Source organism: Malus domestica, chromosome 10, assembly GCF_042453785.1.
Source record: "Malus domestica chromosome 10, GDT2T_hap1".
NCBI lineage: Eukaryota > Viridiplantae > Streptophyta > Magnoliopsida > Rosales > Rosaceae > Malus > Malus domestica.
In genome coordinates, this window is record NC_091670.1 from 27773317 (window position 1) to 27844283 (window position 70967).

The 70967-nt window shown below is 37.3% G+C and overlaps 6 protein-coding genes, 1 long non-coding RNA gene, 1 other non-coding gene and 1 pseudogene across 16 annotated transcripts; 3 read left to right on the plus strand and 6 right to left on the minus strand.

Moving 5' to 3' along the window:
- The first annotated feature begins 4439 nt into the window (after positions 1-4439).
- Positions 4440-4524, plus strand: TRNAM-CAU (transfer RNA methionine (anticodon CAU)). The gene is given in 2 exon segments: positions 4440-4477; positions 4489-4524. It is a non-coding gene; the product is annotated as a tRNA-Met (tRNA).
- Positions 4525-4679: 155 nt separating this feature from the next.
- LOC103445412 (guanine nucleotide-binding protein-like NSN1) lies at positions 4680-8289 on the plus strand. The gene is made up of 9 exons (XM_008384420.4): positions 4680-4828; positions 5036-5277; positions 5709-5817; positions 5918-6091; positions 6202-6419; positions 6579-6843; positions 7023-7202; positions 7310-7521; positions 7740-8289. Exons 1-9 carry the CDS (start codon positions 4810-4812, stop codon positions 8115-8117), a joined length of 1797 nt encoding a protein of 598 aa, XP_008382642.1. The 5' UTR covers positions 4680-4809; the 3' UTR covers positions 8118-8289.
- On the minus strand, positions 7856-9414 carry LOC103445411 (uncharacterized). Its single transcript, XR_011572509.1, has 2 exons — positions 9043-9414; positions 7856-8713 (listed from the first exon to the last, which is right to left on the minus strand). It is a non-coding gene; the product is annotated as an uncharacterized lncRNA (long non-coding RNA).
- A 7740-nt stretch (positions 9415-17154) lies between these two features.
- Positions 17155-20758, plus strand: VAMP (putative vesicle-associated membrane protein 726). Its single transcript, NM_001294025.1, is given in 5 exon segments — positions 17155-17406; positions 19571-19712; positions 19810-19930; positions 20096-20158; positions 20343-20758. Coding segments are annotated over 5 exon segments (660 nt in total). The 5' UTR covers positions 17155-17216; the 3' UTR covers positions 20487-20758.
- Positions 20759-20782: 24 nt separating this feature from the next.
- On the minus strand, positions 20783-23057 carry LOC103445414 (pantoate--beta-alanine ligase-like). The gene is made up of 4 exons (XM_029109913.2): positions 22340-23057; positions 21495-21608; positions 21242-21373; positions 20783-21028 (listed from the first exon to the last, which is right to left on the minus strand). Exons 1-4 carry the CDS (start codon positions 22925-22927, stop codon positions 20912-20914), a joined length of 951 nt encoding a protein of 316 aa, XP_028965746.2. The 5' UTR covers positions 22928-23057; the 3' UTR covers positions 20783-20911.
- Positions 23058-24772: 1715 nt separating this feature from the next.
- On the minus strand, positions 24773-29487 carry LOC139189034 (protein SULFUR DEFICIENCY-INDUCED 1-like). Its single transcript, XM_070807266.1, has 3 exons — positions 29174-29487; positions 25499-25867; positions 24773-25414 (listed from the first exon to the last, which is right to left on the minus strand). Exons 1-3 carry the CDS (start codon positions 29291-29293, stop codon positions 25400-25402), a joined length of 504 nt encoding a protein of 167 aa, XP_070663367.1. The 5' UTR covers positions 29294-29487; the 3' UTR covers positions 24773-25399.
- A 6401-nt stretch (positions 29488-35888) lies between these two features.
- On the minus strand, positions 35889-40013 carry LOC103445415 (protein SULFUR DEFICIENCY-INDUCED 1-like). Its single transcript, XM_017334852.3, has 4 exons — positions 39896-40013; positions 38988-39176; positions 36615-36983; positions 35889-36539 (listed from the first exon to the last, which is right to left on the minus strand). The coding sequence occupies exons 2-4, from the start codon at positions 39105-39107 to the stop codon at positions 36159-36161; spliced, it is 870 nt and encodes a 289-aa protein (XP_017190341.3). The 5' UTR covers positions 39108-39176; positions 39896-40013; the 3' UTR covers positions 35889-36158.
- A 14403-nt stretch (positions 40014-54416) lies between these two features.
- Positions 54417-58708, minus strand: LOC103412177 (glycine-rich protein DOT1). 9 transcript variants are annotated; one of them, XM_070806013.1, is made up of 10 exons: positions 58453-58708; positions 56996-57076; positions 56820-56908; positions 56558-56632; positions 56282-56391; positions 56054-56197; positions 55836-55898; positions 55362-55430; positions 55218-55313; positions 54417-55061 (listed from the first exon to the last, which is right to left on the minus strand). In XM_070806013.1, exons 1-10 carry the CDS (start codon positions 58573-58575, stop codon positions 54733-54735), a joined length of 1179 nt encoding a protein of 392 aa, XP_070662114.1. In that variant the 5' UTR covers positions 58576-58708; the 3' UTR covers positions 54417-54732. The 9 variants fall into 9 exon arrangements, with proteins under 9 accessions (XP_070662114.1, XP_070662113.1, XP_070662109.1 ...); XM_070806012.1 differs by having other exon boundaries at positions 55218-55430; positions 56288-56391; XM_070806008.1 differs by having other exon boundaries at positions 54417-55313.
- An 11430-nt stretch (positions 58709-70138) lies between these two features.
- LOC139189035 (F-box/kelch-repeat protein At3g24760-like) overlaps positions 70139-70967 on the minus strand; it is a 1940-nt pseudogene continuing 1111 nt past the window's right edge.

Consider the following 70967-nt stretch of genomic DNA (forward strand, 5'->3'; position numbering starts at 1 on the left):
GGAACACTCATGCTTGAAGCAGTAGATGCTGATAATGCGGGAGGCGCATTGGTTACACTCCGACAACGAGTAATCAACTGCAACATCTATACACTTTTTGAACCATAAAAATATAACATTAGACACTAATCCTTTCTTGCATTTGAAACTAATCAATTAGCAGCGAAAGTAATATTATATCCTTTCTTGCATTTGTTCACATATATATAAAACAGTAGTGCAACGGTAGAAACAATACTAATTCAAGATGGCAACTATACTTTAAACCAATGGGATCAAATGTTCCGTTTATGTGTATCTTGATTATTTTGGTCGCAATCGTGATGCCTTATCTATGTGCAACTGAGCTCTATTTTATGTTTTTATTTTCCATATTATTCGGCACATACATCCTACTCTCCTGCATGAGCATGCCATCAGTTTCTCGAATTATGAAGCCTTTTTTCTTCCCCCGATTCCTTGCTTGAATTATTTCCTGGGTCTCTTTATCATTCATGGGCTTCAAGTACATGATCAATTAAAATTGGCCTGACTTGAAAATTAGCAAGTAAGGCTTCATCTCGATCTTCCACTCCTAACTTCACTCTAGTAGACCTCAAATCTGCAAGAAGAGGAACGTGACAAGCGTACAAAGCATTAAGTCTAACTGGAGTCTTCCTACTAAGTGCATCAGCCACTACATTCGCACGACCAGGGTGATACTCATTTATGCAATCATAATCACTAAGCAACTCAATCCACCTTCGTTGCCAAAGATTAAGATCACTATAAGTAAACAGATACTGAAGACTCTTATGATCTGTGAAGATCTTACATTTCTCACCATAAAGATAATGTCTCCAAATCTTCAAAGCAAAGATGATAGCTATTAACTCCATATCATGAGTAAGGTAATTCATCTTATGAGGCTTCAATTGTCGTGAAGCATAAGCAATCACCCTACCATGTTGCATTAACACACAACCTATACCATTTAAGGAAGCATCATTGTAGACCTCAAAATTTCTGCTATCATCTGGGAGTGTTAAAACAGGTGCATGAGTGAGATAATATTTCAACTGCTGAAAACTTTGCTCACAATTATCATCCCTCTCAAACTTAACTTCTTTTCTAATCAACCTCGTTAATGGCAAAGCAATGACTGAAAAATCCTTAACAAACCGTCTATAATAGCCTGCTAGGCCAAGAAAACTCCGTACCTCAGTGACGGTTTGTGGTTGTTGCCAATTCTCCACCGTTGCTACCTTTTGATAATCCACTTGAATACCTTGAGTAGATATAACATGTCCCAAAAATGTCACTTGATTCAACCAAAATTGGCATTTGCTAAACTTAGCAAACAACTGATGTTCCCTTAATTTCTTCAATACCAAAGTAAGATGTCGAACATGTTCTGCTTTAGACTTAGAGTATACCAAAATGTCATCAATAAAAAAATGACAAACTTGTCTATATATGGTTGGAATACTCGATTCATCAAATCCATGAAAGCTGCTGGTGCATTTGTTAATCCGAACGGCATCATAAGAAACTCATAATGACCATAACGAGTCCTGAAAGCAGTCTTAGGGACATTCTCATTGTTGATCTTCAACTGGTAATAACCAGACTTCAAATCAATCTTAAAAAACACACAGGCACCTTGAAGCTAATCAAACAAATCATCTATATACGGCGATGGATACCTGTTTTTAATTGTTACCTGATTCAATTGCCTATAATCACTACATAGCCTCAAAGTCCCGTCTTTCTTCCTTACAAACAAAACTGGAGCTCCCCAGGGTAAAGTACTAGGCTGAATAAAACCTTTATCAATTAATTCCTGCACATGGACTTTCAATTCCCTCAATATAGCAGGAGCCATTATATATGGAGTCAAAGATATAGGATCCTTAATAGAAATTAACGGTGTTACCTGACGTTGTTAGAATATTTCGTCAGACTTGACGGAATATTCCCCTTCGTTTTCCTTGGATCGCCAGAGACCGTCGCCGTCGCTTCTGCGATCGCCGGTTTCTGAAAAAATATTGAAACCTTCATATCTTCTTCATTTCTCAACCAAAATTCATGAAATTTGTATCGAAATGAAACTTACAACGAGTTGAACAAAACCTTACCAATTGTAAGCCCTAAAATCCACGGAATCTCACAGAAGAAACCTCGATAATCCGGCCAAAACTTGAAACTCACGAACTGGGACTTCCCAACGTCTAAAACACTCCAACTTTCCTCCCCGAGCTTCGTGAAGACGTCCTAAAGCTCCCTAGAACCTTAAAATTCATTGAAACTTCCACGATCACGATTGCATGAACAATGCTCAAATATGGGATTTCTGGGTTCTCGGGTTTTCAAAGGATTCACGTTCTAAAAAGGGTATGGATGTGTTCCTAAGCTCACAAGGAACACGAAGATGGCTTCCAAAACCTCAATCTGTGATTAGTGAGCTAGGTTCGATGGTTGACCGTACGGTCGTACGGAAAATGGAAGAAAACCAAGAGAGAGAGGGAGTCAATGAGATTGGTTGGTGTGTGTGTGTGGTCCAGGTTTGGCCAACCAAACTAAAAACAACTAAAACTTAAGTTCCAAATCTTTAGGAAAGGAAATAATTGGTCAAAATATTAAGCTCAAACCACACCACTACACAACGTAGTTGACGTCCAAGGGTAATTTAGACATTTCACACCATCAGAGAAAATATTTCGGGACAGGCTGTGACACAGCTCCGTCGCTCAAAGCTGTTTTGCGTGACGAATGCACACCTTCGTCGCACAAAGTTGTTTTGCATGACGTCAGTCTGCGTCGTGCAAAGTTTCGTTGCGCAAAATGTCTTTGGGAGACGTATTGTTGTCATCGTTGCGCAAACATACTTTACGCGACGTAATTTGCTTTGTCGGCAAAGTTGCCGTCGCGCAAATTTGTTTTTGCACTAGTGCTGCTAACCGTGAAGGTAATATAACTAATAAAAGTTTTCAAATTTCAAATCCCTAAAATTTAGGCCAACCAGGTCAACTTTCCTAAAACAATCCAACAAAAGGATATGTGAAAATGAATAATACAATTTTGAAAAGAAAAATCAATTAAAAAAAATGACATGTGGACAATGTCAAAGGACTTTGATAAAAAACTTAAAACCAATAAGGTTTCAATCGATACTATATAACAATTAGTGATCAGAACCTAATTTCTCCCTAGTGTTTTATTTATTTATTTGACATTTGGTTGGAGATTGTTTTTCCTTCCAACTTAGACTAAATGTGACGTATAGCCCTCGAATGACGATGATATTAGTTTTTATAAGACGAACTTAATTAAGTTGAAGATACAACTCATATGCATAGATTTTGTTCCATTGTTTATTTGATAAGACACACTAAATTGAATATTCCGTTTCTCTTAACATTTAAAGTTACTTCATAAATAACAAGTCATTGAACTCGAGACACCTTAGTGTGAAACTCGCTAAATAATCAATTAGTGTAACACAATTGACTATCTTAATACATATGCTTTTTTTTTTGTCAAAATCTTAAAGCATATGCTTAAAGTTAATCACTTGAAAACAACTAACGAGATGACAAAGCATCATTGGTTGGCATCCTAAATTTTCAAGCACACCAATCACCCTAGACCTAATTCTATAGAAAACTCATGATCAAGCAACTATTCGATACCACTACAAAAGAGCACAACATTTTTTTAATAAGGCGCATATGCTATGCAACATCGTCAAATGCCATTCAAAGTTAAAGATTTATTCTCTAACAATCCATCAATTGCTCAACATTTCTCAAGTACACTTTGCTAACTCCCTTCAGATTGAATCTACTTTATAAAGATATATTTTTTTAATTATATTATTGAAAAAAGACTATTATTCATCTCAACTTGTAAGTGAGAGGTCTTAATTTCATCTCTCGTGCATGACGAATTCGATACCAAATTATCATAGTTGGTATATTGTGTGTGTCTTTAGCCCGAATTTTCCACTGTTTAGTGTAAATAATATCGTTGTATTGAATAAAAATTGCAAAAGAGACAAAAAATATTGCATTTTCAAAATAAAAACACACCCCGCAAAAGATAATTGAGACATTCACAACTAGGCCCTCGTTTGGTATAACGATTGGGTTTTGAAAACCCCCTACATTTAAGGCATACTGAAGATGGAGGAAAATGATTTCTTATTTTTGAAAGGATTAGAAGAAAATTAAACCTGAAGAAAACTTCTCTCTTCTAATCCTACTAATTTGGAAAGGATTAGAATTGATAAATTTCTTCTTAAGGAATCATTCTCATACCTATTAAGTCCGTCACAAATTTTCATTTATTCTTTTAGCATATGTTAACAGTAGTGTCTTATCCATTCCAATTTGTTAAAAATCTCCTAGTTAAAATGAGGCCTAAGCTATAAATAGTTAATGTCAAGGATTGACAACGACGGGGTGGTGGCGCAGTTGGCTAGCGCGTAGGTCTCATAGCTTCTGAGTGATCCTGAGGTCGAGAGTTCGAGCCTCTCTCACCCCATATGTGTTTTTTCGCTTTCAGTTATTTAGTTTGGGCCTAGGCCCGGTCAAACTCTGGGCTCCCATACTCAATTAGAAAATCATTCGGGTCGGCCCAAAGTCTCCAACAGCTCCACAGCGACCCAAATCCCAAAGTAGATAAACCCTAAAAGCCGCATCAGAGCTCCATCTTCATTCACTTTCCCCAAAACCCTAAACCGATTCAGGGGCCTCCTCTCTCTCTCTCTCTCTCTCGTCTCCTTTCTCTCTCTACAGCTTCTGTTATTCATTTCAAGGACACCCAACGATGGTGAAGAAGAGCAGAAGTAAGCCTCTTAATGTTACTGAAAGTCTTTCATTTTTGTTAATTATTGTTCTTTTTTTTTAATTAATTGGAATTTGAATTTAATGGGTTGCAAAGATTAAGAATAAGAGAGATAATTTCACCGAAAGTTTATTATTTTTGTCAATTTGTTTTGATAATTTTGTATTTTGTTTCTGGAATTAATTGTAATTGGATTAATGGGTTGCAGAGAGCAAGAGCAAGAGAGTGACGTTGAAGAAGAAGTACAAGGTCATAAGGAAGGTGAAGGAGCACCACAAGAAGAAGGCCAAGGAGGCCAAGAAGCTCGGCTTCAAGAACAAGAAGGTCGAGAAGGACCCTGGTATCCCAAATGACTGGCCCTTCAAGGAGCAGGAGCTCAAGGCCCTCGAAGTCCGTCGGGCTAAATATATCGAAGAAGAAGAGCAAAAGAAGGCTGCTCGCAAGGAGAGGGTACGGTTTTAGTATATTAGTCAAGTATTGCTGCATTGGTTTCTGTTTTTGTGATTGATTTTTGTTTGAATTGTTTTGAGTAACAGTTTACGAATTAGAGTTTATTGAGTTTTCGAGCAGTTGGATACGAAATACAGCCCTTTCTATTTACTTATGCATTTGACATTCACCTTGGCAATTGAAATTGGGTTTTAAAGTTCTTAGCATATGATGCATTAATAGCTGAGAATGAATGGGTATTTTTCTTCTTCGATAGAGTACCCATTTTGTGTACATATGAAGTTTCGATCTTCGAGTTCTAATGTAGAAGTTGTCAATAATATTTGTTCGGCCTATTTGAATTTGATCGTTTAGATACAGTCACTTCGCTGCTTTTAGAACACACTTTCAGCTTTATCTTATTGGTAAGAAAACTCTTTATTCTTATTCAGGCTAAAAAGAGGAAGATGGGGATTGTAGAGGACGAAGATGCCCCCAGTTCAGAGGAATTGGCAGAAGAAAGGAGTATTGATGATTCTACTGGCTTTGGGAATAATCGGGGTATGTTGTTACTTGGTGTTTTAAGGATGGTTCAGCTTGTATATATCACTACCTTTTCTATTTCTTTAATTGTTCTTGAAATGCTTTTTGCTCTGTACAGATAGCTCAGATAGGGCTTTCTACAAGGAATTGGTTAAAGTTATTGAAGCCTCAGATGTCATTTTGGAAGTTCTCGATGCTCGAGATCCCCTGGGTACCCGATGTATTGATATGGAAAAGATGGTGATGAAATCGGGTCCTAATAAGCATCTCGTCTTACTTCTGAACAAAATTGGTAATACATTGCATGCTTTCTAGTATCTTAAGACATTGATTTGCACTTTCATTTATTTTCTTGTTTCTAAGCTTTAGCCTTTATTAACTGTGATGGTTCTTTTATGTCAGATCTTGTCCCGCGAGAAGCTGCTGAGAAGTGGCTGACTTATCTTAGGGAAGAGTTACCAGCTGTCGCCTTCAAGTGCAACACCCAAGAGCAAAGGTCAAACTTAGGGTGGAAATCATCTTCAAAGAAATCAAAACCAAGCAGCCTTCTCCAGACGAGTGACTGTCTGGGAGCTGAAACTCTTCTTAAATTGTTGAAGAACTATTCCAGAAGTCATGAGGTACGAATATCATCTGTTCAGGAAGCAATGCCACACGCACGCAGAGGCATATTATATATATCCCTCTGAAATTAGGGTTTTCATTGCTGGCATAAGAGTAGGTTTGAATAATTTCATCACATTATTTCTGGTGTAAATGTGAGCTTTTGTCCTTCACAGATCAAGAAATCAATTACTGTGGGTGTTATTGGCCTTCCTAATGTTGGAAAGAGTAGTCTGATTAACAGTTTGAAGAGAAGCCGTGTTGTCAATGTTGGTTCTACTCCAGGATTAACAAGATCGCTGCAAGAAGTTCAATTGGATAATAATGTCAAATTGTTGGACTGCCCTGGTGTTGTAATGCTTAGATCTAAAGAGAATGATGCCTCTATAGCACTTCGAAACTGCAAAAGAATTGAGAAGTTAGAGGATCCAATTGCTCCAGGTATTTACCCATTGTCTAATTATTCGGTTAACCGTTTTAATCTACTTGAGTGCCCTAAGAATGCATTGATCTACCATGAAATTCTTATAGTGCTGTTGTATATGAAACTTACATGTATTGCAATCCTTCGGGAATTTCGTTGCAAACAAGACTTACTCACTTTACCCTTCGTTGAACAGTAAAGGAAATTTTGAAGCTTTGCCCAGAGAGACTTTTGGTGACTCTATACAAGCTCCCAAGTTTCGATTCAGTTGATGACTTTCTGCATAAGGTGGCTACAGTTAGGGGTAAGCTCAAAAAGGGTGGTGTTGTAGATATCGGCTCTGCTGCAAGAATTGTTCTGCACGACTGGAATGAGGGTACGCATTGACCTTCTTGCATTAGACGAGAACTGTGTTGGAAAAAAAAAATCTGTAAATATGCTGAAAGATTTGATAATTGATGTTAAACGTTCAATGTGTTTCAGGTAAAATTCCGTACTACACTATGCCCCCGGTTAGGAATCAAGATGAACCTTCAGAGGCAAACATTGTTTCGCAGTTGGGCAAGGCATTTAACATTGATGAAGTATACAATGCTGAATCTTCATACATAGGAAGCCTCAAGTCCGTTAGTGATTTCCATCCTGTTGAAGTTCCTCCAAGTTGCCCGCTCAATTTTGATAAAGATATTGAAGAGGTTTGTGATCTGTGCTAAATACCATATCACTCCTGAATCCTTTTCTGTTATTCAGCTTTGAAGTAGTTAAACTATGGTAAATTGAATTGTCTCTGCATATTTTTGGGTACATTCAGTAGTCTTTCTAGGAAGCTGACCGATTCACATTTGATTTTAAATTTCGTGGAGGATTATCAAATTCTCAATGTAATTTGTTTTTGCATTTTGTCACGCACCAGGTTGATGCGGCACAAGGACCATCAAGTCACGTTGATGAAAGTCCTCAAGATATGGTTGATGGAGACGATGACCAGTCCATGGCATGTGAAGAAGAAGATGCCGGTAAACCCAAGGATAAGAAAGCTAGTAGAACTATCAGGCAAAATGAGAAATTGTATACAGCTGAAGGTATTCTCAATCCTAAGCTAAAGAAAGCAGAGAAGAAGAAAAAGAAAAAGGCCAAGTCAGCCACAGCCTCAGTTGATGCTATGGACGCTGACGGTGACTACGACTTTAAAGTGGATTACAAGAAGGGATCTGCTATGGATGTTAGTGATGGTCAAGTTATTGGAAAGGTTCCCATGTCTGGTACTGGATTCGATGAACCGGAGGAATAGCGATTGAATAGAACTGTATTATCAGAGGCGCTTCAAGGTGCATACCCAAGCTTGGTCTTGAGTTAGCCTGCTTTTTTGTTCTCTTTAAATTATATATGAATACTGCTGGTTTTCAGATTATTGTGTACGGACGGGAGTTACATCTGCATACAAGAGAAAAGCTTTGATTCAATTGTTAGTCCTGCTCTCGCTACACACACATGATTGATAAATAATTTGATATGGCAACCGCAAAATCAAGCGTATGCCTGGTGTCTTCCTGTGTATAATCAATAAATCAAGCGTATGCTTTTCAAAAACTGACGGGCAAAAGTAACAGTCAATATATAGCGACCAACATACAGAAATAAACAGGGGTTGACAACAAATTTGTAAAGCAGTAATTTCTCAAGGAGACAGAATTCATGAGTAAACCGAACCCCGGCAACTGGAACTTCTTACCTGAAACTCGTCAACTTGCTTCTGCTGCTCAGCTTGCAGCCTACCAATCGTGCTCAAAAACTCGCCTACACCGGACTCAATGCGCTCGTTTATAGCTTCAGCTAGAGCTTTCCCCAAGAAAAACGCATCCAGAACACTCCTGCTATCACCCTCACCTGCAACATTCAGTCATCAAATCTTTGCAAATCCCAATTGAAAATTTACATTTCACCAATAAAACTCCACAATTCTGGAAAAGGGTAATGACATACTCTCAATCCATTACCCAAAAAATACTGTTCATCAATAAAATATTGACACAAAGAAAACCCAGTCATCTCACAGAACTAACAAAGAACCACAAAGCTTTGTTCTTTCTTAATTTAGAGAAAACCCCAATTCATATAAATCAACAGTTTCCACCACAACATTCATTTCAACAGCAAACACAGAAATTACATTAAAAAAAATTAAAAATTTGAAGAAACAGAGGTAAGAACAATACCAAATCCGGGTCCACCGGGTTCTGCGCTGCCACTGCAGTGAAATATGCTTCTTTGAGACCATTTTCTTCCATAAAATCCGACTCTTTTGAACTTCAAATCTGTGTGAACCTTTCCAGAGCTTGAAGACGATGCAGAGAAAAAGCTGCTGCTTCTGGGTTTAGAAAACGGGGAAGAAAGTGCTTGTGTGGGAGCAGAAGCAGAAACTAAGACCCCACAAATCATGTTTTACTTCAGTCTCAGATTCTGTCACTTTCTCGTTGTTTCTCCCCTTTTGTTGTCAGCTCAACAGAACAAAAATCTTCTGAGTTGGCTCGTTGCAGTACGGTCGGGTTCGAGTTTAGGGTTTGTAGTTGGTTTTAAAGACATGGGCCAAAACTTGTACACAAATATGTCGACATATAAAACAAGTGCAGTCTCTGCTAATTTAATACACGTCCCACCACACACCTTGCTATCAAAACTTATGTTTCTTGAGTTTCATGATGATTGATTTGATTTGACAATACTATCGTGCTACCAAAACTTATGTTTCTTGAACTCCATGGTGATTTGATTTGACAACACTAGGAGCTCAAGCACACCTGTTTGTGGGATTTTGTGCGCTAGGTATTTGTTATTGTCAATCGCGTTTTCACGTGATTTAATTGTAAAAATAAGGAGATTAACAATTAACAAGTGCATGAGTTGGGATTGAAAGCTAAGTTTTGTCAATCCGGTTGTAACGTATCATCATTCGTCATTTGAACTGTTGTCTTACATCTGACGAAAAAAATTCTCTTAAGGCTCGTTTGGGTGAGCACACAAGTGTTTTTGTTTGTAGCACTTTTTAGTAATGCTTTTACGAGTAAGCAGTTTGTTGTTTTACAGGCAACCAAAGTTATTTTGGATAGTATAGAAGTGCTCTTGATATTAAATAGTGTCTGGCTGTCAAATGAAATGCACTTTCAGTAACAATAGATTAACGACTTTTTTCTCAAGAATTTTTGCATAAGTATTTTTCGTATATAATCAGCATACAACTTGGTTAAATTGTTGATGAAAATTCAATTAAAAATTATAATAAAATGATAAATACTTAATTGAAGATACATGTACTTGACAATTTGTTTCTTAAAAACAAAAGGACACGTTATAGTTGCGTGATAATCAAATGTGAAATAAATATTAACTAGACATAAGAAGATTAGCAATTCTTTCTCGTTCGACATCTATCTCTTGCCTATGAGATAGTTATTACACACACAGGTAATAACTAGACATAAGAATTGCTAGTCTTCTTATTCATCAACAATTTGCTTAGCAATTCTTTCTAGTTTTTTTTTTCATCAACAATTTCTTCATCTCTATGGTCTTCCTCATGTCCGGGCAAAAAATGTGCATTCTAAACTGGTAATATCCTGTTTTTTTATGTTCAATTATTGTATGTTATTATACAATAACTGGTTTCTAAGGAACCTTATGTGTTGCTTTGACTGATGCAGGAGAAGATGGTCGCTCGCAACCATGCTCTTTGCAAGTCAGCGAAAGAGGCATATACATGTTATCTGTTAGCCAATAATTCACACCCTATGAAGGACATCTTTAGTGTTCGCCGGCTCAATCTACAGGTACCCATCTTACTATTGATACTGTAAGGAAGCTGTTTCTTTTTTCAGTTCTGTTGTCGTGGTGGGTGTCAAAGTGGTTTCTATGTATGTTTCAACTCGTCTAGCTTGAAGTTTCTATAGATTACTGTGCATATAGGATGGTAAGAGATGAAGTAGGACATAGAACCTATGTAGAAGAAGAAAGAAAACTGGATTCACTCCTGGGGCTTCCGACTACTACATAAAATGCCTGTGTGTGTAATAACTACGAAAGATGATTGTTTTGACATGTGTTTCACCCAATTAATTCTGTTATGTTAAAGGTTTTTATTCCATTTACCATTCAGTTCTCGGGCGGAGCCACATGAAGGCCAGAATAGGCCGGGGCCTATTTTGGAATTTCACTCATTCATATGTGTTGTTTGCTAGTTTATACGATAAAGAGTATATGGTCCATTAGTGGAGTAGAGTTTAAAGTTTCTAGCAAGTCATGGGCTCGATACTCATTTATGCAAACAATTTTATGATTTTCTTACCATCTAAGCCTTATAACTGGCTTTCTGGTTTAGGTAAGTTAGTCCAAATATAGTCTATTTAGGTTAGCCTTCTTGACCATTTGTAATGTTTCTGTACTTTCAATTAATAAACATTATTTTCTATTAGGTTTTTTTTTATTAGCACCTCACATATTGTTGAATATATCCCACATAAATATGTATTATTGAATCACTCATGTATCTTAACATGAAATGACTATTTAGCCCCAACAAATTTAAAAGAAATTGAATACACAAATTATTTACTAATATGAACCCTAACTCTAAATTGGTTATCTAAACCTGAACCCTAAAATCCTAAAACCCCTAATTGACAAAATCCCCCAAATTAATAGAAACCTAAACCCTAAAAATAGAAAAATGTTACGAATTCGTAACCAAACGTACTTCATTATGGATTTTGTAAGAACTACAACATTTTTTTGTTATCAAAATCTATAACTACTCCAAAACAAATTTTCAATTTCTCAAAAAAAAAAAAAAAGAATAAATCCATTATAATATAAAATTTTTTGTCTCTAAGTGGTAAGCTTTGGTAGTTGACACTACTTTCTTTTAAGTTTTGTACAATAAAAAGAATTGAACCCATTATAATTTTGAAAAGAAAAAAAAATTAATTCACCCATGTTCTATCATTCTTTTTTGGGTCAAAATTTTGTGAGATTGACTCTAGATGAGTAACAGAGACGGATACAAATTTTGGATTTGTGCTCTACCAGTAAAATAAACCAACAATCGAATATCATGTAGTCGTACTTCATTAACAATGAAAGAATGTTGAATGTATGTAAAGAATGTGGGTTGTATGTAGAAAGTTTGGGGTGTGAGGGTAGTGTAGGAAAATATGTGGGGTGTACTAAGATAAATTTTGATTAAAAAAGTAGATATAGGATGTATTAAAAAATATGTGAGATGTTAATAAAACAAACATTTTATATTTCGTTGATTTGTTCGTCGCTTACCCTGATTATCAACTTCACCATAATTACCATCACAAGCACAAACACTAGTACTCATTACCACAACTAACACATCTGCATTTAAATGGACCTCTAATTAATAATTATATGCATCATGTGGTATATTCGTATGGATTTTGAATCATTCATTGTTTAAGGCATTGGGCCTTTGCAAAAAGTTCTTTGCTTTTCAGACCCAGTGTGAATCCCTATTTACCCCAACAACTGGACCCACATCTCAAATTTTACTTCTTTTCAAGACAAAACTAGCATTGTGTTTTACTATATAAGCCTTCCGAAGCCCACAATCTTATGATTTTTTTTTTAAAATTAATTCTTTTTTTCTTTGTCAGTTCATATAATACAAAATCTATACAATGAATGTAGAGGAAGATCTAATTATGTTGAAAGAAGAATCTTATAGTAATAATAGTTTTGAACTATCCATGATTTTAAATTTTTGTTCGAATCTAATGTGTTGAACCTTTTTTAATTAAAGCTCGTAAACAAACTATGTTGTTTTGATATAATGATCTCAAATACTAAATTTTTTATACAAATTTTAATGCTCTATCAGTGTTATTTAATCAAAAGTTTCCATGACAATACAAAACAATAACAAGAAATCTTTGATCGTTCTCCAATTAATTATATTTGTAACTATTTTTTTTTTTCTAATTTCTCTCATTAGCTTATAGCCCCTCTTGTAATGAATTTCTGCATTCGTCACTAATTTTGTTGGAATTGAATGTACGTTTAGGCGGTGGCAGCTTCATCTTGCTTTCCTAGACCCCCAAGGTGGACTTGACCTAATTTGAGTGGACGATGGACATAGACAGCAATGCATCAAATTTGTTCAGGAAGAAGGAAGAGGCGCACAAACATAGTAGGAACTGATCGGAATTTTTTTTCCCGGTAACAGAACTGATCTGATTTTTCTTTAATGGTTGGTCCAGTTAAAATATGGGGTGTAATATTCACACACCCAAAGAGGGCGTTAAAATATGGGCAGTTGCACAGGGCCCCAATTTTTTTGCCATCTAATGTTATATATTTAGAAAATTGCTTTTGTTAGTACTTTAAAATCTTATTATGCATTCCTAATAAGAGTAAATTTTGTTTCCTTCTAAATATAAAAAGGTAATGCTAGAGAGACTAAATTTGTGAACTAAATGATGAGTCACCAATAGGCAGTGTTCTAAAAAACGCCCTAGGCAGCTGCCTAGGCGCTGGGCACCTAACAACCGAGGCGTTTTTGGCAAATCGGGTGGAAAAATCGGGTTGGGCCTAGGCGGGCTAGGTGGTCCTAGGCGGCCCTAGGCGGTCCTATGAGGTTTTTTATTTATTTATTTTTTATTAATTGCGTGCTTTTTTCTTTTTTGGTTTCATGGTGGTATACTTATGGAAATGATGTATCTAATTTGCAAATGATGGATTTACTACAAGTTCATCAAATACTTATGGAAATAGTGTACCTAATTTGCATTTTATCATTATTTTATTATCCATACAAGTATAGTTTTTTTTTTAGATGTCAATATGCACTTATTTACAAGATATACAAGAAATTTACCTAAATCCGCCTAGGCCGCCTAGCCGCCTAGGCGCTAGGCGCTAGCCTGCCGCCCGACTAGCGCCTAGCGTTTTTTAGAACCTTGCCAATAGGAAATGATCACGTTTATCAATGTTTAAGTAATAATTCAATCATCAACTTACATGTCATTTAATTTACAAAATTTTGTCTACAAATTTAGTATCCCTAGCATTACTCAATATAAAAATTTCTAGTACACTGACATATTCTGATTGTCAATAATAACACCCTAAAAACAATAGTTTTCCAATTTTATTATATAATAAGGTCATATATTCAAGTGAACTTTAAAGTTAGAGTTTTAAAGTTTTGTTTTTCTTCATGTTTGGTTGTTTAAGATTGAATTGCTTTTGATTATTTAGTGAAGGTTATGTTTGTAGCATTTTTACTTATAATTAATGACATTTGTAAACTTGCAATTAGTGTTGATTTAAGCGATTGTTTTATAACATCAATACATTGTTTTACTTTTTTTAATACTATCTTAAAGATGGGCCTTTTTATAAATTTCGCACAGTACCCCCAAAATCTCAGAGACGGCCCTGCACACACCCCATTTTACTTTTCACACACCCTTTTAATTTTCGACGGTCGGATCAGATGAATTAAAGAAAGTCAACGGATAGAAATTAACAAGGGGTATGTGGATAGCACATCCCTAAAATATATGTTGTTTGTTCTATACATGCTATTGTGATAAGGATTCGCTATGGTCAATCAAGCATTTGAGCTTTTTTTATAGTAGACACGCGTGTCTGATTGTAGCACTCCCTCATTATTATAAGGTGTAAGGAGGTATGCAAATCTCCAAGTTAGAACAAGAACAAGAACCTGAAAATGTTGATGGTGTTAGCATTGAAATCACCCAGTAAACTTTGTTTAATTCTTGTATTTACAACTCATTTTTTGGCTCATCGTCTTATGCGGACTGAGATTTTCGCTGGCATTGGAACGATGTTTAAGAAATACGTTTATGTTTATTGATATTATACCTTAATGCATAAATTCGTTGTCTGTAATTAATAATACAAACATCAAAATATTGACCGAGCTTGTGTTTAAACATAGAACGTTATGAGTTAACAATAAAAGTTCAAACTAACAGGGTATTACCATGAAAATTCAAGGCGTTGCCTTATTGAGACAATGGATATCTCGTTTACGAGTACTTTTAAAATGACTGAAAATAATTTTAGATAAAATATTTTTGAGTCCCAAAAGTACTTGAAGTGTTTTCTGCAAGAAGCACTAATTATTGTGCTTCTTCTAGGAAGTATCTTAACTGTTTTTTCAAAATTTACTTACATTTTTATTAAAAATTGATTCTAAAAACATTTTAACTGAAAACGTTTTCAACCATTTTGAAAACACTTCCAAATATCAAGCCTATCCAACAAAAAGTGATCCACAAAATTTGAAATGAAAAAACAAAAATGGTAGTAAACTACGTACGGAATTTCCAATCCAATGACAATGATATAAATTAATTTTAATTTTATTTCCCTATTTGTAATTGATAGCTGGATTGCTCACGCAACAATAGATGTCAGATTAAATTAGGAATTGTCAATATACCATTAACATATTAATAAAAAAAAAAAAATCTCATTGTTACCGGAAATGAAAAATATAAATATTTTGTAAAGTACGTAGGAATGGACAAACTTTATGAACTCATGTTTATCTGGGTTCCCTAAATTCTTGAGATCCTGTTCTGTAACTATTCTGGCACCACTACATTTATCTAATATTATTAACATTATGTGCATGAAACAAACAGATACATCGAGCCACCCATCTAGTAATTCTGAATTAAAATTTATCATATTTTTCTTATTTCGTGAAAGAAAAAACAAGAGTCGGCCTGTTGTTTGCCTCGTGTTCACTGAAGTTTTAAACTTTATAATTATCCCATTTAAAAAAAAAAAACTCATAGAGCATGTGTTTGTAGTTTTACTTCGATCATTTAGAGTTTGAGAATTAAAAATAAGGTTTTTATTACAAATGATTTTTGAAATTGACCTAACTTTATCACTTAGGTTCCTTAATTTGCAAATCAATTAATCTCGTACCTAAATTAATTAATCTCATCAAATAATTCGGGTCCGTGTTTTTACCCTTTGGATCAAATTTTAAGGATATGGATTGTTTGATGGGAATAATTAAGTAGAAGGGATCCGGAGAGTAGAGAGAGATAGAGGCGGATGGGGATGAGGGAAGATGCTGACTGGGTTTTTTTTTGTTGATTTAGTTTTTCAAATATTTCATTTGGTTTATTTTAATTTAAAAAAATATTTTTCTTTAATTTCTCCACGTAGCACCAAGTTATTGTCTATGTAGGCTACATGCATGCCATGTTATCATAACAGAAAATTTATTGGATTTTGACTGTAAGGAGGACCACATCGATGTGCAGTAATGAATTTCAATGAAGATATTGATTGATCTTCAAATTGAATGACCAAAGTAATGAGTTAGTTCAATTTCAGAAACCATTTATAATAAAAACCCTTAAAAAAATATGATAATCATAAAAAAAAAAGTTTGGGCTGATATTAATGAATAATTGGGGGCAGTTTTTAGGCTTCACTTGAGGAAATTAGTGCTTAGGTCATATGTTTCAATTGAAATGCAACATGGTTGGTGGACCATCACTTGGATGTCACCTCAAAATTATAAGTACGTAATTGGGCAGTAATCTTCTTTAATATTCAGGAGTACATGACATTAATGAATAAAAGCACTTATATTAACAAAATTATCCAAGGCTTATAGTTTACGAGGTTTAACTATTGAGCTTTTGTGTTCATTTTTATTTTTTTTGGAAAAAAAAAAAGCGTAGGTCAACCAGCTACCTTATTTGGTCTCACCTTTTTTCTCAAATGTGTACAACTTTCTCTTGTATTTTGATTAATTTAACTTTATATTGATACCACTAACGATAACGTATCAATTTGTTATTGGATGGTCATACAAGTCTGATCACATGTTTCACATACGAAAATTATCTCCTTTCGTTAACATTACTTTAATAATTGAAAATAGAGTTCAAAATTAAGAGAAAAATAAAAGAAAGAAAAACGTGTTGGATGAGGTCCTTTGATTTGAAAGGGTTCTAAACATTCTAGAGGGGGGCCTATGTGCGTCTCCTTGACTTTGGTAGAAACGAGCATTCAAATGTTCCCAAAAACTTCAAAATTCGACCGCAGGTCAGCAACTGCGTGGCATTTTCGTTATTTACTCTAAAGTTGGAGGGTAGCTTAACAAATTCACAACAAAGACCCCGTCGCTACCTAGCTTCTCATCTAGGCAAAACTCCTCTCTCTCTCTCTCTCTCTCATCACGATAAAACCACCGTGACTTTGCTTCTTTCTCAGCAACAAAAATAACCCTCAGAACCTCCGCCCTCTCTCTCTCTAATCCGCAACCGAAATCTCCACCTCTCTATCCTAGCTTTAGGGTTCGGGGATCGAATCGATGGGGCAGCAATCGTTGATCTACAGCTTCGTGGCGCGCGGCACGGTGGTCCTCGCAGAGTACACGGAATTCACCGGAAACTTCACCAGCATAGCCTCCCAGTGCCTCCAGAAACTTCCGGCCACCAACAACAAGTTCACCTACAACTGCGACGGCCACACCTTCAACTACCTCGTCGATAATGGCTTCAGTAATTCCTCTCTCTCTCTCATCAGATCTTTTCTGATTTATGTTTTTAGTTTCCGGTCCGATCCGCGTCTTGGTCATGGATTTGATCCGCTAATTTTGCTCGATTTGGATTGCCTCAGTGGTTTCTATGCTATTTTTGGAAAATCATTTATTTTTAGTTCGATTGGCATAGATTTTTGTCGCTTTGAGGCCGAAGGATAAGATTCGTATAGATTCTCAAGCTCGTAATTTCTTGTGCGTTTTTCTCGGATTTTGTTAGGCTGTTTGTTAGGTGAGAAAATGTTTGTGGAGAATGATAGGGTCAAAGTTTGTGTAGTGAAAAGGAAAAAAATTGGTAGAAGTAAACCTCGTAACCCGCTGTTGTTAACTTAAATTGATTCGTTTGATATGAGTGTTGAATTGGTTTCTGATATGAGAGAAATAAAATTCACGATTGAAGTTTTTATTTGGGTATTTGTTTTTCAGGATTCAGTTAGTAAATATTATTGTATCTGAATTATGTTAGTCATAGATTTCTCAAAAAAATTCTGCAATCCGGATGACCATGGTTCTGTAAAGCTTATTCACTTGTGCATTCTAATGGCTTTCAAAAATTCAAAGTGTTTCTTGTTTTCAGATTTAACCAATGAAAAAACTCTCGGCTTAAATAAGTTGAATGAGTACAGTATTTTAGCTTCTACATTTTTCGTAATTACCAGACCCTGCGTAAAGCGGGAGCCTTGTGCACTGGGTACGACCAGATTAAGCTTTAGGAAATATGGCAAGAAGTCATTAATCGTCAAATCTGAATTAATGTTTTATTGCTGAGTAATGTTAAACTTACTATCTATTTGTACCATCATTTGTATCATCTCTCTATTAAAAGTTAGGCCACCAACACATGTGAGTCCCATCTCTTCCATCTCTATTGGAGAGATGATACGATAGATGGTAAGAATAGCATTTTTGTTTATTGCTATGTATGTTTCTACCCAGTTTGTCAACGTTACCAAAACATAATTAGTTGAAGAAGTTGAACATGAATTGTCTCACTTTAAGGAGCCTGTGGAAATGGAGTTCACGATCAGCCACTGTGAACATCTCTTATTAATTAATCTGTCAAAATCATTTCTCTAACATGAATGCCTGTACCAGAACCTTGAGTTTTTGAAGCCCCTTGCTCTTGCTTGGGGTCGGCGGCAGCTAGACACCTCCTCCTTCCCTTCTTCTTTGCCCAGCGTTCTTTGCCGCTTCCCCGGCTTTTATTGCCGGTTTTTGCTTTCTTATTTTCCTCTGTTTTCCACCCGTCCTATATCCCTATCACCCCTTTTCAAACCTAAGCATCCATCCTCTTCCATCTCTTCCCTCTACCACCCACCCTCATAATTCATCCACACCCCAACTATTGCTCAAATCCACGAGCGACGATCCAAAGATGGTGGCCAAGTCCATTTTCGTCTTTCATTGCCCCTACCCCAACCGGCATGCCAGATTCTGTGGCTTCTGCCAAAGTAGGGGTATTTCACATACCCCTTAGCCTCACCACACTTCCATCTGCTGCTGTATTTGTATATACTTGCAGGGTTTGGTGAAGGTAATCTGGATTTGGTGGCTATCGTTCGGATCGGCATTTCTGGTGACGAATTTTGGTTGCGGTGCTCATTTGGTTATGGGTTTGTAACTTTTATGCTATGATGTCTTGGTCGAATTGATCACTTGGTCGTTTTCTCCAGTGTGGCTGCCTTGGTGACTGCTGGCAAGGTGTTCATGGCGGCGGCGGCGGCGGCAGTTGTTCTCTGCGCTTGGACGATAGGATTTAGGATTCTGTAATTTTTCTGTCTATCTGCTTATTAGGTTGGGCTTATGTGCGTTTGGTTTCTCCCAATGTTTATTGGGTTTCCTGCCTCCCTTTGGTTGGCTCCATGTAAGCCTTCCTTTGTTTAATGAATTTAAGTTTTCAACCAAAAAAACAAAAAAGAAGAAGAACAGAGCTGCCTGAAATTACTTTTCAGTGGCAAAACATTTCAGTTTTTTATAATTAGTTACATGGATATGTAGTTTTTATACATTACGCGTAGTTGGATGATGGGTATCTTTATATTCATTTTTGTTTCGCTTTACTCTTTAAAGTTTGATACATTTATGTCTATAGGAGTTGAACTAACTTTACTCATTTGATGCTACAGCATATTGTGTAGTCGCAGTTGAGGCGGTTGGTCGGCAAGTTCCTATTGCCTTCCTTGAGCGGATCAAGGAGGATTTTACTGGTAGATATGGTGGGGGAAAAGCTGCAACAGCAGTTGCAAATAGCCTGAACAAGGAATTTGGGTACTGTTGTTTTTTAGTTTTCCATTCATTGAATTGAATGTGCTTGCGATTTCCTATGAAGTCCTTCTAATCCCACAATTTTGGTGGCAATATATAGGTCCAAACTGAAGGAGCACATGCAATACTGTGTGGATCATCCCGAAGAGATCAGCAAGCTTGCAAAAGTGAAAGCTCAGGTTTCCGAAGTCAAGGGAGTTATGATGGAAAATATTGAGAAGGTAAGTCCTTGTGACTATTTATATGTACAAAACAAAAAAACCTTTGTTTAGTTTGATATCTATTTCTTGTGGGCATTTTTTTGCGGGATTGATATTCAGTAACAAAATTTTAGAGATTGGGATCAATGTGGTTCGGCATTATTTGATTGATTATGTTCTTTGCAGGTTCTTGATCGTGGGGAGAAGATTGAGCTTCTGGTGGATAAAACAGAGAACCTCCGCTCACAGGTTAGCGACCGTTGTCATTTTTATTGTACCCTGGCATAGCCGAGTCAATTACTTAGCACCAGTAACCCTTAGTTGCTGTAGGCTTCGATTAGTTATGTTTATCTTTTTGTTGGTTGTGCATTTTGTTTCAGTTCCATTAATTATCTTCTGTATCATGTGTCACTGATTGATTTGGGTGATGCAGGCACAAGATTTCAGGCAGCAGGGGACCCAGATGAGGAGGAAGATGTGGTTGCAGAACATGAAGGTGAAGCTGATAGTTTTGGGAATCTTAATCGCATTGATTCTCATCATCGTTCTATCCGTGTGCAATGGCTTCAAATGCTGATGTGTCCATAGACTCTTACTGCGGACTGGATGACGTTCGTTCCTCGCGCTGATTTCTGGTCGACGTATAATTATTTTTGGCACATCCTACTTTCTGCTATATTTTGCATCGTAAGACCGTTTGTATAGCTTGTATTCGTGAATTCTTTCTATAATAGGCCCGCTCGGAAGTGCGAATCGCTCTTTGATTCCTTTTGTTCCGTGGAACTTATGTTGTAGCACTTTGTGACTGATTTGGCAGAACAACTGTGAGTGTTTCTAGATTTGATATTCAACAATTGAAAAGTGTCCAACATGTGAAGGAAATGTGTTGCTTTTCGCCTTCTATTGAGAATCGAAAACACGAAGGGAAATGTCCCTTGAGAATAATGTATGAAAATGGCTTTTGCCGAACAGAAAAACGAGTACTAAGTACCAAGACAATGGTCATATGTCGATCTCCATGTTGTCGATCAGTCGAACCTTTCCAAACCAGGCAGCGACGCAGAACACGACAGGCCTTCTGATCTCTTCTACCGACTCCAAGCTTTCCTGGTCGACAATCTGGCGGCATAATTCACAAACAATTAGAAATTTCGGGCAAATATAAATTAAGTTTGCTGAAAAATTAGCTTACAAGACGTCTCCCGGAAAGGAGGAACAAATTAATACAAGAAAAACGAAGTGAAGTACAGATTCATTCAAAATAGGGGTTTTAAAATTCAAAGCTATAAGAAAAGCCAATGCAGTAAAACAAGTTCGTTCTACGACGCTCACCTCAGCATAATCGACTCTTCCACCGGCTTCACTAATCGCTTGGATGACCAAGTCTCTCAACTCTTTACAATTAACTTGTCCCTTTTCTGCAGAAGATCTAGCTTCTGACAATGACTTGCTTATAGACAGTGCCTGCATGTCACCGAAAATAACACACTAATAATTGAACAGAAGACACTGCAAGAGCAAGAATGCTGCACAACTCAAGTTCTATATTCGCAAATAACGAGAAAGGCTAAATGCAGTTGCAAACCTTTTCCCGTTCTTCAGGTGAGAGGCGCACATTGCGTGAACTCATTGCCAGGCCATCGTGTTCTCGCACTATTTCAGAACCTATCACTCTAACGGAAAAATCAAGATCTCGAACCTGTACAAATACAAAGAGAGCGATAATCAATAAGCAGCTTCCTACAAATGTGGCTAAACATCATTTAATCAAAATATGTCATGTCTAAAACTAATGCAGCAATTAGGTTTGAAATGGCCAACTTAAGTAAAGCAAACAAAGCTTTTGAAACCGGTTTGAACCCAAACCCGAAATATATGATCTGCAACAATTATCCATTCAATTACCGCAAGCAACTCAAATCCTCAATGAACACAACATTGGCAATCTATTTTTCTTTCCTCAAAGGTTAGCGCACCAAACATTCTTGCATTGACAAAACACATCAAATCAAGACCACAATCAGGTTCACACATTAAGTTCTCACACCGAACATTTTGTCATTTCTTCTATGAAATCCGTCAAAATTTATCCTCCCATGTGCCGCAAAAGTGACAATTTCGTACAAGAAACTAACGTAAGTCGACATACAGACGTCCCCGAATTCAAACACTAAACAGAATGCAAACAACAAAGACAAAAATTGGATGCAATTGAAAATGTAGCGACAAGACAAGAGGTACTAAATCATGTCTTGGCCATCAACTTTCCAACAAAATCTTTCAAAGTTTTACACTTTCATGCTCCAATTCATGAACTTCTAGAAGCTTATGGCATGTCGAAAATTCCACGAAAATAGATTTCATCATACATTTTGTAGAAATTCGCAAAACCGATTGCAATGGAGCTCAAAAAATTGAACAGGAACTCACCATCCGCTGAATTATCCGCCATTGTTGATAATCCTTCTTCCCAAACACCGCAACATCAGGCTCCACGATATTAAACAGCTTGCTCACAACCGTCGTAACCCCTCTGAAAAACACCGGCCTGCTCCGCCCGCACATCCCCTTCTCCAACCTCTCGACCCTAACCCACGTCTCGTGCCCCACCCCCTTGTCCTCCAAGCACGACACCGTTTCGCCGCAGCCGCTCTCAACCGCCCCATTCCTCGCACGTGCGCTTGCGTCCGTGCTTCCTCCGTAGTCGTACAGGTTGTGGGGGTTGAATACGACGTCGACGCCGCCGGGAATTTGGGCGAGCTTCCGGATGTCGCCGTGGAAATCGGACGGGTATGTGGATAGGTCTTCGGAGGGGGCGAACTGACCCGGGTTCACGTAGATCGAGATGGCGAGGACGTCGGCATGGGTGCGGGCTTCTCGGATGAGGGAAAAGTGTCCTTCGTGGAGGTAGCCCATTGTGGGTACTAATCCGATGGTCTTGCCTTGGGCTCTCATGGCGCGTGACCACCTCCTCATCTGGTCCTTGTCCCTGATAATCTCTGGTTGTTTGGCCGCCATTGTATGAAGTGTTTTGAGGAGGAAGTGAGAGGGATTGGTGGAATTTGAGAAAGCAAAGGTGAAGTGACAAGGGAGGAGGAAACCGTTTATGTGGCGGGTAGGTTGGGTCACGCCTGCCTACGCTGACCAGGAGATAAAGGATATGTTTAATAAGATGAAATTGTAGAAATAGTCTTTCAATTTTAACCAAACTAAAGTAATGGTCATTTCAACTAAAATATCATGACTAATTTGTCTCTTAACTCCTTAAAACTTGCAACTATGCTCATTTTTATGAACACCTTTAGAACTTCAGTCAAAATGAGTCACATGTCACGCATATGAGGCTGAATCGAAAGGCAAATATGAAAAACTAAATGAGAAAAATTGTAGCAATGGTGCATCAACTTTAACCTAACTGTAGAAATGGTCCCTCAATTTTAACTCAATTGGAGCAATGATCCAGGTCCCTCAACTTTAACCCAACTATAGTAATGGTCATTCCAACATAACTTATTTTGATGGAATTCTAATGGTGTTAACGAAAAGAACCATAGCTGCACGTTTTAATGAGTTAAAAGACCAATGATTATTAAATTTTAGTTTAGGGACCATTGCTCCAAATTTGTATGGAATGTTTGAACCAGAGCAAATTTTCTTGGATAATACTTAAATTCCCTATTGGAAAATGAACACATTTCTCCACTTATAAATAACGTATTTTCATCATATAAATTTCATAATCGGAAACGTTCAATTTCTTAATCTTCATTTGAAAATCATTCTTACAAAAATCATTTGAATCAGAGATCGTTTAGTCATTCAAATGTATCAAATAAACCAAAGGTGTAGGTATTAAGTATCATATTAATGATGAACCACTCATTTGTTTGATACATTTAGATGACTAAACGATCTCCTATTGCATATTTTTTTTGTAGAGATGATCTTCAGGTTTAGGGTTAAAAAAATTATTGGTAAAGATATGTCATTTGCAAGTGAGGAGCAAACTCATTTCTTCAAGGAAGAATACAAGTATCATTCAATTTTCTTTATCCATATGTTTGTCATCTAAATATCATTGACACAAACATTTTAAATAATACTTGCATTCCCCCTTCGTGGGATGAGCTCATTCTTTCACTTGTGAATAATGTATCTTCATCGTCAAAATTTTCATAATAGGAACCGTTCGATGTCTTAATTTTGATTTGAAGATTATCCCATGGAAAAAATGCAGGTATTATTAAAAGAATTTATTCAATTTAGAGACTATTTAGTTATTCATATAAATTAATTCTTTTTTTAATACACACTTGCAAATAACGTATCTTCATCGTTTAAATTTTATAATCGAAACCATTCAATATATTAATTTTGATTGAAGATTATCCTAACGGAGGAGATGCAAGTATTATTAAAAAAAATTTATTCAATTCAAAGACTGTTTAGTTATCCATATAAATTATGTCCTTTTTTTTTTCTTTCTAATACATACAATATTATCTACAATGAGCTAAAAATGGGCTAACCATAATAATTTGACTCAAATTCACTTTTGGCGAGAATCGAATCTAAGACCTCTCACTTACAAGTGGAGAGGAATACGACTAGACCATACTACTAAGTAACAAAACAAATCAAACATATTAACAGTTATTCATAAAAATATGACTTGTCATCATGACGATTGATTTGTTCAACATAGATGAATCGCTAAACAATCATTGAATTAAATAATTTTTTCAAGACTTGATGTAAAAAGAATGAACAATTTGAAGTTGAATACAATAAAATGATGTAATATTATGTAAAGAGTCAAGTATCATCCAAAACATAATACTTTGTTGAGAAGACTAGCACTGATTTGGATACGAAATAGAACCACTAAATTGTTGGTTCTCAATTCACTTTCTCATTACCAACTTAATTCTCTCCAACACAAGCATCACCTCCCTCACATTATGTACAAAAGGGACCTTATTCTAATTTACCCACACAACACAACAAAGCTTCTCTTTTTTGTTGTTGTTGTTGGGCTTAACTAAACATACAACCTCTTTTAATCTTTGACACGTCTGCATATGAACAACTAGAGAAACACTATTAGCATGCCACTTGATCTCTAAATTGAGAGATCTCTTCAAAGATGGGAAGCCTTTTATATCTAAACGCACCCTATTCATTCATCAACTGCTCAAGCCCCTTCACAAAATCATCATCTATGCTCAATACATCCAATGACTCTGGCAAACAATTCATAGACCTCAACTCCATTAGCAAGTCGTCCGCTCGTTTCCTCGACTTGCTCTCCTCGGATCCTGGAAGTCTACTGTATACCACATCTTCGAGAACCAAACGGGCCTCTTCGTGTCGTCCTTGTTTGATTAGGCACATACCCAAGTTACATGCCTTGTTTGAGTTAGGGTCGATCATTTGGGCCTTTCGATACACGACCTTCGCCATCATGTAGTTACCCTTCTGCACATAGGCCTAACCCAAATTGCCCTGTAAAATATATCCAGATAAGTCACATTACTAATGTAACATGTTACTAAATTGTGAATCGAGACAATTGACATTGTAACATACCAGTAATCTTGAGGTCTCTTGTGTAACTGAAACTTGAAACTTCTTTCCGCGAGAGCGGGCGATTTTAGTTGGTTTTCCGTTGAAGGCGACGCCTTGGTATATCAACCTAAGCTTCCTCTTGAGCAAGTCAATTTGCTCCTCAACTTTGCCACATTTCTTGTACAAGTCAATGAGGACATTGTCAAGTGAATCTTGGGCTTGTTTGGAGCAAAGGCCTCTAAACGACTTGACAGCTTCAATGGCCTCCTCAGTTCTATCCAATTGCTTCATCACCACAACCATGTCTTTTAGGGCACTGTCCACTCTGTCTCCTGCATTTATTGCCTTCCAAAACAAAACTATTGCTGCCTCTAGATCCTTTTCAACTAGCTGAAATATTACACACAAAAAAAGGGCTTGATAAGGATGAAAAAGTTGGGCTAGTATTTGGGCTCCCATGGAAAGGCCCATATATATATATATATATATAAAAGAAACTGTCGTTCTCTCCCTGTTTTTCATAACTGGTCCAGATCAAGTGGGCCAACACTTATTATTATTTTTTATAATAGGCAAAAAGAAATACAAGGAATTGTTTTTCGTTGTTAAAAAAAAGTATTCAGGCAATTAATTACGATCGTCGACATTCGGCGTAATGCACATATATATAATTAGGTTTTACCTTTGTGAAAAAAAGAAAAAAAACAAATGAGTTAAAACTTATGGGAGGATTTGCATGCATACCTTAGCATCAATTAGGACACCTAATATTACATTTGCAGTGGTTTAAACTTCTATCTTGTACGCAGATATGAGCTTAGATAAATTAGTTGGAACATTGTATTTTTTTTTATCTCTATGATAAATTGCAAAATATTCACTATTTGCCGTGTTCAAAATATTAATATAAGTAGAAATATCGATATGCAAATTTATGAAAATATCGATAGATATATCGACATTGATTGCCTTGGACGGAACTATGGAAATTTATAATGGATGGGTATATATATATAACTTTTTATTTTTTTACAAATTTATTATTATTATGGGGAGGGGGAGGATTTGAAACTTACAATAATTAAGGGGATGAGGAGTTTCAAACTAGGACTCTATTCACTAGGATGTTGGACCACATAGAAAGTTATGGCCACGCACGTATATATACAACTTCTACTGTTCTACATTCTACAAGCCCAAAGTTAACTATTTCATGAAATTTATTGATGTTAAGCTATTTGGTTTAACTAAAGTATGTATTTAATTATGGATAAAACTTCACTATTGCCTAGGTGAAGATACATATCTTGTAATCAATTACCACATAGTTTAACTATATGTTTGAGATCTGATTTACACCAGTGAATGACATTGAGATCTGACTTACCACTCAACCCCATATAAACAACCTAATTAATTATTAAAAACAGCCATAAAATTATTTAAAAACGAGGTCGATATTTCGATTGCATGGTAGGCAATAATCAGCTGTGAATTTGGGAAAAGAGAAGAGAAAGTGTGTTTGAAGTTTAATACAATCATGTATTTTTCTATTGTTGAGGTGTTTGAATTGGGAAAAATTGAGGAAGTATTGGAACATCAAAAACAAAAATGCTTGATTTGGTAATACTATAATCTCCATGGTAATTGGAGGAACAGCTGGACTCAAGCCAAAAGGGCGCACAAAACAAAAAAGCAGATAGAAATGAGAGAGTTTTAAAGATGGATAATACATCAAAGCAAGCAGAAAAACTTAGGTGTAGCTGACGATATATCTCTCTTTTATTTATTTCTTTCGTCATGTAAGTTATAATCATAGTAATGAGGATGTATTTTTGTTTTAAGTGAGACAGAAAAATGCAATATATGCAGCTAAGAAAAATACATCTTGCCATGGAATTAAGCATGTAATTCAAACTCAATCCCTACTAATCAAACTCATCATATCCGGCAAAAGCAAGATAAGGGGTGGTTCGGATCCCAAACCTAAAATTTTCGGGACGGACATTTGAAGATCAATCCCAAATCAAAATTTCGGTATTCCCAATTTTTGGAAACCCCAAAATATTTTCGGTATTTCATGATGGTTTGGTATTCCCAAATTTCATACAAATTGAAATAGCAATCATCATACCAAGTTAAATTAACACGCAACCAAAATAAAATAAGTAACAAATCCAAAAGCAAAAAAAAATAAGTTACAAACCTAATCTATATGTTTGAAAACTAACAATACAATTTTTTGATTTCGTGTTGAAGAAATAGACACATTTGTGGGAGGTTCGTACTAGCAAATGTGACGATAAAGGGCTATGGTTACTACCTTAGACCATAACAATTATATTGCTACTTAGGGGTGGGCACTTGGAACCGAAAACCGAAACCGAAACACGAATCGAATCAAACCGCACCAAACGGTTTGGTTTTGCGGTTTTGAAATGGTTTCGGTTTCAAAACCGAACCGCGGCACACAAAACGGTTTGGTTTCGGTTTTGGGTTTTCAAAACCGCACTGAAACCGAAACCGCACCATATAATAAATAAATGTTATATAACTTATATTTTAAACTTTTCAACTAGATTATAACTTATAGGTTTGTATTATGGCAAACTTAACCTTTCAATTGGATTGTAAAGTATTGTGATTGGTGATCAAGTTCAATTTTAATAGATGTGATGCATAAGGATTTAAAGTTTAAATCCTTTGATGCATTGGATGTTGTCTCAATTTTAGTAGTTGTCATTTGTTGTAGTTTTGGTACAAGTTAGCTGCACTTTTGGTGCAGATTTTTGATTCTGTTTTGTGCAGTTTTTTGGTGCAGTTTTGGGGCTGTTTTGGTGCAGTTTTTGGTGCTGTTTTGGTGCTGTTTTTTAATGCAGTTTTGCTGCATTATTTTTTGGTGCAGTTTTGTGCAGTTTTGTGCAGTTTTTGCTGTGTTTTTTATGCAGTTTTGCTGCAATTTTACTGCATATTCATTAATTAATATACGAGAAAAATAAGACCGTCTTATGCATAAATAGGTGTATATTTTAAATTGTACTTTTTTTTTTCTTATAAACCAAACCGAAACCGTTTGAAACCGCACCGCACCGAACCGAACGGTTTGGTTTCATTTCGGTTTTGGCTTCAAAACCGCACCGCACCGCAAAATGTTTCGGTTTCGGTTGTGGTTTCATTCGAAACCGCACCAAACCGCACCGCGCCCACCCCTATTGCTACTAGTAGTTAGCAACAATTCAAATGTATAATAATACATATATATAAATATATAAATATATAATAATAATAAAAAATATATATATATATATATAATAATATATATTATTTATTTTCAATTCGGTATGGGATTACCGAAAGATTGAGTAGACAATACCAAATCCCGTACCAAAATTTTGGGATCAGTTTGGTATTTCATCCCGAAAATTTCTGGAATTTTGGTTTGGAATCGAGATTTTTTTTATTTGGTTCAGGGATTTTCAGAAATTTTTTCCAACCCTAGACATGAACCAGCTTAAAATTGACCAACGATAACCCAAAGACTAGTTCGTGGACTTGGCTATCGTCAAGTTTGCTACAGTAGTATGTTCTGTTTCTACACACCCAAACTTCGAATTCTCTTTCTCATAGTTTAGATTTTATATCGCTATGTTAGGAAAAACGACTAAATTGAAAGAGTATTGAGGTTTGGAGACGAACCTGAGCATGTTTGGCTCTTACATAAGGACTATCACCAGAAGGAACCTTGTGAATAACATGATAAAGATCATCTTTCTTCCCTTTTGCGCTGCAGCTGTTCGTCTTCCAACTTCCCTCCATTCTTTTTCCTTTTCCCTCTTAATTTCTCTGGATTAATTGGCTGCAATAATATTAATAAAAAAAGAAAAGAAAAATAAATAAAAACAACAATATTGGAGGAGCTGGGTCTTCTCTCTCCCTTTGGAAAGAGAGAAGGAGAGAAATCACGAGTCCAATTTATACAAGCATTATGAACATTGTGCTATATCACGACCCTATTCATATTTTGTATGTTTGTATGTTTGTTCTTATGCAACAGCCAATCGACTACCCAGCGACGTGTCGTCCGGAACACGCGTCACGCTGAAATTCAACCTTTTAGGGATTCCTTGGGCCCCGCTCTAGGGTTAATTTGTTACCATTAGTCAAACCAGTTGCCGATACTTTTGATCAGGGATAATGTAATCTTGTTCATGTGATTAGTGAAAGTTAAATCTAACCTATGGCGTAAACAGATCGGTCGTCATATTTTTCTCGGTAATTATTAAAGGTGGGGTTAGTTCTTCAATGACCTAATTAATATAAACATATAATTCTTCCCTTATCCTATAATCTCAATTTTGGGATGAACTTGGACGTGATTATGTTGAGGCTCTTCTAATAAAAAGCATCGTGTGTGATCGATGAAAGTTATGCCGATGTTGTAAATAAGTATTAAGAGAATTCCTATTATATATACGACAAAACACACTATCTGATTGTGTATAAAAGTTGACGATTACACAATGTCGATTCTTCTGGCCAAGCTACCGTAACCCTTACATGCATGTCACATATTGAATGCTAGATTGCCTTTTATTTATTGTATTAACGGATAGATTAGCATCTGTGGTCTCTCTTTTTTGTACCAAATTCATGCGAGAGCTGAGAGGAAATGGCTTTTTTCTTTCTTTCTTTTGAATGATGAACTGTAATAATATTTTACCACCTAATCATTGTTAGTGCATGCGTCCACTTTGATTAACCAAGCTAATTACGTTGCATTCTACGTCCAAATTAAGAAATGAAGAGGTGTGTGGAAAAACCAAAAACATAAAAAGGAAGACAATCTTTTTGAAACAAAGGCGATAGATGTATTGATGAGAGGAAATATGATTACAACAAAAGGAGCAGTCAGACCTCAGACAAACAGTCTTCAAGTAAAACATATAAAATAAAATTTGGTGATTCTTCAAACCAAAGACCAGGGCTTCTGGAAAAGATTGTAGCGGGTAAGTCTGTGAGCAACTTTGTTTGCTTGGCACCTGATGTGGGTAAAACAAACGCCAGTGATCCCTGAAGAAATCTCTCTAGAATCCTCAACAATGAGACCAATATGGGAGAGGTCTAATGAGGAAGCGCAGAAAACTTGGGTGATTTGGAGCGAATCACTCTCAATAACAATGTTTTGAAAACCCCTGGAAGACGCATAAGCAAGACTTTTCTTGACCGCTAAAGCTTCAACAAAGAGGGGGGGGGGGGAAAGGGACATGAGGAAGAGACTTAGATAAGCCTGCCAAAAAATTTCCTACCAAGTCACAGATGACCGCCCTCCATTCCACCCATAAGGCGATTACCAACAAGGCGATTTGCATTCCAAACTCCATCTACATTTAGCTTCAGCAGGCTAGGCCTAGGCTTTACCCACTTTACCCTCGAAGAGGCCGGGAAGCGGCAAGGGGAAGAAGTAGGAGTAGAGACAAGCTGGAAATTTTACCACCAGGAGATAGTGTTATGGACCACAACATTAGGAGGATCACATTTGCTAGACCAAAGCATAGAATTCTGAGTAGTCCAAATAGCATACGAATGCATCAAGATTAAATCAAATCTATGCTTGTCTAGTATAGGAATGAGAGATAACATCTAATTGCCAACTGTGGGAGGTAAATTGCCACTGGGTAGACGTCCCAAAACCGAAAAGCTCCACACATAGGTTGCAAAAGGACAATTGCAGAGGATATGGACGCCAGTTTCACCTTCATTGCCATATAGCACACACCAAGAATCAGTAGTAATGCGGTTGTTTCACCAGGTTGGACTTGGACTGTATGATGTCCTTACAGAGGCGCCATGCATTCATTCGGACTTTTGGCAAGACTTTTGCTCCCTAAACCTTCTTCCAAAGTAGAGAAAGTTGAGACTCCCCAGAGGAAGAGGCTCGATTAGATCTTCCCGTAGTCAAATCAAGAGCAACATGGTAAGCGCTCTGAACCGAGAATAATCATTTCTTATCAAAATGCCAAATAAGCCTTTCCTCTGGAGACGATGACTAATGGGAAGTGAAAGGATGAGGTTGGTCTCAAATTCTGAGAATAAAGCCATTATAACATTGGATCTCTAGTATTTCCTTTACGTATTGATAAGATTGCTAACAAAAAGAGAGTTGCAGTATGGGGGCCTGCGCAACTACTTTGACCAGAATCTCATGGCCCGCCGAACTTACGAGCTTCCATTTCCAGTTTTGGGGCCACTTCCAGAGACGTTCTTTTATAAAGTTGAAGCCTTGGCCTCTATTCCTTCCCACAAACGTTGGGAGGCACAGGTACTTGTCATGTTGCGCCATCCATGTCACCCCCAGATTGGAGGCCAAAGAATCCTGCACATTTCGCTTCACATTTTTGCTAGAAGAGACTTTGCTCTTCTGTAAGTTGATCATTTGGCCTGAGGCAAGTTCGTACTTGTGAAGGATTAGCTTAATTTGGTGGCACTCATCTTCAGTTACTCTTGCGAATAGAAAGCTATCATCCGCATATGAAATTGTCGAGACACAAGTCATAATCAATTCGGTCCATTTGCTACAAAAGTCGAGACAAAGAAGGCCATTTCTCAGATATCCCCATTTAATTCGTTCATAAGGCTTGCTTATGTCGAGTTTCAAGGATAAAAACCTTTTTTTTCCCCTTGTGCCTCTTGAACATAAAGTGAGATATCTTAGTGGCAATAATTGTATTGTTGGAGATTTGTCGACCTGGAACAAAGGCGCTATGGTGATGGGAAATAACATGTTGGAGAATTGGCTTGAGACAATTTGCAATTACCTATGAAGCAATTTTGAAAAGCACATTATAGAGGCTAATGGGCCATAGTTGAGACATGTCTTCCGGGGTCTTAACCCTTGGAATGAGGGGTGATGTAGGTGTAATTCACTTTCTGTAGGAGGTTACCCGAGTTTAGAAAAGAAAGTATTGCTTTTGATACACCTTCACCAATTACACTCCAAAATTTCTGGAATAACAGAGAAGGGAGCCCATTGGGGCCAGGGGATGTCGAAGGTTGCATCTGAAAGACATCCATTTTAATTTCACCGGGATCACATTCCCGCATCAGAGAGGCATTCATATTCTCAATCACACGCTTATCAATGGCTTAAAAAATTTCCCTATCAGTTGGAGGTGAAAATATTTGAAAAATAATCAGTGACCACAACCTCAATACCCACATCGTCCTCATACCAAACACCATTGTTGCCTTCAATCTTGCTATTCGGTTTTTGCCCCGGTGAACCGATGCCCTTCGATGAAAAAAGTTTAGTGTTCCGGTCTCCATCTCTCATCCAACTTGTCTTGGACCTTTGTCTCCAATAGGTATCCTTTTGGGCCAGAAGAGAATCAAGTTGCTGGGCGAGTACCTGTCTCCAATAGGTCTCCTCTAGATAATTTTGATTGCTAATTATTAGGGTAAATTACATTTTACTCCTTTAGGTTTCGGTGCAATTACAACCTCATACAACATCTTTAAAACATTGCAATCTCATACATTTAGTATTATTTTATTTTAATTTCATACAACTGTTAAAAAATATGTTATGTTTACTGTTAAGTGATGACGTGACAAATATAGGATCCCTATTTGTGTTGATGTGGCTGCAACATTTGTGTCATGTGGCTAAACCCTTAAATTTTTTTTTAAAATATTAAAATAATTAATTAAAGAAAAAATAAATAAAATAGAAACCCCATTTTCATCGTCTCTACCCTAGCCACCCATCAATCCCCTCCATGGTTCCACCTTTTTCCCCATCACTTCTGCACCTTTCTCTAACCATAAATCTCCTTCATCTTCCTTATCCTATCACCAATCCTTTGCCCCAAAATTTTCCCATCCTAGGTCGTAGGCCGATCCACCCCCTTCTCCCATCACTTCTGCACTTTTCTCTAATCATAAGTCCCCTTCTTCATCTTCCTTCTACCATCACTAACCCTTAGCCCCAAATCTGTCCCACCCCAAGTCCCACGCTGTAGCCACCCCTTGCCTATCATGAAGGAATTGCATGAGGTGGGTCCAATTTCAGGCAACAACATCGGCATGATGCGGCTCGGTGGTGCATATCCGGCTCGGTTTGGTGTCGATACTGGAACTTTCGATTCGAGAAGGTTTGATGTCGTTGTAATTGAACATGAGCTTGGAGGTTGGATAAGGGTGGTCGAAGAAGAAGGTCAAATCATTGGAAAACCAGACGGCGGCGGAGGTTAGGGAGAGTTGGTGTTTTGACGGGGAAGATAGGTTTTTGGGATTTTTTATTTTTTTATTTTTTGGTTTGAGAAGGAGTTCAAAATGGGGGAAAGGGGTGGGCTCAGGTGAGGAAGACGAAGGGGATTTTTGGTTATTTATTTATTTATGTACTTTTCTTTAATTAATTTTTTTATTAAGCGTTTAGCCACGTGGCACAAATGTGATAGTCACGTTAGCATAAATGGGAACTCCATATTTGCCACGTCATCACTTAACGGTTGACTTAATAGATTTTTTAACGGTTGTATGAAATTGAAATAAAATAATACTTAATGTATGAGTTTGAAATGTTTTAAAGATGTTATATAAGGTTGTAATTGCACCGATACCTAAGGGGGTAAAATGTAATTCACCCTGATAATTAGCAATCAAATTTATCTATATTTTTTTTTTTTATCAAATCCAAAATCTTTTCTTTTTCATTTTTGTTTAACAAAAAATCTTTTCATTTTTATACCAGGAATATGTCACTTTAAACCATCTAACTATATTGTTTCGAGTAAGTTTGAACCCCATCAAATTTTATTGGATAATACTTGTATTTTTCTTTTGGAGAATGAACTCATTTCCAACACTTATAAATAGCGTATTTTCATCATAGAAATTTTATAATCGGAATTATTCAACTTCTTAACCTTCATTTGAAAATTATCCTTACAAAAATCATTTCAATTAGAAGTCATTTTGTCCTTCAAATGTTTCAAATAAATCAACAGTGTAGATATTAAGTATCATATAAATGATGAACCATTCACTTATTTATACATTTAGATGATTAAACGATCTCGGATTTGAATGGTTTTTTTTGTAAGAATGATCTTCAAATGAAGATTAAAAAATTTATTTGATAAAGATACATCACTTGAAAGTGGAGGAGCGAGCTCATTTCTTCAAGGGGGAATGCAAGTATTATTCAATTTTCTTTATCCATACTTTCATCATTTACATATCATTTGTAAAAGCATTTAAATCATGCTTGCATTTCCCTTCGGTGGGGTGAGCTCATTCCTCCACTTGCAAATAACATATCTTTATCGTAGAAATTTCATAAACCCGTTCAATGTCTTAATTTTGATTTGAAGATTATCCCTAAGGAGGGAATGCAAGTATTATTTAAAAAATGTATCCATATAAATTATATCTTTTTTTTTTCTCTAATACCTACAATATTATCTAGACTAAGGTGTAATATCCCACATCGCCCAGGGGAGTGGATCCTATAAGCCTTATATGTATATTTCCATCTCTACCTAGCATGAGGCATTTTGGGAGCTCACTGGCATCGGGTTCCATCGGAACTCTGAAGTTAAGCGAATTCACGAGAGAGCAATCCTAGGATGGGTGACCCACTGGAAGTTCTCGTCTAAGTTCCCAAAAATAAAACCGTGAGGGTATGGTCGGGGCCCAAAGCGGATAATATTGTGCTACGGCGGAGTCGAGCCCGGGATGTGGTGGGGGCTCGGGCTGGGAAGTGACAATTTGGTATCAAAGCCAATCCCTGGTTGGATGTGTGCCGATGAGGACGTCAGGCCCCTAAGGGGGGTGGATTGTAACATCCCACATCGCCCAGGGGAGTGGATCCTGTAAGCCTTATATGTATATTCCCATCTCTACCTAGCACGAGGCTTTTTGGGAGCTCATTGGCTTCGGGTTCCATCGGAACTCCGAAGTTAAGCGAGTTCGCGCGAGAGTAATCCTAAGATGGGTGACCCATTATGAAGTTCTTGTCTGAGTTCCAAAAACAAAACTGTGAGGGCATGGTCGGGGCCCAAAGCGGACAATATCGTGCCACAACGAAGTTGAACCTGAGATATGGTAGGGGCCCGGGCTGGGATGTGACAAAGGGGTAGGGGGTGGGGGGTGGGTTAAGCCCTCACATAAGCTAGCCATAATAATTTGGTTATGTTGCCCTTGGTAAAAATCAAACTTAAGATTTCTTACTTACAAGTGAAGATGAATAACACTAAGTGGCAAAATAAATCAAACATATGACAGTTAATCATGAAATATTACTTGTCATCATATTGATAGTGAATCATGAAAATATTATTCGTCATCATAACCATTAATTTGTTTAACACATATGAATCTTAAACAGTCGCTGAATTAAATAAAATTTGGATACCAAATCGAGAACCACTAAATTGTTGGTTCTCAATTCACTTTCTCATTACCAACTTAACTCTCTCCAACACAAACATCATCTCCCTCACATTATGTACAAAAGGGACCTTATTCTAATTTACCCACACAACACCAACTTCTCTGTTTTTTTTTTTTTTTGTTGTTGTTGGTGGTCCTAACTAAACACACACATTTTTAGTTTTTAATACACCTACATATGAACAAAAGAACAAACTATTAGGTATTAGCATGCCACTTGATCTCTAAATTAAGAGATCTCTTCAAAGATGGGAAGCCTTTTAGATCTAAACGGACCCCATTCATTCATCAACTGCTCAAGCCCTTTCACAAAATCATCATCATCTAGGCTCAATACATCCAATGACTTTGGCAAACAATTCATAGACCTCAACTCCATTAGCAACTCGTCCGCTCGTTTCCTCAACTTGCTCTCCTCGGATCCTGGAAGTCTACTGTGTACCACGTCTTCGAGAGCCAAACGGGCCTCTTCGTGTCGGCCTTGTTTGATTAGGCACAGACCCAAATTACATGCTTTGTTCGAGTCAGGGTCAATCATTTGGGCCTTTCGATACACGACCTCCGCCATCATGTAGTTACCTTTCTGCATATAGGCCCAGCCCAAATTGCCCTGTAAAATGTATCTAAATAAGTCACATTACATGTTACTAAATTATGAATCGAGGCAATTGACAGCATAACACACCAGTAATCTCGAGGTCTCTTGCGTAACCGAAACCTGGAACTTCTTTCCATGAGAGCGGGCGATTTTAGTTGGTCTTCCGTTGAAGGTAGCGCCTTGGTATATCAACCTAAGCTTCCTCTTGAGCAAGTCAATTTGCTCATCAACTTTGCCATATTTCTGGTACAAGTCAATGAGGACATTGTCAAGTGAATCTTGGGCTTGTTTGGAGCAAAGGCCTCTAAAGGACTTGATAGCTTCAATGGCCTCCCCAGTTCTGTCCAATTGCTTCATCACCACAGCCATGTCTTTTAGGGCACTGTCCACTCTGTCTCTTGCATTTATTGCCTTCCAAAACAAAACTATTGCTGCCTCTGGGTCCTTTTCAACTAGCTTCGCACACAAAAATTGGGTTTGGTAAGAATTAAAAAGTTGGGCTAATTTGGGCCCACATGGAAGGGCCCATAAAATAGAAGAAACTGTCACTCTCTCCCTTTTTTTCACAGACTGGTCCAGATCAAGTGGGCAACACTAAACGGATAGACTGCGTCAAAATTTATTTATTTATTTTTATGAGAGGCAGAAAAAAAAAAGTATTCATGCAATTATTTATGATCGGTGAGATTTGGGCGTAATGCATGTATATATAATTAGTTTTCTTTGTGAAAAAAAAAAAAACAAATGAATTAAAAGTTATGGGAGGATTTGCATGCATACCTTAGTATCAATTATGACACCTAAATAACATTTGAAGTGGTTTAAACTTCTAACTTCTACCCAGATATGAACTGAGCTAAATTAGCTAGAACATTGTATTTTCTATCTCTATGATAAATTGCAAAATATTCACCGTGTGCAGTGTTTAAAATTCCGATATGGGTAGAAAAATCGATATGCAAGTCTATTGTCAATATATTGATTGCCCTTGATGGAAATTATAAAAATTTGTAATGAGGTGAGTATATCAACTCATTCAGATTTAGTCGAAATTAAAAAAAAAAAGTTCAAAATTTTGAAATTTGTAATGGGTTCCGGCAAATTATTGTAGTGAATAAGTAAATATCATCGGTATTAATTGATTTTCCTATATCCCACTAATATAGGAGAAGATTGCAATTCACCCGTCCTTTCTATATTGATTCTTGATTTTTTGAAAGTTTCCATGAAAATATCTATAATTTTGCGAATATTTTAAACACCGACAGTGTATGCACGTATATAAACAACTTATGTTCTTCATTCTACGAGCCCAAAGTTAACTATTTCACGAAATTTATTAATGATTAAGCTATTTGGTTTAACTAAAGTTTGTATTTTTTTTAGCACAACAATATATTTTTACACTAAGAGGAGAGGGAGTTCGGCTAAGTGACACAATGGGTAACCTAATTTGGTATCAAATTTGTCACCCATGAGATTCGAACCTAAGATCTCTCACTTAAAGTGAAGAAGAATACAATTAGACTGTAGTACTGAGTGACAACTAAAGTATGTATTTAATTATGGGTAAAACTTCACTATTGCCTAGGTGAAGAGACATATATTGTAATCAATTACCACATAAATTAACTATACATTTGAGATTTAATTTACACTGTGAAAGACATTGAGATCTGACTTACCACTTAACCACATATATACAACCTAATTAATTATTAAAAACATCCATAAAATTATTGAAAATAATATAAAAATTATTGAAAAACGAGGTCGATATTTCGATTGCATGGTGGCAATAATCAGCTGTGAATTTGGGAAAAGAGAAAAGAGAAGGTGTGTATGAAGTTTACTACAATCATGTACTTTTCGATTGATGAGGTGTTTGAATTGGGAAAAATTAAGGACATATTGAAGCATCAAAACAAAAATGTTTGATTTGGTAAAACAATAATCTCCATGGTAATTGGAGTAGCTGGAGTCAAGCCAAAAGGGCGTGCAAAGCAAAAAAGCAGATAGAATGAGAGTGTTTTAAGGATGGATAGCTGGCGATCTATCTTTCATTTATTTATTTCTTTCATCACGTGACTTATAATCATAAACACAAAGAATATAGAATATATATTTGTTTTTTAGTGAGACAGAAAAATGCAAATATGCAGCTAAAATAACCTTGCCATAGAATTAAGCATGTAATTCAAACTCAATCCCTACTAATCAAACTCCCCATATCCGGCAAAAGCAAGATAAGAGTTTTTATGACGTGAACCAGCTTAAGAACTGACCAACGATGACCCCAAAGACTAGATCGCGGACTTGGTTGTAATCAAGTTTGCTACAGCAGTGTGTTCCTCTTCTACACACCCAAACTTCGAATTCTCGTTCTCGTTGTTTAGATTTTTTATCGCTATGATAAGAAAAACGACTCAATTGAAAGAGTACTGAAGTTTGGGAACGAACCTGAGCATGTTTGGCTCTAACATAAGGACTATCACCAGCAGGAACCTTGTGAATAACATGATAAAGATCATCTTTCTTCCCTTTTGTGCTGCAGCTGTTCATCTTCGAACTTCCCTCCATTCTTTTTTCTTTTTTCCCTCTTAATTTCTCTGGATTAATTGGCTGCAATAATATTAATAAATAAATAAATAAAATTAAGGGAGACTTTGGATGCGGTCCCTAGTTATGAATAATCTTTGACTGAAACTTTGTTGGTTTTCAATTTTTGATCCAAGTCCCTAAAATTAATTGATAATTTATTTCTATGTACGTTACTATATTTTTTAAATTAAAAATTAAAATTTATAGTTGTTTATAGTAATGAGATTTTAAATAAAAAACATAATTTGTGGGATTACAAATATTAAAATATAAATATACTATTGTGTGTGTGTGTGTGTGTAAACATGGGTACATTCATAAAAAATAACCAAAAAATTATTGTATCAAAACATGGGTACATTCTTCAAAATGGGTACATTTAGCAAAAATAAAAATGGGTACAAATAAATAAAAAAATATGGGTACAATACAAATAAAATTTTAAAAAATATGGGCACAAAAAGAAATTAATATATGGGTACAAATTAAAATTGAAAGGAAAATTGGTACAAATTAAAAAAGGGTTGCAAATTAAAAATGGGTACAAACTAAAAATAAAAATATATGATAAAAAATTTAGCCATAAATATAAATATACTAATTGTAACATTTTTAATATTAAATGAATATATTTAGAAATAAAAAATATTTTATTATTGAAATAATTAATGATATTATTAATAAAAAGGACCTTGATCAAAAATTGAAAAGTAATAAGGTTTTAATCAATAGAGTAGTAAAAATAAGGATGAAAACCTAATTACTCCTAAAATTAATAATATTGGAGGAGCTGCTGGGTCTTCTCTCTCCCTCTGGAAAGAGAGGAGGAGAGAAATCACGAGTCCAATTTATACAGGCAAATATCTGATAATATTTTAGATTTTTAAGATGATCATGAACGTTGTGGTATATCACGACCCGATTCATCTTTGTAGGTTTGTTCTCACGCACCAGCCAATCGACTAGATACAACGTGGTGGCCCGGAAACGTGTCAAGCTGAAATTCAACCTTTTTGGTATTCAAATTTGTTGCCATTAGCCAAACAAGATCATATAAGTCGTGCAAACCAGTTGACAATATTAAATGTACATTCCACTTTAATCATTTTGATTAGGGATAATGTAATCCTGTTCATGTGATTAGTGAAAATTGAATCTAACCTATGGCATAAACAGATCTGTCGTCACGTTTGTTTCGTTAATTATTAAAGGTGGGGTTAGTTTTTCAATTACCTAATTATTATAAACATATAATTCTTCCCTATCCCATATTATTTCAATTTTGGGATCAACTTGGACGTGATTATGTTGAGACTCTTATAATAAAAAACATCGTGTGTGATCGATGAAAGTTATGAGAATGTTATAAATATGTATATATTAAGAGAATTCTTATACATACACGACAAAACGTTTTCTCTGATTATGTACTCGATGTCATCTCTTGTATAAAAGTTGACGATTACACAATGTTGATACTTCTGGCCCAGCTATGGTAACCCTTACATGCATGTCACATAGCGAATGCTAGATTGCCTTTTATTTATTGTATTTAATGGATAGATTGGCATTAGTGGTCTCTCTTTTTTTTTGTACCAAATTCATGCGAGAGGAAACGGCTATTTTTTTTCCTTTCTTAATCATGAACTGTAATTATTATCTTACCACCTAATCCTTATTAATTAGTGCGTGTCCAATTCAATTAACCAAGCTAATTACATTGCATTCTACGTCCAAATTAAGAAATGAAGAGGTGTGTGGAAAAACAAAATAAGAAGAAAGTGTTAGTGCCCTGCAGTGTTGGGGGAAAGGTCTGCGAAAATATATGGATGAACCTGGACAGGTTCATTGGACTAGTTAGGAAAAATGGTTCCAGAAGAGTAGACGTATCAAAATTTCATATTGTTTGTTTCTATAGTTCAACTATATATCTATCAGCACCCCCTTATAACATTTGATGTATGAAGAACTTGTTTCAATTGTCAGATGAGAAAAAAAGATCCTAGTTGGCTCTCAAACTTCAATTTACCTTAATTTTGTGGAGAGAATGTTTACGGCATGAATGCTGTTCACCGTTACGCTTTGTGTTTATGATTAATGATATGCAAGAGAGAATAATTATACTTAACATTATGCTATTGTCTATTAGCACGAGAGTTGACAATAACAATGTATACTTTTCTATGTAATCTCATCCTCCAAGCAGTAAAGAAACCCAGTTGCCTAGGTATCAAGAAACTGGTGGAGTTGGTCTTAAATAACATGCTCTATTAGTTGTCCTTGTAGAAATTTTCACATATAAAGTCTGCTAATATTAAAAAATAAAATAAAAATAAAACTAAGATCACTTTGTAATAACAAACAAAATTTCACAACTAAAATCACTTCAAATATGCCAACTGAATAAATTATCGATATTTTATTTTCTCAAACTAAATTATTAAAGTGTTTTTGTTGGAAATTTATATTTATCAAAGTGTTTTTCTTCTAGTTCACTATTTTTTAATAGAAAATATAAGATCATCTTTAAAAGAGATGTCAAATCTTAAGTGGAATACCATGTAATAAAATTTGAAGCTAGATAGGAGCTCAAACCGATATGTTATGTTCTGTGGATCCTAGTAATGCACCAATCATAAATCATGAAAATTAGTTTTTATTTATTGTTTTGAAGAGTGGACTCTACAAAGTGTTTTTATCACAAATGATCTCTGAAATTGACCTTCACCATCAAGATGGCCCCTGAAATTGAAAATAATCAATGTAGTCCCTGAAAATAGGTATTGCAAATCAATGTGGTCATTCCATCATAACTCTATTAAAAATTCCATTAGATGTGGCACATAAATGGGTCCCATAAGTCAATTTTTTTTCTCACAAATGGTCCTTAAAATTGGCCTGCCACATCAGCACTTAATGAAATTTTTAACAGAATTGTGATGAAATGACCACATTGAGTTGCGACACTTATTTTCAGGGATTACATTGATTGATTTTCAATTTCAGGGATCATCTTGATGGTGAAGGTAAATTTTAGGGACCATTTGTGATAAAAACCCTTCTACAAATATTAATTGAATAGAAACAAACATATGAATTGGAGCAAAATAAAATTTGACATTGATAAGCCTTCAAATTTACATTTAATTTTTTTTTTCATACATCTTCATCGAAAATGATCTAATTGAATTTTGAGGCATTCGGGAACGTGGTTAAGGTATCAACTTTGATGCAATTGACTCCTTTCTGGCAGATGATGTGGCATTTAAAAGCAATTCTTACCTTGCAACAGCTCTAAGAGTTTTTGTTTTTTTTTTTGAAAAAATATTTGTTAGTTTAATTGGTGAATTTATAATTTTAGCTACTCAGTTTAGGGTAGCTATTGATTAAGAACCGAAATTAAAATAACTCATTAAAATGTTTTAAGAGATAACTATTGATATATCTTAAAACATAAAAGAAATATATTGACAAAAAAAAAACATAAAATAAATAAACGTAATTATAATGGGTACATTCAGCGAAAAAAATGGGTACATATTAAATTAAAAAAATATGAGCACATATTAAAATTTAAAATTACGGGTACAAATAAAAATAAAAATAAAAATAATATTGGTACAAATTACAAATAGAAATATATGAAAAATACTAAAAATATATATTTGAAACTGATTAAAAAGTTTTATGTTCTTGAAATTGACATAGCACATATAATTTAATATTCAAATAATGACATGGAAAAAACCTTGATAAAAAAAAATTCAATTAATGAAAAAATTTAGAGATGAGAACCAAATATATTCTATTGGATTCATAGTCCCCGTGGTGATAAGGTATTCGGAAAATTGCTCATGTGGTAAAAAAATTAGGATTTAAACCCTTGTGGTGAAAGTTATTAGCAAATTTAATCCAAATGTGAGATTTCTAATAAACCTCAATTAAATGTAGGGATAAAAGTGTCCAACCACTCTTTCTTTTTAGCCTTCTTCTCTCTTCCCTCTTTTTATTTGTGTAATTGTACTTGCTCTTGACTCACTCTCCAGGCTCTCACACATTTATTCTCTATTGGCCATTTTCTTTCTGTCTCTATAATCTTAAAAATGTAAGGATAACATTATTCAAATGCTTACAAAAAGAAAAGATTGCACCTTTAATGAAAGCAAGACTGCAAGACAGTACCCCAAAAGTAACCCATTTAGCAATGTACCAATAATTTCCAGTTAAGTATTCAAACGAAGAATTGCATACTTGAAGCATTAAAATTCAACTCTAACAAAGCAATAACAAAAGAGATTAAAAGCCAATTAAGCAAACACTCCCAGTAAATCCAATGATTTCAACAATTTACACTTATCAGCAAGATTAGACCGATATTGGAGGCATTTGTGAAGCAAAAAATAATCAAGAAAATTATGAAGGCGGCATGTATACTTTTGGGTAAAAAGGACAAAATTACCCTCGAGGCACATTGAGATTCCCACGCGCATGCAATGAACAATAACAAATGAATCAAGGAAGAGTCAAAGGTGATCAAAATGATATTTATTCAAAACCCTCTCATCACTCCTCATCAAATCCTCACTCAAAAGGTAACTCCCAATTTTCCTATTCAATTTGGGATTAATTGCCAAGTTAATTGCAAGATATTATTTCACATAATATCTTCCAATTACATGCACAATTTGACCATATGTGGCTGGCCCCTATTCTTCAAATAGGGGCCAGTCACTCCCTTATAAATATCCATGTTTTCCTACTAAAATGCTAAGTTGTTCTCTCCCCAAAAATTCCTAAACACTTTCTCTCTCAAATTTTAACTTTGACATTGGAGATTCTTTGGCCAAAGCCACCCCCCCAATTCGTGGGCGCGTGAGGCTTTTGGCCTTAATCTTAGGTGTTATTATTTTGCAGGTGCATTTTCATCAAAGGAGAAGACAACGGAAATTTGCATCCACAAATTTTTGCTTTCATTGAGAGTTTGATTCACACACTCGAAGAAGACTTTCGCATTCAAAGTTTCTCATTTCTCATTCGTTGTAAATTTTTCATACTTTCTTATTACCTATCATTTTTTTAATTATTTGAATAGAGGTAAGGGCAAAATACAATGACGGGAAATTCAGAAACCACGACGAATGGAACTTTCTACGTTCAAAGATCCGGATCAAATGATGAAGGACGAGACGTATGCCCACCACGACGATCCACGAGGCTCAACGCGATGGCAAGATGAGCAACTTTGCCCCCACGAAGCACCACCACCATGGCAGCAACGAGGACTACAGTGGCAGTGGGGAATGGGCCAACTCTATGGTAGTGAGGCCACCAGGCTATGGCCCAAGAGGCGAAAGCCATAGAGGCAGCCCAGCTTGCTGCAACTTCAGCAGCCCAGGCCAGGGGCAAACGTAGGCCCAGACGCCAGTAGCAGTAGCCTAGAACTCTCAGGCCCACGCCACAGAGCAACGCTAAGCCAAACTCGTGCCATTTTGCAGTGACAAGCCCAAGCTTATGCTGCACAACAACCGACCAAAGCTGCGTTGCTGAAAGAGAAGGCCAGTGCATGCACGCTTCGCGACCCAGCCCACGCCAGCGGTCCAGCTCATTCCCACGATCTGACCTTTTTCCATGGTCCAGTTCACTCATGTGACCCACCAAGCAATCCCAATTGGTCCAAAACCAGTTTAACCATCCTGACTTCAAATTTCTGGACCAATGATTGAACCAGGGGTATTTTCACCCCATTTATCCACAGATTTGACATATCCCAACTAAATCTCGCGCTCGGAGTCCATTACACTTCCACTACTCAATTAGACGTAAGTCGTCCAAGCTCTTCCACCCCAAATGGCGAACAACACTTGTCTTGACAAGTCATAGAGTTGACAAACGCTTTTGCGCAACAGACTACCTTGGTGAATCAGCTCTTGCAGCATACCGAGATACAACGTGCCCTAGATGAGGTGTCCCGAAGTAGGACAAGGGCAGATAATGAACCTCTCTAATAGCGTTTTGGCAAGTAGCCATTTGACCAGTCAAGAACTGAGCGTTCTAGCAGTGTACACTCCCGACTAGGCCACCAAGATAGCGTATATTCTCGTCTTAGCGCGCATATGAGTGTGTACTCTTGATTAGGCCTTCGGACAAGCATACATTCACGATTGGGGCCATACTCCAATAATCAACATAAGTAACCTTCCAGGCAAAGTGTTTATTCACGGCTAGGCCCGCAATGAGCATCTTCCACCTCACATCAGAGTAGGCAACACAACGAACGGAGAGAAGTAGTCACTCAATCTGGCTCAAGTTCAACAGTAGCCTGCGACTAATTCGTTCGCCTGCTAGAAACATACCAGATGTACCGCATCCGCGAGATAAACGAGCTAAGCACATGGAAGAGAAGCTTAGATCAACAAGTCACGATCGAGGGCAGCCGGAAGCTCCGCTGCCCTACTAGAGGAAAATTCAGGAATAAGTTGAGAGGCTCCTGAGCAAATGATTATGTGATTTCCAGCGCAACAAAGCTACTGATGAGGTGCTCCGATGAGACATGACCAAAATAAGTAGGTCGCCTTTCATTGACAAGATCGAGTAAACGAGATTATCTCACATAGATTGTTGGATACAAAGATTAGCTTTGTTCTGACAAACGCAGAAACTCAGCCCAATGACGTGTCAAGGGCAGACAAGTACTAGAATGACACACTAGCCCAACTACCAAGAATTAGGGCTAGGCTTTGTTCTCAACACTCTAAACGATTTAATACTGAAGCAGCACATCACCAGTAGCCGAGCATCACAGACCTAGTAGTCAAATTCCTCATGCTGCGCACAATATGGCCCAAGCTATCCCAAACTCTGCACTCACAGCCATGCCTACTTGTTTCACAGTTCCCGACAACCCTTGATCTGTCACCATGGCTCCTAATTGTGCCAATCTTGCACCACAGTTCTCATCCGTGCCGATCTTGCCTTGTGGCTTGGGCCGACCAAGCCCATGGCACTCCAAACTTCAAAACATCTAATGATGAAGCAGAGGACAAGGCTTTATTAGCAGCCCATGTTAGCGAAAGACTTAGCGGTGAAGAAGCTTGTAATCAATTCAGATTCTCAACTAATCACCAACCAAGCCTCAAAATGGCACACGAAAAAAATATTAAACGATGACGTAATACTTGAAGATTGAAGAAATTTTGGGAGCAGCTCACCACGCTTTCCATTTACACCCTTACTCGGGTTCCACAAGCAGTTCGAAGTCTCAAGAATATCGCCGAACAAGACCTCACAGGCTGAGGATTATTTCAGTTGTTCAGATTTCCTCAACTGCACTCACAACAACGACTTCCATGCTTTTTAGTGCGAGAGGGTAAACTAATTGCTCTCTAATGCGAGAGGGTAAACTAATTCCCCGACACCCTTCTGGGTCTGCTCTTCAGTACGAGAAGATGAACTAATTGTTCTCCAGTGCGAGAGGGTAAACTAATTTCCCGACACTCATCTAGGTCAGCTCTCCAATAGGAGAGGATAAACTAATTTATCTCTAGTGCGAAAAAGCCACACAACTCAAAATATCGTGTTTATACCATACTTAGGGCCTCCGTATTTAGATCTTGTACAAATACTCGGAAGACTTAAATGTAATTGTGTAATAAAGGAAGGGGGCAAATATGTAATAAGTGAGGAGCCCTTATATTATATAAAAGGACTCATCACCCTCACAATTAGGAGAAGCCAATTCTTAGGCCTGAGATCCTCACACTTTCTCCCTCACAATCCTCTTAGAAATACAATAATCAGTGTGGACGTAGCCCAAACATTGGGGTGAACCATGATACATCTTGTGTTATTTACATTTCTTGCAGATTCACGGTCGGATTTACGTTGTTCCAAGACCTCTGGTTTTGTGTATCAACAGATCGAATACTTGAAAACTAGCTAAGCAGCAAATGGTCATAGGGTAGCAGCCACTTCGTACTCACTAGTTCGCTCATGACACTTCATCTTCAGCAGCTTTGTCCTTGATTGCTTCATATACGACATCTGAGAAATCAAACTCAAGTAGTTTCCTCATTCTTGGCAAGCAACCCAAACGTGGTAGCCTAAACCATGACCTATACCACACCACTTCCTCAGTCCATGTCGAGCCAGCCCTTGGCTTCAGTCAATCCGAACAACACAAGCTATGATCCCTGACACACCACTTCATTGGCCTATGCTAAGCCGACTCCTGGTCTCTGCCAACTGACGTACTGCACCACCCCAATGACTGTCCCATGACAGCACCATCCAAGAATAAGACAAAAAGAATTAAGTTTTTCTTACACTGGTGCAATGCGAAGAAGACGAAGAAATCAACTGAAGATGGTTATTTGCACAGGCAAGCAAAGAAGAATGCTAGGGGAGGGGGAACAAATATCCTCTAACATTCTCTCTTTCTTGTAAATATAAATAATTGCCATCCGAAGTTGATTTAATCCCCTACTTAAGGTAGGCTTAAATAGGCTTTAGAGGCGATTTATTTCCCTAGAAGAATCTAATTCCAAGTCCAAGTGGGAATCTGCATCAAAGTTGGAGATCTCTACACCTGCTGCCCTTTCTTGCGAGCACCTCAATAGGTGTGAGGGCATTTGTGGAGCCAAAACTAATCAAGAAAATTATGAAGGCAACACGTGTACTTTTGGGTAAAAAGGACAAATTATCCTCGAGGACACCGAGATTCACACGCGCATGCAATGGATGATAATGATTCAATCAAGGAAGAGTCAAAGGTGATCAAAATGGTATTTATTCAAAACCCTCTCATCACTCCTCATCAAATCCTTATTCAAAAGGTAACTCCCAATTTTCCTATTCAATTTGGGATTAATTGCCAAGTTAATTTCAAGATATTATTTCACATAATATCTTGCAATTACATTCACAATTTGACCATATGTGGCCGGCCCCTATTCTCCAAATAGGGCCGGTCACTCACCTATAAATAGTCATGTTTTCCCACTAAAATGCTAGGCCATTCTATCCCAAAAATTCCAAAACACTTTCTCTCTCAAATTCGAACTTTAGCATAAAAGATTCTTCGGCCAAAGCTCCCTCCCAAAAAATTCATTGTGGGTGCGCGAGGCTTTTGGTTTTAATCTTAGGTGTTATTATCTTGCAGGTTCATTTTCGTCAAAGGAGAAGACGATGGAAATTTGCATCAATAGCATTGGAGCACCAAATTAAGCTAAGTTTTTCGAGCTAGGGAATCTGTCGCCGATAGCAATCATACCAGCATCCAATAAGCTCTTCAAATCAAGCACGTTGTCGTCAGCGCCATTAGTAGAATGCAGTCTCACCGACAAAAGGTTAAGGCACTCGTCAATGTGAACGGTGCGGACGTTGCGGAATTGGCGGTGAGAAGGTCGACGACGAGGTCTGGGCTAGCAGTGGCACCGAAGTAGATGGTGGTGCTGCTGAGGCGCTCAAGGATGAGCTAGTGCTTGTAGACGAGGGAACAGGCAGCATGGCTGGGCTTGGAGTTGAGCAGCCGGAAGACCACAACAATCAGTTCACATGGAGACATGTGTTGATCCAATCGTGGCCTTGCATTGCATGTGGATGTATAATTACACAGACACTGAGAGAGGAAGATAAAGCTAGCAAAAATAAAGAGTGTGGGTGGACATTTTTATCCCTATATTTAATTGAGTTTACCAGATGTTTGTTTTTTGGGTTAAATTTGCTAATAATCTTTACCACAAGAGTTTAAATCTTAATTTTTTTTACTACTTGAGCTATCCTCCGAATACCCTATCACCACGAGGACTATTAATCCATTTTGGCATTTTTTTTCTTAATATTTGAACAATCCACCTTTCTAATCCTTCTCATCTTTCACATATTTCTCTCCCCAATTAATATTCTTTTTGTGTTAAGCATATTCTTTAAACTCTATCTCCTCTTTAAATTTAGGGAGCATTTTCGTGAATATTTTAAATAGGAAATAATTGAGTTTTTTAATACATTGGATGGAGAGCATTTTAATTTTTTTTTATATTTTAAATAAATAATTTAACCATGGTTATGTTAGTGGGCAAATGCCAAGCTTTAAAGGTAATGGTGATTGGTGAGCATACACCATAATTTATGACGGAAAGCAAAAATGCTCTCTTAAATTTATTGAACAACTATTCAGTACGAGAAGATGAACCAATTGTTCTCCAGTGCGAGAGGGTAAACTAATTCCCCGACACTCATCTAGGTCAGCTCTCCAGTAGGGGAAGATAAACTAATTTATCTCTAGTGCGGAAAGGCCACACAACTCAAAATATCGTGTTTATACCATACTTAGGGCCTTCGTATTTAGATCTCATACAAATACTCGGGGGACTTAAATGTAATTATGTAATAAAGGAAGAGGGTAAATATGTAATAAGTGAGGAGCCCTTATTCTATAAAAGGACTCTTCACCCTCACAAGTAGGAGAAGCCAATTCTTAGGCTTGAGATCCTCACACTTTCTCCCTCACAATCCTCTTAGAAATACAATAATCTGTGTGGACGTGGCCCAAATATAAGGGTGAACCATGATACATCTTGTGTTATTTACATTTCTTGCAGATTCACGGTCGAATTTACGTTGTTCCAAGACCTCCGGTTTTGTGCATCAACAGATCGAATACTTGAAAACTAGCTAAGCAGCAAATGGTCATGGGGCAGCAGCCACTTCGCACTCACTAGTTCGCTCATCCGATACTTCATCTTTAGCAGCTTTGTCTTTGATTGCTTCATATACGGCATTTGAGAAATCAAACTCAAGTAGTTTCCTCATTCTTGGCAAGCAGCCTAAACGTGGTAGCCTAAACCATGGCCTATACCACACCACTTCCTCAGCCCATGTCGAGCCAACCCTTGGTTTTAGTCAAGTCGAACAACACAAGCTATGGCCCCTGACACACCACTTCATCGGCCTATGCTAAGCCGACTCATGGCCCCTGCCAACTGACGTGCTACACCACCCCGACGACTGTCCCATGGCAGCACCATCCAAGAAGAAGACAAAAAGAATTAAGTTTTTCTTACACTGGTGCAATGCGAGGAAGACGAAGAAATCAACTGAAGACGGTTATTTGCACAGGCAAGCAAAGAAGAATGCTAGGGGAGGGGGAACAAATATCCTCTAACTTTCTCTCTTTCTTGTAAATATAAATAATTGCCACCCGAAGTTGATTTAATCCCCTACTTAAGGTAGGCTTAAATAGGCTTTAGAGGCGATTTATTTTCCTTTCCTAGAAGAATCTAATTCCAAGTCCAAGTGGCAATCTGCATCAAAGTTGAAGATCTCTACACCTGCTGCCCTTTCTTGCGAGCCAAACTGACGCACCCCGATCCTAGAATCAAGGCGTGCTGGCCGTCACGTGAGCGTGACGTAACCAAAAGTGCGATGCGGAAGCAAAAGATAAAAGAATTACGAAGGAATAAAATCCATCTACTATCAATAATAACCAACTAGCATACTAGAGTGAGTTTAAGTGTGAAACACATATGTTCAGAGCATAAGTACTAGGTGCAGTCAAGTAGGACTATAACTAAATTACAACACCCGAAGGTGAGTCCTACATTTATGTAGTCTGTCAGTACGCCATGGGAATCCTCATGGGCCACCAACGCTGCTAACTAGAACCTGGAGGGGCGCAAAACAAAATTGAGTGGATCAGTAAAACAAAGCTTTTCGAAAACATTTCAATTAATAACATTTCTAACCACTCGCTGTAAAACCTGTATACTTTCCCAGAAAATAACATAATATGCATATAAATCTTCATATATCTCAAATCACAAATCTTTGTCAAAAACCAGAAAGTATGCCACGGTATAAGCGTCAATAACAAAATAAGGATGCATCAATATAACAGGTGAAATAATGAATCAACTGGAGACCCTGCAGCTGGTCCTGTACAGTTAATTCTATAGCTCAATATCCAACCAACCGGAGTCACCACAGTGACTTGTACGGCGCTACTCTGCACATAAATCGAAACTACCTGAAGTAGTCTGTACGATAAGAAAGGTGTAAGAATACACTCTAGTGCTTCTCTCATCAACAACTGTATAATAATCTAAAATCACCTACAAGTTGGAACCACCTCTAATGGTCTGTACGACATGTCGGAACCCTCTAATGGTCTGTACGACATGCACCTACTTGGATCTAAGGTGAGCGTGTGGTGCGGGGTGAATAATATAAGCACTAACACCAGGGGTGCAGGTTATGAGCTCTCAACACAATTCACATCATCAATACACCATATGAACAACATAAAACTCACCTGATACTCACCTGTGCGTCCACAACACTATTTCACATATATGCATCAAATACCAATTCATATAATTTATATAATATGCATGCACGGCATTTGAAAACATACTTTCATTTAAATTCAATTTCTGGGAAAAATCAATAGTACATAAGTAAATACAGAAAATACTGCCCACTCACTGGTAAGTCGAAGGGTCGTAGCCCAGTAGGTGTGGGGGCATTTGTAAAGCCAAAACTAATCAAGAAAATTATGAAGGCGACACGTGTACTTTTGGGTAAAAAGGACAAATTATCCTCGAGGCACACCAAGATTTCCACGCGCATTCATTGGATAATAACGACTCAATCAAGGAAGAGTCAAAGGTGATCAAAATGGTATTTATTCAAAACCCTCTCATCACTCCTCATCAAATCCTTATTCAAAAGGTAACTCCCAATTTTCCTATTCAATTTGGGATTAATTGCCAAGTTAATTTCAAGATATTATTTCACATAATATCTTGCAATTACATTCACAATTTGACCATATGTGGCCGGCCCCTATTCTCCAAATAGGGCCGGTCACTCACCTATAAATAGCCATGTTTTCCCACTAAAATGCTAGGCCATTCTCTCCCAAAAAATTCCAAAACACTTTCTCTCTCAAATTCTAACTTTGGCATCAAAGATTCTTCGGCCAAAGCTCCCTTCCCAAAAATTCATTGTGGGTGCGCGAGGCTTTTGGTTTTAATCTTAGGTGTTATTATCTTGCATGTGCATTTTCGTCAAAGGAGAAGACGATGGAAATTTGCATCCATAGCATTGGAGCACCAAATTAAGCTAAGTTTTTCGAGCTAGGGAATCTGTCGCCGATAGCAATCATACCGGCGTTCAATAAGTTGTTCAAATCAAGCACGTTGTTGTCAGCGCCATTGGTAGAATGCAGTCTCACCGACGAAAGGTTAAGGCACTCGTCAATGTGAACGGTGCGGACATTGCGGAATTGGCGGCGATGAGGTCGATGACGAGGTTTGGGCTAGCAGTGGCGCCGATGTAGAGGGTGGTGCTGCTGAGGTGCTCAAGGATGAGCTAGTGCTTGCAGACGAGGGAGCAGGCATCATGGCTGGGCTTGGAGTTGAGCAGCCGGAAGACCACGACAATCAGTTCACATGGAGACATGTGTTGATCCGATCGTGGCCTTGCATTGCATGTGGATGTATAATTACACAGACACAGAGAGGAAGATAAGGCTAGTAGAAATAAAAAGTGTGGGTGGACATTTTTATCCCTATATTTAATTGAGTTTACTAGATGTTTGTTTTTTGGGTTAAATTTGCTAATAATCTTTACCACAAGAGTTTAAATCTTAATTTTTTTTTTACTACTTGAGCTATCCTCCAAATACCCTATCACCACGAGGACTATTAATCCGTTTTGGCATTTTTTTTTCTTAATATTTGAACAATCCACCTCTCTAATCCTTCTCATCTTTCACATATTTCTCTCCCCAATTAATATTCTTTTTGTGTTAAGCATATTCTTTAAACTCTCTCTCCTCTTTAAATTTAGGGAGCATTTTCGTGAATATTTTAAATAGGAAATAATTGAGTTTTTTAATACATTGGATGGAGAGCATTTTAATTTTTTTTATATTTTAAATAAATAATTTAACCATGGTTATGTTAGTGGGCAAATGCCAAGCTTTAAAGGTAATGGTGATTGGTGAGCATACACCATAATTTATGACGGAAATAAAAAATGTTAGTGGGATAAAGATTCCCTTGGAGATGACTTTCATGAGTTTGGCTCTTTAAACTAGCTTTCCAATAGATTTAAAGTGTCTTTTAGAAATGCTTTTAGGTCTTCCACATTAGGCCGAAGAAAGTAAGTGTGGTACTAATATGTTGGACTCATATAAGAATCATACTCCTACATTAGGCTGGAAAATTTGAGTATTATACAAATATATTGAACTCACACTAATATAGCATGAGTGTTACAGGAATCAAACTAGTGCTGCCTGATTTTTATATATAGGTATCACTCTCATAACTACTGCTACTTGATTTTTATATATAGGTATCACACTCATAACTATTTTTTGAAAGGCCTTAAGAGTGCTATTATATGGACTACAATGTACTGAGCACCTGTTGACCACATTTCTAATAATGGATTCCATCGATGCATGTTAAACTCTTTTTTATTGTAGAGGTGGTATGTAGTTGTCAATATGGTCAAAGATCATTATTCATCAGACTGAGTTGGGAGAAACACTTGGGTCAAACCGGCTGATCAATTGGATGGTCTGACCAATTAATATCGATAAGCATATGTACATGGCCTCGATTATAAATGTCATGATATCGATACTTCGTTTGTCAATATCATGTCTATATGTTAGTGGAAGCTTACATGATTAGTAATTGACAATGTGGCTTGGCTAGCCTGACCCTTGGGATAGTCATGCAGTTTGACCCAAGTTTTTCTCGAGTATTGGCGCCCAATGACACACATCGTCATTTACTTTCTGTCTAGACTTCCGCTCGCAAGCATATAAACACGATATCAACAACTATATACCTAATCGGAATACAAATCGTATTGATAGAACAATAAGGTCGATAGTCCATGACATGTGAATATGAATACTGAGTGGTTGGAGATTCCACTGAACAGGAGCCGTCCGACCTAAGACTGGAAGCATATAGGCCATAGTCGACCACCATCTGAGCTTTATCCATACTTTATCGGGCTAGCTTTTACCTAATTGGGCGAAACTTGTTTGCCAAAGCAACTAACGAAAAGGCAATTTTCGAGGGTCCTTGAACCCTTGGAAGGCACAAAGCAAATGTTATCATTGAAGATTTTCTACGGTACTCCGGGATATCACGAAGAAAGCAATACATACAGTAGTTGATGGGAAAAGTTTTCACACATTTCGAACTGTAATTTGTCGAGAAGAAGAAATGAATTTCAAGGAGCGAATGGGTAAATAGGAAGTGAAAATTAGTTTTAAAGAAATAAAGATATATTTTAAGGAAGCACTAGATACAATAATGTCAAAAGAATTACAGCAATACTAAAACCGACCAATTTTTTCACCCGGCGGCTAAATGCAAGACCCAAAACAAGGCTGCCCATATCCACAAAAAATATAATGCAATGCAGGAGGAAAACATCAAAATAGAAACTGTTTAAACAACGCCAAATATCGAAAGGCCACATTTCACGCCATTGAAACAGTACTCTCATAAAAACGCACCCTCACGGGCCAAAGGGCATATGCATTGTAGCTGAAGCAAAAAATATCACCAACTTTAGATTATGCTTGGTTTCCAGTTCCATCATCTCTTGTGCGCCCACCCGTCCGTCCTCTTGCTCGGTTGTACCCTCTTCCCCCTCCACCTCTGCCACCTCGTTCATATCCACCAGCACCGCCTCTCTCATATCCACCAGCACCGCCTCTTTCATAACCTCCACCAGCACCACCTCTTTCATAACCTCTGCCAGCATTGCCTCTATCATACCCACGGCCAGCACCGCCTCTTTCATACCCACGACCAGCACCGCCTCTTTCATACCCATGACCAGCACCGCCCCTTTCATACCCTCCACCAGCACCGCCTCTTTCATACCCTCCACCAGCACCGCCTCTTTCATACCCTCCACCAGCACCACCTCTTTCATGCCCACCACCAGAACCTCTTTCATACCCTCCTCCACCAGCACCGCCTCTTTCATACCCTCCTCCAGCACCGCCTCTTTCATACCCACCGCCAGAACCTCTTTCATACCCGCCACCAGAACCTCTTTCATACCCACCGCCAGAACCTCTTTCATACCCGCCGCCAGAACCTCTTTCATACCCGCCACCAGAACCTCTTTCATACCCACCGCCAGAACCTCTTTCATACCCGCCGCCAGAACCTCTTTCATACCCGCCGCCAGAACCTCTTTCATATCCACCACCAGAACCTCTTTCATAGCTACCAGCACCTCTTTCATACCCACCACCAGAACCTATAAGAAAAGAAAATAATATGCTTGAAATAGTCAGTCCATTGCGCATATGTGACCAATGCTCACATACAGATCAATAAAAGAACATATTCGTATCTGAAGCACACATCTTAAGCGGTTAAGTGTATCCACCAGACTGAGAGGTATAGGGATACAATTGAATACATGTACCCAATTGAAAGCAAACACAAGGACACAATGATCCAACACTCTTCAAAATAGAGTACAATGCCAACCCTTCAAATATGGCCAACTCTTTTGTAAATAATCCCTCAACGTCCCCTAACCCAAAATGCTGCTCAGGATATTCTCCTTGTATAGGCAATTATTAAAAAGAATGCATAGACTCATCCACAAGTTTGATTATTGCATAGAGACCCTGTATAGAAAGTTAAGTAAACTTACCACGGTTACCCCAACCCCTACCACGTCCACCACCTTGTCCCCGACTGGAATATCCACCATTATCTACCAGAAAAGAAGTCCCAAGTGAAGGACAGATTTATATTATATAAAATTTATATATGTATATATGTATATATAATAGAGGGACTTCATAAAACCATAAGGAGATTACTTAAACCCCCAATGTAGAAAATAATTGTGTGATTTCATTATTGTACCTTGATAGTTTCTATAACCACCTTGATAGTTCCCAGATCCACCTTGATGATTTCCATATCCGCCTTGATAATTGCCATACCCTCCACCCCTGCCCCAATTCCGGCCTCTTCCTCTACCACGTCCCCGTCCTCGGCCATATGAATCTAACCACCAAATAAAGGAAGCATGTTAAAATTGAAACATTAAAACATGCTTAAAATAAAAGCTACGTGATAAGTTGTCATTACCATCACCTTCATTAACAGCATTGTAAGAAACACGTGCTTGTTTTGGTTGCTGCTGCTGTTGGTACTTTGGCTGTGGCTTTGATTGATCCGCAACATATGGGGCTTGATACCTATGGAAAGGGAACATGCCAAAAATATTAAAATTAAAAGCACTAGAAAAGGAACAGGAATCACGTTTCCGTAAGCTCAATATTTTTATGCATATACCGCAGAAGAATTTCAAACTTAATCTAAAAATCAACCTTGGTGAAGATCCCAACATGTTTCAGAACTTACCCAGGAGAATTTGTGTTTAGCTCCTTAGTTGATAATGTGATTGAAATCATTGAGACATGACGAGTCGTTTCCACACTGCAACACATCTTTATAACTTAATACGCCCATTTTTAATTAAGCAGAAAAAGAAAATAACCATGCATATGAACATAGCATACACTAAAAATTTGTTTAAGCCATTTCCTTACTGGACAAAGTAATCACCATAAATATATTCATGCGTACAAAATTGCGCAGTGGAAATTTATTCTGCGACACTTACGGGAGAAGACCTTCTTCCATCGGTTCAAACACATCAGTTATGCTTACAGAGCTGATGGCAGTCTCTTGATGTAACAAGGGAATTCTATTCTGTTTTCAAACACAAATGGCTGGTTAGTGTGCAATGAAGACAGAGAGATTGTTGGGTAGTTGTCGGGAGGGGAGCAAGATAGTGACCTTTATAATTTCAGCAATTGCAACTGTCTTGTTAATTGCCTGTCCCATTGCCTTCAAGACGATTTCTTTTCCGTGCTTATCCTATGGAAAATGTCCACAGAATTGGTAGATTAGCTCCAAAAAATTCAGATGCGAGGATAGATGAATCACCATAACCATGCATACAGACCACTCGGACAAAGTATTATTTAAGACACTTGTTCTATAACATAGATCTTCGAGTACCAGCTGACAGAAAAAAGCACAGGGAGAGAAAATAAAGTTAACCTTAGGATTTCTAGAACATAAAAAGGCAAATGAACAACAGTTATAGCAAAGAGACATAATAAAGAGAAGCTCAAACAGAACATGTACATACCAATCTTACAGCTGTAAATAGGTATGAATTCTTGCCCATTCTCACAATAAATATTATTACTATTTATTACCTGAGTGGTTTATGGAACACTCTCGTTAATGTAACAAATTTTTCTTATCATGTCAATGTGTTTCGGCCAAGCGTCAAAGGTATATTCACCCACAGAAAGGGGTCAACCAAACTCCGGTAAGGCCTTATTGTGACTAAAAACAGTTAACCGCCTCGTTGATAGATTTGGACAAGTACACTGAAGGAAACCCTTCCCAGGTGGAGAATCCATCACAAAAAGGAAAGTACTATTCATACCAAAAAGGGCCTTGTGTACTTGTTGGAGAGAAATTATCGGTATTAAGAACCATAATTAAAAAGTTCCCTCATGTCTTTACAACCACAATTTTGGAACATTGATTATCCTTTTTCACAGCTCCAGCCTTCATTGAACTCTCGGCCTAAATTGGTCTATAATCCAATGACATAGCATATGATGCAAACAACCACACAACTAGATTTGCAATGCTGCTTACAACACGGGTTGTCCAGTAAACTGAATTATTGACGCAAAACATGAAAACTAAGTCTACCCACCTCCTCATTGAAGTCAATAGAACTATTCTGACGTAAATAATTGATAACTGGCATTCCCAATAAACTAAAACTGCCAATGGACTTCAGTCAAGACCTACCGGCTAGCATCTCCCACGCCAACATGAATTAACAATCACAAAGGACTTTCCGCATACATGTAACAAAAACTTAGCCGAGACCATCAATTTAAACAACAACAGCAGCTACATTCATGCGATTCAAATTTCAACCATAACAAACAACCAGAAAAATCCATAAAACAACATTCAAATGCATTTATCATTACCAAACTACCAAGACCCAATACCCACAAATAACAAAATCGGCGAAATATCCATCCATATTGGAAGCAAAAACAACCCAATAAACCGAACGGAAAAAAAAAAAAACCCAATGCAAAAAGAAAGACATGCAAAAATACCCAGAAACCAAAAATACAAAAGAATTAATGAATATAACAAATCACGACGAAAAATGATAACAGAAGAGATGATCGAAGCGAGAGAAGATGAACCTGCAGCAGAGTGGTGGCATAGCTGATGTAGTTTCTGATAGCGCCTTGGGTGGTGATGCGGATCTCGTTCTCGTTGATGGGCAGTTCGGGCCTCGGCTTCTCGACTCTCTGAAACTTTTCCATGGCGTTTCGGAATTTTTGGATTTGGGAGAAACAGAAAACCCTATAAAACCCTAGCGGAGGAGCGAGAGAGTCAGAGAACACAGGAGAGGAGAGAGACAGAGTGAGAACGGGAAGCAGTTAAAAAAAGGGCGAAATTTTGGTTTTCAAAAGCCCAAGCCCAATTCAATTTCCTCCATATTTCACAAATCGACAGCCAGGGCTTAGTAGCGTACATGTTCCAACTCATCGTGTGCCTCCACGTATCACTGCACAATTGGTAAGGGTGGTGCTCCACACATCCATTTTTGGAATAAGATAGTAGGGATTCAGATGATCAATTAATCTACCCATCGTGTGGTTATAAATTATTTTTAATTTATAATTTAAAATTAAATATAAATAGTACTTAATAAAAATTGACCGTACGATGTACGATGAATGGACACGATTGATTGATCATTCAGATCCCCACATAAAGGATTCAGAGAGGATCTTTGTCCTTCATTTTTTACTTTTTACACACCCATTTTAGTATTCTGCTGTTGGATTGAATAAATTGAAGACCTAACATTCTGAATCATGAATGTAACATCTCACATTACCTAGGGGAGTAGATCATGTAAGCTTTATATGTATATTCTCATCTCTACTTAGCACGAGGCCTTTTGGGAGCTCACTGGCTTCGAGTTCTGTAGTTAAGTGAGAAAGGGGTGAGAGCAATCCCAAGATGGGTGATCCACTGGGAAGTTCTCGTGTGAGTTCCCAGAAACAAAACCGTAAGGGCGTGGTCAGGGCCCAAAGCGGACAATATCGTGTTACGATGGAGTCGAACCCAGGATGTGGTGGGGGCCCGGGTTGGGATGTGAAAATTTGGTATTAGAGCCAATCCTTGGCCAAAAGTGTACCGACGAGGACGTCGAGCCCCTAAGGGGGATGGATTGTAACATCCCACATCGCCCAGGAGAGTGGATCTTATAAGCCTTATATGTATATTCTCATCTCTACCTAGCACGGGGCCTTTTGGGAGCTCACTAGCTTCAGGTTCCGTAGGAACTCCGAAGTTAAGCGAGAAAGGGGCGAGAGCAATCCCAAGATGGGTGACCCACTGCGAAGTTCTAGTGTGAGTTCCAAGAAATAAAACCGTGAAGGCTTGGTCAGGGCCCAAAGTGGACAATATTATGCTACGGTGGAGTCGAGCCGGGATGTGATGGGGGCCCGGACCGAGATGTGACAATGAACATTTGTTAAGTCACTAGCATTAAATAGTGACATGAACAAATATTGAAGTAGATTTAAACTCTCAAGTCATTGATGGAGCTTTGAATCCTCTAATCAACCCATTTTCGTCACTTACTTTCATTTTTATTAATTAAACCTTATTCTTTTTCCTTTTTTTTTTCTTATCAAAATCCTTTAACTTCCACATCATGATTTGAATATTAAATAATTTCAATTTTAAATTTGAAATACTTATTCTATCAAATATATTCTTTTAGTATTTTCACATATTTTTATTTTTAATTTGTACCATATATTTTAATGTTTTGAAAACTTTAATTTTCGACCCATAATTTAAATTTTGTACCAATATTTTTTTAATTTTAATTTATACCCATGTGTTTCTAATTTCTTTTTATGCCATATATTTTTTAGACATTGATTTGTACCCATAATTTTAAATTTTGATATGTACTTCATATTAAAAAAATAAAAACTTTAATTTGTACCCATAATTTTAATTTTTGATATGTACCTATATTTTTTAATTTAATTGTACTTATCTTTTAAATTTTGTACCAATATTCTTTTAGCATTAATTCATACCCATATGTGTATAATTTCTTTTTATGCCCATTTTTTTATATTTTGATTTGTCCCTTTAATTTTAAATTTTGATATGCAACCGTATGTTTTAATTTAATTTGTACTTATATTTTTTTTATTAATGTACCCATACTAATACATGAATTTATTTTGTGTTTTAAAATATATCAATAGTTACGTGAGTATATTATTTTTTGCAAAAACTATGTGAAGAACAATATTATTCTATCATTGATTTTAAGAAGTTATTATATTTTCAAAATACAATTTAAATTTGTTTAAATTTCATAATTTGTGGGTTATAAATTTGATAAATACAGGAGTTAAATTCCCTAAATGATGCACCGTTTAAATGTGAGACTTTGATCAAAATATTTGGCTAAATAAGATTCCAAGCAAACAATTGAGGGACCGCAACCAAAATTATCGTCGAATTATTCATAAGACCGTAATGACTCCTTTTTTTTGTTAACACGAAGTAATTTTCTCATTTTTTTGTCGCCTTCCGGGGATATCAATTTTACAGCTTCTTCATTGCTATTGTGAACCCACCACTAGTCACACCCCCAAATTATTACAACTAAACACCATGCAATTGAGGAATTATCAATAACTTGAATTCTAATCCTTCACAAAAAATAAGAAATTTTGTATAGTTTGACCAATTTATGGTGAAATATGGGGTTGCCCCCTCAACAAAGCAGGGATAAAGTTAAGTCAGAAGATCCCGATTCCAGGTAAATTCATGAAAAAGCAAAATCTCTTTAGAATCTACTCCAGAATTGTAACATCTCACATCGTCCAGGAGAATGGATTCTCTATGCCTTATATGTACATGCCCACCTTCATATAGCACGAGGCCTTTTGGGAACTCACTGGCTTCGGGTTCCATCGGAACCCATATCGCCCAGGGAAGTGGATCCTATAAGCCTTATATGTATATTCCCATCTATACCTAGCACGAGATCTTTTGGGAACTCATTGGCTTCGGGTTCCATCGGAACTTCGAAGTTAAGCGAGTTCGCGCGAGAGCAATCCCAAGATGGGTGACCCACTGGGAAGTTCTCATGTGAGTTCCCAGAAACAAAACTGTGAGGGCGTGGTTGGGGTCCAAAATTGACAATATCGTGCTACGGTGGAGTCGAGCCCGGGATGTGGTGGGGGTTCTGGTCACCTAGCATGAGGCCTTTTGGGAACTCATTGGCTTCGGGTTCCATCGGAACTCCGAAGTTAAGTGAGTTCGAGTGAGAGCAATCCCAGGATGGGTGACCCCCTGTGAAGTTTTCGTATGAGTTCCCATAAACAAAACCGTGAGGGCATGGCCTGGGACCAAAGCGGACAATATCGTGTTACGGCAGAAGCGGAGCCTGGGATGTGGTGGACCCCGAGTCAGAATGTGACAATTTGATATCAGAGCCAATCCTTGGTCAGAAGTGTGTCGACGAGGACATCGGGCCCCTAATGAGGGTGGATTGTTAAATCCCACATCACCCAGGGGAGTGGATCATCTAAGCCTTATGTGTATATTCATATCTCTACCTAGCACGAGGTCTTTTGGCAACTCACTGGCTTCGGGTTCCGTAAGAACTTCGAAGTTAAGCGAGTTCGCGCAAGAGCAATCTCAAGATGAGTGACCCACTGGGAAGTTCTCATGTGAGTTCCCAGAAACAAAACCGTGAGGGCGTGGTTGGGGCCCAAAGTGGACAATATCGTGCTACGGTGGTGTCGAGCCCTTAATATGGTGGGGGCTCAAGCCGGGATATGACAAGAATTTAGAAATTGGTTAATTGATAAAGATACATGTACTTGATGCCCCACCTAAAAAAAAAATATATTGATGAGTTTTTTAGCTAGGATGGGATGGGTGGTGGATTTTGCTACGGAGGACGATTCTATCCCTTCATAATCTATCTCCTTTAATCCCTTCCTACTTGAACGGTTACGATTAAGTTACGTCAACATCTTACATTGATATTTTTATAAGAACAAAAAGATAAAAAATAAAGTGCGAGAGGAGTCTGGACCCTTAAAATTTGATCCAACAGATACAAACAGGGGTTCCTTTAAAAGTTATAATAATTTTAGCCGTTTGATCAAATTTCAAGAGCCCGAATTAGGTGATTGGGTGAATTTGGTGGAAGGGATCCAGAGATGGTCCCTTTCCTTGGTACCAATATCTTTTAGTGTGGTTGGGGACCACCTCTTTATGATTGACATCAATTCTTGTATATCACGAGTCATGTACAAAAATGGCTTCCTATCTTTTAATAATGTTTCATTGTCTATGTCACACGTTATGGGTTCATGCAATGACATGATATTAGAGGAATTGAATAATATAAGACTTGTTATAAATAGACAAAAGTTAGAGAGATAACATTTCTAAGGACAGGAGCGAAGAAGATGCAAAATATCATACTATAACTTTAATAGCTATAACACAAAAAGGATGGCAGATAAAGAGAGGGATACTGATATTATTTCTCTTGCTTTCTTTTGCAATGTGTTTGATAACAGACGGAGTGCTCTATTTATAGAGCGACTCTCGTAACTACAACCATCAAAATATAATGATGATACTTCTGAAAGTATCAAACACTATTACTCACTATTACTAAGTCTTTATAACTTTGAGTGGGCATTCATTATTCATCCACTAATTCTATAACACTCCCCCTTGGATGCCCACATATCAACATCAGTTGCCTCGTTAAAACATTGCTCGGAAAAACCCAGTGGGAAAAAACCGTAGCGAAGGAAAAAGAGTACAACTTTACCTGGATTGTTGATATAATGTTAAGTATGCTTATGTTGCATCATTAAAACCTTGATAGGAAAAACCCAATGGGAAAAATCCTAGTCAAAGGAAAAATAGTACAACAAGCATGTATCATGGATGCTCCTCTTGATTCCGCATTCTTCAAATTTAGCTGATTGGTGAGTCAACGTAATACGATACTCTGCACTAACTTCTTAAACGTGCATTTTGGTAGACTTGGTGAACAGGTCTGCCAGATTTTCATTGGAACAGATTTGTTTGACTTCAATAACTTTAGCTTTCTGAAGCTCATGTGCACTAAAAAACTTTTGAGATATGTGTTTAGTCTTATCGCCTTTAATGAATCCTTCCCTCATTTGGGCAACATAGGCTGCATTATCTTCATGGATGACAGTTAGATTGTCTGTATTCGAAGGTAGATCACATGAATTCCAGATATGATGGATCATTGATTTTAACCAAGAATATTCACAACTTACTTCATGTAAAGCAGGTATTTCTAAGTGATTTGAAGATGTAGCAACTAATGTTTGCTTTGTTGAGCGCCATGAGATTGCTGTATCTCCATTCTTGAACACATATTCAGTTTGTGAGCGGGCTTTATACGGATTAGAGAGGAAACCAGCATCTGCATATCCAGCAAGGATCTAGTCATTTGTGGATTACTTTGAGTATAAAAGACCCATCTATGTTGTCCCACGAAGGTATCACAAAACATCTTTGACTCTTTTCTAATGACAAATTGTTGGAGCAGAGCTATATCTTGCTAACAAGTTAACTGAAAAAGCTATATCTGGTCTAGTACATTGTGCTGAATACAATAAAGCACCTATTGCACTCAGATATGGTACTTCTGGACCAAAGACTATTTCATTGTCTTCTCTTGGACGGAATGGATCTTTCTTAATGTCCAAAGAACGAACGACCATTGGCGTGCTGAGTGGATAAGCCTTGTCCATGCCAAATCGCTTTTGGATTTTTTCAATGTAAGCTGATTGGTGGACCAAAATTCCATTAGCACGATGCTCGATCTACAGGCTGAGACAATATTTTGTTTTCCCAAGGTCTTTCATTTCAAATTCGCTTTTCAGATATTCAGCAGTTTTATTGAGCTCTTCAGGAGTTCCAACTAGGTTCATATCATCAACATATATTGCCACTATAGCAAATCCAGAATTGGATTTCTTAATGAACACACAAGGACAAATGACATTGTTGATATATCATTCTTTGATCAAATATTCACTGAGATAATTATACCACATTCGTCCAGATTGTTTCAGCCCATACAATGATCGCCTTAATTTGATCGAGAGCACACCTCGTGGTTTATTAGTTGTTTCAGGCAACTTAAGTCCTTCTGGGACCTTCATGTATATGTCAGTATTTAATTCTCCATATAGATACATAATGATAACATCCATAAGTCACATGTCAAGCTTTTCTGAAACCACTAAACTTATTAAGCAACATAACGTAATTGCGTCCATTACAGGAGAATATGTCTCCTTATAATCAATTCCAGGTCTTTGTGAAAGTCTTGTGCAACGATTCATGCTTTGTATCTTGCAATCTCGTTTTTCTCATTGCGTTTTCTTGTGAATACCCATTTGTAACCCACGAGATTTACATAAGGCGGAGTTTGGACTACTGGTCCAAAAACATTTCGCCTTTCCAAGGAATTTAATTCTGCCTGGATTGTATCTTTCCACTTAGGCCAATCTTGTCTCTATTTACATTCATCAACAGAGCGGGGCTCAATATCATCACTTAATATTATTTCAGTGCCTACTGCGAATGCGAACATATCATCGATGATTATTTCATTTCGATCCCACAATTCATTTGTACATGCATAATTTATGGAGATTTCTTTACTCTCATGTAGCAGTCTCTTCAGGGACATGTGTCTCATCAAGGACATTTTCTTTTTTTGGAAGTCCAGAATTATGAATTGTGGATTTGTCTTTCATTCTCTCTTCCTGAATGATTTCATTTGGATTCAGCTGTGTCCTTATCTTTCTCTTTCGAGATGCTGAATCTTTTGAACCTGGGGGTCTACCACGCTTTAGGCGTGCACCAGATGAATCATTCGCTACCACTTTATTTTGTCCAACAGGGACATAAATTCTTGCAGGTGCATTTACTGCTGGTATATGTTATTTTGCCATTTTCATAGCATCATTAAATGCATCTGGCATTTGATTGACAATACTTTGAAGATGAACGATCATTTTCACTTCATTTTCACATTGAGTGCTACGTGGATCAAAATGAGACAAGGTGGGTACAACCCTTGTCAGCTCTTGTCGTTCTTCTGGAACAGTTTTTTCTCCCCCTAATGACGGGAATATTGTCTCATCAAAGTGACAATCAGCAAAACGAGCTGTAAACATATCACCTGTTAGGGGTTCCAAATATCTAATGATAGATGATGAATCAAAACCTACATAAATTCCCAGTCTACGCTGAGGTCCCATTTTAGTGCGTTGCGACGGTGCAATAGGCACATAAACAGCACAACCAAAAACTCGTAAATGTGAAATGTTTGGCTGATGCCCAAACATGAGTTGTACTGGGGAGTATTGGTGGTTGGCTATAGGTCGCAATCGAACCAATGATGCAGCATGTAAGATGGCATGTCCCTATGCATAAACTGGCAATTTTGTTTTCATAAGCAGAGTACGAGCTATTAACTGAAGTCGCTTGATCAATGTTTCTGCTAAACCATTTTGAGTATGGACATGAGGAACAAGGTGTTTAACATCAATGCCCAATGTCATGTAGTAATCATCAAAGGTTTGAGACATAAATTCACCAGCGTTATCCAGTCAAATTGACTTAATGGGGTAATTTAGGAACTGTGCTTGTAACTTAATTATTTGAGCAAGAAGTCTTGCAAAAGCTATATTTCGAGTAGATAAGAGACAAACACGTGATCATCTAGTAGATGAATCAACCTAAACTATAAAATATCGAAATGGTCCACAAGATGGTTGAATAGGTCCACAAATATCCCCTTGAATTCGTTGAAAAAATGATGAGGATTCAACATCAACCTTTAGTTGTGATGGTCTAATTACCAACTTCCCTTGAGAACAAGCCTTGCAAGGGTTATCATTTGAGATAGCAATGTCTCTGCTCAATAATGGATGTCCATTAGAGTTGGTAATGGTCATACGCATTATGGTGGATCCTGGATGACCTAAACGGTCATGCCAAAACATGTAAACTTTTGAATCAATGATCTTCTGGTTCATGACAGTATGTGATTCAATTGTCCTTATGTATGTATAGTACAATCCACTCTACAAACAGCGCAACTTCTCCAATATACGCTTATGGGTATCTTTGGAGGTAATGCATAGATACTCCACATTTTCTGCACTTTTCGTTTCAATGTGGTATCCATTTAAACGTATGTCTTTAAAACTCAACAAATTTCGAGTAGATCAAGTAAGATACAATGCATTATGTATGGACAATATTGTTCCATTTGGTAACATAATATGGGCTTTCCCTGAGCCTTCAATTACATCTAATTAGCCTGATTTTGTTGTTACCTTTACTCTTGTAAGCATCAAGCTTGAGAAATACTTTCGATCACAAAGTATTGTATATGTGGTTGCACTGTCTGAAAGACAAATATCTCCGCCATTTCTCATGTTTTGAGAATAGCCATAGTTTTTATCCATCATTTCTGAGTAAAGGGGATCACGGTTAAAAACAACTTATAACAGAAGATTTAAATGCCACTTTTATTTAATTGAAATGCTGGCTTTAAACTACAAGTTCAGAATAATTAAAGTACATCAAACATAAATGATTCATTCAGACCGATACACTTCATTTCCCCTTTCCACAATGAAGTCCGAGACATATAGATGGGTTGTGTTCAACTGTCATGATAAGTCGCACACTAGATCAGGTATATCCATTAGTCTAACTTGGTCGAGGAAATTAGTCTCGACACCCTTCTCCTTGAGGGAGGTTTGATATAGATCCACAAAATGTTTTGGGGTGCGACAAGTATGCGCTTAGTGCCCATCGCCACCACACATATGGTAGGCTCTATCAGAGTTTCTAGGAGCATTGTTCATACGAGCTTTGCCTTTGTGGCGATTTCCATTTTTAAAGCTCAGGCCTGAATTTTACCTTGAAACTTAGTTGTGAGACTAACTACCATGGTTCTTGCCTTTTCTGTTCCACCGACCTCGCTTGTGGCCACGTTCTCATTTATGATTATCGCCACCAGAGAATGTGGCGTTCATTTCAAGGGAAGTAGCATTCACTTCTGGGAATGATGCAGATTAAGTAAGTTAGGACTTATGATTTTTCATTAGGAGCTCATTGTTTTGTTCAGCTACCAAGAGCACAAATATCAGCTAGTTGTATTCAGTGAAGCCTCACGCTCTATACTGCTGCTGTAGAAGCATGTTAGAGGCATGAAATATGCTGAAAGTCTTTTCCAGCATATCTTCCTCAGTAATGCTATCATCACAGAGCTTCATTTGAGAGGTAATTCTGAACAACGCAGAATTGTACTCAGCCACTGACTTGAAATCCTGGATCCTTAGGTGAGTCCACTCATAGCGAGCTTTTGGAAGAATCAACATTGTCTGGTGATTATATCTGTTTCTCAAGGCCTTCCATAGAGCTAACGGATCTTCAACTGTTAAGTATTCGCTCTTTAGTCCCTCATCATGATGACGATGAATAAAGATCATGACTTTCACCCGATCTTGAGAGGATGAGCTATTATCTTCCCTAATGGTATCTCTAAGATTCCGTACTTCCAGATGGATCTTGGTATCCAGTACCTAGGTAAGGTAATTTTTCCCAGTAATATCTAGGGCAGCAAAATCAAGCTTTGCCAAGTTCGCCATTTTCTTTTCTGAAAGAAAATGAGATGTGTAAGAACTTGCAATAATATGTATTCCTAGAGGAACATTGTGTTAGAACTTCTAGTCCTTACAAATTTTTCATTTTGATCTTCAGGCCAACAATGATAAGCACTCGAAACTTCAGGCTCGAGATTTTCATGATTAATGAAAAGGGCGATTGCACCGCACCATTCTCATCGAAACAAACATAGGATGGACAATTTTTCCGCACCACTTAAATAGCAGGAAAATTAAATATGTAGAGCAGGGTGGGCGATTATAGCGCACCACTTAAAATTGCAATGAAATTAAACAGCAGGCAAATTTAAATATGCAAGGTAGGGTGAACGATTATACCGCTCCACCTAAAATTTGCAGTAAAATTAAATCTGTAGCTCAAGATGGGCGATTGTACCGCACCATCTTTGATCGTAGTGAAAATTAAATTTGCAGTTCAAGATGGGCGATTGTACCGCACCATCTTTGATTACAGTAAAATTAACATAAATAAACACTGGGTTAGAAACCAGGAATTGTACCAAACAAGAAATCAAAGATATAAGTAACTATTAAATTTAGAACGAGAAGCATGCATGGTGCTAGCAGTTCATCACGAGGATGCATCACATAGATGAAGCAGAAGAAGAAGAAAAATAGGAAAAACCTTAAAGGAAGCATTTTTTTTCTTTCTGTGTAGGGAGATGTGAACTATTTAAGGTTATAGAGTCGTGCTGATAACGTGTTATAAATAGGCAAAAGTTAGAGAGATAACCTTTCTAAGGACAAGAGCGAAGCAGGTGCAAAATATCACACTATAACTTTAGTAGCTATAGCACAAAAAGGATGGCAGATAAAGAGAGGGATACTGATATTATTTCTCTTACTTTCTTTCGCAGTGTGTTTGATAACAGACGGAGTGCTCTATTTATATAGCGACTCATAACTACAACCATCAAAATATAATGATGATACTTTTGAAAGTATCAAACACTATTACTCACTATTACTAAATCTTTACAACTTTGAGTGGGCATTTATTATTCATCTACTAATTCTATAACATGACTTATTTATCAAAGTACCTCCCGAACAGTATTTATCAAAGTACCTCCCGAACAATATTTTAAGTATCACATTATTTTTACTTTTGCTACCGAGTCAGATTGGTGTTCCACGTTGCCTAAGTTTGTCAATTATGTCACTGTATAACTTTTGACTATAGGATATAATTTTAATCATCATATCTCATATTACTGATATCACGTCGATATTATAGAATAATAATTAATATTTAATGGATAAAGTTAATCAATACAAAATGAAAAATTTAGACGACAAATTGATACAATTGTAAATTTAGAAATGCAAAGGATAAAAAGTTACTTTCGTAGAACATTTTTTATGATAAAACAATCATATCTAGTTATTTGGTTAAAATGAATTTTCTATAAGAGTAACTCCACTACTTCCAATTGCAAGGGCAATTGGGTGATTCAATCCCCTTACTCCAACAAAACAGCTTTAGCTCACCCAAATCATATGTTGACATCATGATGACAAAAAAATTTGCAGGTGATGGTGCATCAGCAGGAGACGATGATCAAGGGAGGAGTCTGGCTTCTCTACCGTCGAGAAATCTAGCTTAGAAGACGAAGTGGCTATGCGTTTCGAGAGGGAGAGGGAGAGACAAATGGAGTGAGGGAGGGAGGGACGGACAGAGAGAGAGGAAGAAAATGAGGGAGAGGGAAGATAAAGGAATTAGGATGGAGGAAACGAGAAAGAGAAAATAATAATATTTTTCATTTTTTTCTTCGATATTCAATTCAAGAACTCCTAAAATTTCCCAAATCGCCTTAACAATATTATTAATAGTCAAACTAGGACGTCTGATATGCGTTTCTTTTTTCATTAGTACTACAGTTGAGTGATATTCATCTTTAGTAGGAAGTCTTATGTTCGATTCTCGTAAAAAACAAATTCAAATTGTTATGGCTAGTCTATTGTGAAGTTTAAACAATTTCATCGAAACCAAAACCACCAATTACAAAATGTTTACCAAATACTAGGGTCACATGAGATATTACTACACACAACTACATCAAATTGAAGATCAATACAATAACACGTCGATAACAGTACATATTTTACAAATTCTGAAAAACTACACCGAAGAATACAAGGAACTATGATGTCAATAACCGCACGAGTTGGTAGATAACGCAGAGGACGTTGACAATGCTCCTCCGATTCAATTCCTCCATCTCTTGTATGGAGGTTTCCTGACCAAGTGTTTGATCTTGCATCTTTCTCATGTGCATTGCTGTCAAAACAGATTGCAGACATGAGTAGAAGAAGCAGTAATTGCATATCAAGAACATGTCCAACATGTAATGTCCTGCTATCATCAAAAGTAGCTTCAATTTTTCAGCCAAAAAAGTTGCAACCGGAACTGTGAACGATCCATATCAAGGAGCAGTGTTTTCCGCTTAAAACGGGTAATTAACACTAATCGGTCATGCCTGAACTAGTCACATAAGCTACTGATCTACACTTAATTTGGCATAAAACCCATTGTTAATTCAATCAAGAAACATCACAGTGAATGAAATCGAATCCTACATAACAAAATCAAACCCATCGAAACAACAATTGCAAAATCAAACAATCTTAAGATGATATGAATGAAGAACAAATTAAGAAAATTGATGAATTCATACCATTAAACCGAGGAGGGCAACATTATTCCAACATATGCTGCAAATCGCCAACACCGTCCCCTTCGTCGTGAAGGATATTATGGAGCAAAATCGTCGAAGAAAAGCTGATAACTTTATAAAATTTATTAACAGGGGAAGGCAATTAGGGCATTCTCCTCCAGCTACACTTCCTCGAAGGTTCACCGATGTCATCGGAACCAATCTCGCAAA

What these genes read in the sequence shown, in the direction of transcription:
- LOC103445412 (XM_008384420.4), top strand. An exon ending in AGGCTGCTCGCAAGGAGAGG is followed by an intron (nt 5,278 to 5,708) that starts GTACGGTTTTAG and finishes ATTCTTATTCAG; the next exon opens with GCTAAAAAGAGGAAGATGGG. An exon ending in TCTGCACGACTGGAATGAGG is followed by an intron (nt 7,203 to 7,309) that starts GTACGCATTGAC and finishes AATGTGTTTCAG; the next exon opens with GTAAAATTCCGTACTACACT.
- LOC103445415 (XM_017334852.3), bottom strand. Translation starts at nt 39,107, where the DNA reads ATGGAGGGAAGTTCGAAGATGAACAGCTGCAGCACAAAAGGGAAGAAA. An exon ending in TTAGAGCCAAACATGCTCAG is followed by an intron (nt 36,984 to 38,987) that starts GTTCGTTCCCAA and finishes TTGTGTGCGAAG; the next exon opens with CTAGTTGAAAAGGACCCAGA. An exon ending in AAGAGACCTCGAGATTACTG is followed by an intron (nt 36,540 to 36,614) that starts GTGTGTTATGCT and finishes TACATTTTACAG; the next exon opens with GGCAATTTGGGCTGGGCCTA.
- LOC103445414 (XM_029109913.2), bottom strand. Translation starts at nt 22,927, where the DNA reads ATGGCGGCCAAACAACCAGAGATTATCAGGGACAAGGACCAGATGAGG. An exon ending in GGCGGATAATTCAGCGGATG is followed by an intron (nt 21,609 to 22,339) that starts GTGAGTTCCTGT and finishes GTATTTGTACAG; the next exon opens with GTTCGAGATCTTGATTTTTC. An exon ending in CACCTGAAGAACGGGAAAAG is followed by an intron (nt 21,374 to 21,494) that starts GTTTGCAACTGC and finishes GGTGACATGCAG; the next exon opens with GCACTGTCTATAAGCAAGTC.
- LOC139189034 (XM_070807266.1), bottom strand. Translation starts at nt 29,293, where the DNA reads ATGGAGGGAAGTTGGAAGACGAACAGCTGCAGCGCAAAAGGGAAGAAA. An exon ending in TAAGAGCCAAACATGCTCAG is followed by an intron (nt 25,868 to 29,173) that starts GTTCGTCTCCAA and finishes GTAATATTTCAG; the next exon opens with CTAGTTGAAAAGGATCTAGA.
- LOC103412177 (XM_008350773.4), bottom strand. Translation starts at nt 58,575, where the DNA reads ATGGAAAAGTTTCAGAGAGTCGAGAAGCCGAGGCCCGAACTGCCCATC. An exon ending in TGCTGTTAATGAAGGTGATG is followed by an intron (nt 56,198 to 56,281) that starts GTAATGACAACT and finishes TTTGGTGGTTAG; the next exon opens with ATTCATATGGCCGAGGACGG. An exon ending in TAGGGGTTGGGGTAACCGTG is followed by an intron (nt 55,431 to 55,835) that starts GTAAGTTTACTT and finishes CTTTTCTTATAG; the next exon opens with GTTCTGGTGGTGGGTATGAA.